Source organism: Anomaloglossus baeobatrachus, chromosome 4 (genome assembly GCF_048569485.1).
Source record: "Anomaloglossus baeobatrachus isolate aAnoBae1 chromosome 4, aAnoBae1.hap1, whole genome shotgun sequence".
NCBI classification, from domain to species: Eukaryota; Metazoa; Chordata; class Amphibia; order Anura; family Aromobatidae; genus Anomaloglossus; species Anomaloglossus baeobatrachus.
The window spans coordinates 3,301,533-3,372,409 of record NC_134356.1 but is presented as its reverse complement, the minus strand read 5'-3'; the positions used below and the strand labels follow the sequence as shown (position 1 = coordinate 3,372,409).

The 70,877-nt window shown below is 52.6% G+C and overlaps 1 protein-coding gene across 1 annotated transcript; it reads right to left on the bottom strand.

Annotated features, from left to right (window-relative positions):
• Positions 1 to 17,437: 17,437 nt before the first annotated feature.
• Positions 17,438 to 57,946, bottom strand: IAPP (islet amyloid polypeptide). The gene is made up of 4 exons (XM_075341929.1): positions 57,893 to 57,946; positions 23,885 to 23,983; positions 23,698 to 23,790; positions 17,438 to 17,946 (listed from the first exon to the last, which is right to left on the bottom strand). The coding sequence occupies exons 2-4, from the start codon at positions 23,959 to 23,961 to the stop codon at positions 17,757 to 17,759; spliced, it is 360 nt and encodes a 119-aa protein (XP_075198044.1). The 5' UTR covers positions 23,962 to 23,983; positions 57,893 to 57,946; the 3' UTR covers positions 17,438 to 17,756.
• Positions 57,947 to 70,877: the final 12,931 nt, after the last annotated feature.

Genomic DNA, 70,877 nt, shown 5'->3' with positions numbered 1-70,877 from the left:
GCAGACATTTTAGGTAAGATTTTAAAATGGTGGACGAAGCACATGGCTACAGCATGATTGAGACAAAGAAAACAAAGTGAGTCAGGGGATGTGTGAAGAAGACCATGTGCTCTGTAAATGTTTGAGCAATGGATTGGATGGAGTACTATATACTTAGACAGAAACATGAGTGTTTGTAACTGTAGTTGGATCAGGGCTGTAGCTATCTGAATGTGTGTATATGATATATATAAATGTATGTGTGGTGTGTATGTATAAAATCACAGACTATAGAATATAGGGGGAAATACTTGAGGGGAAAAAAAAAAAATCAGTTTAGCTTTCCCTTCCCCCCACCTGATGCTACAATCCCAACAAAGAGAAGGAAATCACGTGCTGTGGGGCCATTTTCTACAGGCCTCAGTGGAGCTGACAAAACTGCAGCCACTGACTAACATATGAAGTGTTAGTAAATGTTATTAGCACTAAAAGATGGAATATTGAATGATTGGGCAGTTGTGGAAGACACTTAATATAGATCCAGTGTGCAGCTTGGATTGAGTCAGGACAGTCACAAGGAGCAATATCTTATTAATTAGTAAGCCATAAAATTAGAAAAAAAAACCTTTAAATAACGTACCTTTGCAGTAGAGGTCATGATAAAGAAGTAAATAATAAATATTTCCGTTATGGATCTGATAGATTTATCCTCAGCGTTGCATGTTTTAAAAAATAAAAATAAACAAATAAATCAACAGAAGAAGGGAAATGTGACTCTCCTGCAGCTGAAGAAGCCTCTTTCCATCTGGTTATGGGGGGGAGGAGCAATCTTAAAAACTTGTGGAACGGGTTGTTTTTTTTTTTTTGTCTCCCCTTGGAACCTATTGTGGGCCTGCTGTGAAAAGAGAGAGCAGCCCAAACATGGTCATGTTTCTTTAAAAAAAAAAAAAAAAGAGGGCTTTCTGCATTTAATTCATTGCAAATTATACTGGAAAAAAATACAATTTATTTTACTAATTTTATCCCAAAGAAATAAAAGTCAACTGTGGACATGTTTAGATTCATTGATAGCTTTTCAAGCATAGAAGTCTGTTAGATGATTTTTCTATGGCAAATCAACATTTTGTTTTCCCACATGGCCAGTTCATTTGTTCTAGATTCTTTTATCCCTTCAAGTTATAATCTCCTCAATGTTTCAAATATGAATGCCCCTACGTCCAATATCCAGAGGTTGTGCTACGTTATTATTATAGTTATTAATAATAATAATAATAATAATAATCATAATAATAATCATTTATTAATAATTACAATAATTTGATTTAAGGAATGTGGATGATTTATGGAATTCTGTGTTTTCTATTTAATGTATTGAATAATCTGCTTTCTTTTTATAGAAAGAATGATTGCAGTGCAGATTTCTGTGGTCCAAGCAAAGGTTATAAAAGCCATTGAAAGGGTTTTCCATTATTACGTTACAGATAAAAACAATATTTCTGCTGTTCCTGATTAGGTACAATCTACACAATGTGACTTTCATGCCTAAATGTAGAGCTCTGGGGCCACACACTTTTTGAATCTAATTATGTTTTGGATAATAGATTCAAAAAGGGGGGGAAATATGGTGTGGAAAGTCACACGTATTATTTAAGGTTTTAATTTGTTCATCGATTGGGTTTTTCTATTAAGTGTTCTTTATATTTTATCTGTAAGGAGGATACAGCAGACAGACATATATCTCATGATTGCTCTGATGTAACAAGAATTGTCAGGTTCTGAACATGTCTCAGATGAGGCCATTGCTAATGCAGATTTTGAGTTTTTCCGTAGATGGATCCAGATACCAAGATGCTGGTTGATTCTGCACTGGATATGCTGAGGTTACGCAACATGAGGTATTAAAAATCAAACCACTCCTCTCTCATCGGAATAGGAGAACGAGATGAAGATTTACGATCACTGTGGTTCGTAGAGCGGAGGGGGGTAAGATAGTCAAAATGTGGATATAGGCAGCAGCCGGAGGAGCTGCTCGCACAGGTGCACAACAAAGAAGAATGGGCCTAGAGTTGAGAGTCCAAAGCAGACCAGTACCAGTACCTCGGTGGCTCCTGTCACGTCGTCCGTGACATTGGTCACTCCTTGTGTTCTTAAATCCTTACAGGAACAAGCGATTCAGCAAGGAACGGCGTGTGAGACGCAGGGAGCCAGTGACTGAGGAAGGTCTGTGGATAAAGGGCGGTAAGCCTTCTCTGCCATGAGCGCTCTACTCAATAATGGCCCAGGTAACCCATGTGACAAAGGTGTTGGGATGGACAAGATCTGGGCGGCACCACTGCTCAGTACCCAGGTGGCCAGACACATCCACTCTTGTAAGACGTGTGCCTATTAAGGTAGAAAAACTGTAAAGACCTCGTAGCAACACCCCCCTCATCCGCTCTACTGCTCCGGTGATTGCAGATTAGTCCTATACATCTACCATGAGTAGGTTTATGTGAGTTTTGTGCGTGTTGTGTGAATTTCTTTTCAGGCCTGCTGTGAAACATATCCAGTGTGGAAAGCGTTACTGCTGAAAAACTCATGATGCTGGTGCTATGTAAAGATGGAGTTCCTAAAAAGCGGTAAAAGAACATATTCTATAGCAGAGGTCACTATAGAGATCAGTACCTGATGAACCCATCTGCCATTGTGACGAGGGGAGAAACGCGTTGCGCTTCTTTCATGCTAAGTGTCTGACAAATATACGTTTGTTTTATTAGCCTGAGTGTGAATTGTACAGGGAGGGTCTGTGATTGGACGAGATCTCCTCATGACTTTACCTGGCCTTATTATTATATTTATACAATGGGTACATGTTATACATGTGAGATATTTAATTTATTTTAGATCATATTGATTTAAGCTACAAACAGCTATGTAAATACAGAGTGTGAATATTTAATCTTTTGGAAGGAATTGGATATATATAATTGCATATTGACGCCTCTTTATCCCGGTATCTCACGGTTTCTATATTCCCTCACTGACATTAGCGGCACGTATAAGCTTAGCAGTGTAGGGATAGGGAGGGTGAGCCGTCGGTGAGCGGGGGCGCCAATTCGCCTTATAGGGTGCCGACCTCCGCTGCGAGGTAGGGAGAGTTTAGGGCTATTGCCCCAATCCCTGCCCCCTCCTTTATTGGAATATTTAATTGTGTCTATAGTCACATGGGTGTATGTTGTGTGGAATTTTAATGATTATAACATAAACATGTAACGATCCACAAGATAATGGTGAACGCTGCAAATCATGTAACAAATGTTCGTTTTCCTTAATAATTCGATCTTTATATAAGGTATTTTTGGTTTAGTACCTACAATGTGATTATATTTCTCACAGACACTGCAGATACAATGTGATATCCTGACCAGTGATGTACGAGCCGTATACAACTGCCTGTATAGTGTGTTAGATATGTGTATCCTCCAATTCCAGATCCTAAATCCGTGTCAGGAGCACGTGGTCTCCAGCCAGGAGACTGGGTGACCCTAAAAAGACAAGTCAGAATGAGCCATGAGTCAGAATCAGGTGGACCGATCCAGCTTATCCCAACCACAGCGACTTCCATGAAGCTTGAGGGAAAACCCATCTGGAGACAACAACCACTGTAAAGAGTCCATCGTACCGGCAGAATGGGGGTCACAACACACATAGTGCTGGACTATCTCACATAGAACCTTATGGAGAATTTGTAGATTGGGGATGATACATGGGAAATAACCATAACCAAGGGAACAATGGGTACAGGAACATTACACAAATAAGGGCTCATGGTGGGAAAAACATTATCTGACCTGAACCAATCAATTATTTTAAGGGTTTAAGTGACTTTTTAAGGGTAACATACACTTATAGGTAACTGGTATTGTTTTATTTGTTGGTATTTGAAGCCATAAAAGTGCTACTCTGTGTTACTGAAGGTAATCAGATCCATGTATAAGGGAAATCTTGTTAAAGGCCTCCTGGTGGTAGATTATAGACCCGAGACAAGAAGAGATCCATTAGTGTTGTGATACAATCAGGTGTATTCAGGTAGAAAAGTCTCGAAGACGCGGACAGCACTCGGATATTGACTGAGAATCAGTCTTTCAGAAACAGTAATGCTAAAAGCTGCAGCATAACGGTAAGAAGCTTATTCTTACAATTGCCTTACTGTTTCTAATCGATTAATCTCAAAATCTGAGTGAGCTCTTCAGCATTAAATAGTCTGTTCTAAGGACTGGGACATTACCTGTGCCTCTGTGAACTGTGTGTGCGGGATGTGATCAACTCTCTGATCAACAGTCTGTACCAGTGGGGGCAAAGGCTTAGTATTGCTTGTATAGCGGATAGCAAAACGAAAAAAGGTTGCAGTTAAAGCATTAGAGCTGATGTGTTAGAGGACCACGGTAGGGTCAGAAGGTTAATAAAGTATTTAGGGGGGACTGTTGAGGAGAGCCATAAAATGAAATACTTAATTAACCTCTGGACATAGAGCATTGTGGGAAATATGTCGATTTGCCTTACATAATTCAGGTTTCAGATCATACACATGACACAGATATAAAGATGGCCGCCATTGCCTGTTATCCACACCTTGCTTGGAATGCAAGGAATGTCCAGATGAAAGAAGACCACCATATAAGGGAAGACCCCTGGTCAAGCTAGAAGACATCACAGACCAAACCATCAGCATGGATCCACCAGATGACGTCCCTCCCATCATTATGGTTTCATCCACTGGAGTCAGACGCGCCCATCAACAGCAACACGGATCTCCCCATTCGCTAGCCCATGAACTGTCCCACTAAATGGGCATATCTGAACTTGTGTACGCCCCTAGCCTATATCAAGAGGACGCATGCTCTTCTCTGTCTGTAAGGTGCCATTTTCTACTGTGACCAAGAAGAGAGTTCATATCCGACTGTGTCTGGTGTGGATTCTTTTATGCATGCACTTGGCCCATATCAATTCGGCCAGGCAGTAGGCAACTAGTGATCTCTGGTTAAGAGTTCACCCTAACAATAGATGGCATACAGTGTCCGCCTCCAGACATAGCCGTACCAATTCCCAGACAGGTAGTGGCCGCCTGGCAGTAGGTGCATATAATACCAGATCACAAAGGTGATCACAGCTATACTGTCCTCCTCCACACTCCTCTGTCCTCCTCCACACTCCTCTGTCCCCCTCCACACTCCTCTGTCCCCCTCCACACTCCTCTGTCCCCCTCCACACTCCTCTGTCCTCCACACTCCTCTGTCCTCCTCCACACTCCTCTGTCCCCCTCCACACTCCTCTGTCCCTCTCCGCACTCCTCTGTCCCCCTCCACACTCCTCTGTCTCCCTCCACACTCCTCTGTCCTCCTCCACACTCCTCTGTCCCCCTCCACACTCCTCTGTCTCCCTCCACACTCCTCTGTCCCCCTCCACACTCCTCTGTCCCCCTCCACACTCCTCTGTCCCTCTCCGCACTCCTCTGTCCCCCTCCACACTCCTCTGTCCTCCTCCACACTCCTCTGTCCTCCTCCACACTCCTCTGTCCCCCTCCACACTCCTCTGTCCTTCTCCACACTCCTCTGTCCTCCTCCACACTCCTCTGTCCTCCTCCACACTCCTCTGTCCCCCTCCACACTCCTCTGTCCCCCTCCACACTCCTCTGTCCCTCTCCGCACTCCTCTGTCCCCCTCCACACTCCTCTGTCTCCCTCCACACTCCTCTGTCCTCCTCCACACTCCTCTGTCCCCCTCCACACTCCTCTGTCTCCCTCCACACTCCTCTGTCCCCCTCCACACTCCTCTGTCCTCCTCCACACTCCTCTGTCCCCCTCCACACTCCTCTGTCCCCCTCCACACTCCTCTGTCCCTCTCCGCACTCCTCTGTCCCCCTCCACACTCCTCTGTCTCCCTCCACACTCCTCTGTCCTCCTCCACACTCCTCTGTCCCCCTCCACACTCCTCTGTCTCCCTCCACACTCCTCTGTCCCCCTCCACACTCCTCTGTCTCCCTCCACACTCCTCTGTCCCCCTCCACACTCCTCTGTCCTCCTCCACACTCCTCTGTCCCCCTCCACACTCCTCTGTCCTCCTCCACACTCCTCTATCCTCCTCCACACTCCTCTGTCCCCCTCCACACTCCTCTGTCCTCCTCCACACTCCTCTATCCTCCTCCACACTCCTCTGTCCCCCTCCACACTCATCTGTCCTCCTCAGCACTCCTCTGTCCCCCTCCCCACTCCTCTGTCCTCCTCCACACTCCTCTATCCTCCTCCACACTCCTCTATCCTCCGCCACACTCCTCTGTCCCCCTCCACACTCCTCTGTCCCCCTCCACACTCCTCTGTCCCCCTCCACACTCCTCTGTCCCCCTCCACACTCCTCTGTCCCCCTCCACACTCCTCTGTCCCCCTCCACACTCCTCTGTCCTCCTCCACACTCCTCTGTCCCTCTCCGCACTCCTCTGTCCCCCTCCACACTCCTCTGTCCCCCTCCACACTCCTCTGTCCTCCTCTGCACCCTTCTGTCCTCCTCCACACTCCTCTGTCCTCCTCCACACTCCTCTGTCCTCCTCCACACTCCTCTGTCCCCCTCCACACTCCTCTGTCTCCCTCCACACTCCTCTGTCCCCCTCCACACTCCTCTGTCCTCCTCCACACTCCTCTGTCCCCCTCCACACTCCTCTGTCCTCCTCCACACTCCTCTATCCTCCTCCACACTCCTCTGTCCCCCTCCACACTCCTCTGTCCCCCTCCACACTCCTCTGTCCTCCTCAGCACTCCTCTGTCCCCCTCCCCACTCCTCTGTCCTCCTCCACACTCCTCTATCCTCCTCCACACTCCTCTATCCTCCGCCACACTCCTCTGTCCCCCTCCACACTCCTCTGTCCCCCTCCACACTCCTCTGTCCCCCTCCACACTCCTCTGTCCCCCTCCACACTCCTCTGTCCCCCTCCACACTCCTCTGTCCCCCTCCACACTCCTCTCTCCCCCTCCACACTCCTCTGTCCTCCTCGGCACTCCTCTGTCCCCCTCCCCACTCCTCTGTCCTCCTCCACACTCCTCTATCCTCCTCCACACTCCTCTATCCTCCTCCACACTCCTCTGTCCCCCTCCACACTCCTCTGTCCCCCTCCACACTCCTCTGTCCCCCTCCACACTCCTCTGTCCTCCTCGGCACTCCTCTGTCCCCCTCCCCACTCCTCTGTCCTCCTCCACACTCCTCTATCCTCCTCCACACTCCTCTGTCCTTCTCCACACTCCTCTGTCCCCCTCCACACTCCTCTGTCCCCCTCCACACTCCTCTATCCTTCTCCACACTCCTCTGTCCTCCTCCACACTCCTCTGTCCTCCTCCACACTCCTCTGTCCTCCTCCACACTCCTCTGTCCCCTCCACACTCCTCTGTCCTCCTCCACACTCCTCTGTCCCTCTCCACACTCCTCTATCCCCCTCCACACTCCTCTGTCCCCCTCCACACTCCTCTGTCCTCCTCCACACTCCTCTGTCCCCCTCCACACTCCTCTGTCCCCCTCCACACGCCTCTGTCCTCCTCCACACTCCTCTGTCCTCCTCCACACTCCTCTGTCCTCCTCCACACTCCTCTGTCCCCCTCCACACTCCTCTGTCCCCCTCCACACTCCTCGGTCCCCCTCCACAATCCTCTGTCCTCCACACTCCTATGTCCTCCTCGGCACTCCTCTGTCCTCCTCGGCACCCTTCTGTTCTCCTCCACACTCCTCTGTCCTTCTCCACACTTCTCTATCCTCCTCCACACTCCTCTGTCCCCCTCCACACTCCTCTGTCCTTCTCCACACTCCTCTGTCCTTCTCCACACTCCTCTGTCCTCCTCCACACTCTTCTGTCCTTCTCCACACTCCTCTGTCCTCCTCCACACTCCTCTGTCCTTCTCCACACTCCTCTGTCCTCCTCCACACTCCTCTGTCCTTCTCCACACTCCTCTGTCCTCCTCTATCCTTCTCCACACTCCTCTGTCCTTCTCCACCCTCCTCTGTCCCCCTCCACACTCCTTTGTCCTCCTCCACACTCCTATGTCCATTTCGGCACTCCTCTGTCTTCCTCCGCACCCTTCTATCCTCCTCCACACTCCTCTGTTCCCTTAGTGACTCCCTGGTTCTCCTCCACACTCCTCTGTCCTCCTCTGCTCCCTTCTGTCCTCCTCCTTCCAAACTCCTCTGTCCTCCTCCACACTCCTCTGTCCTCCTCCACACTCCTCTGTCCTCCTCCACACTCCTCTGTCCCCCTCCACACTCCTCTGTCCCCCTCCACACTCCTCTGTCCCCCTCCACAATCCTCTGTCCTCCACACTCCTATGTCCTCCTCGGCACTCCTCTGTCCTACTCGGCACCCTTCTGTTCTCCTCCACACTCCTCTGTCCTTCTCCACACTCCTCTATCCTCCTCCACACTCCTCTGTCCCCCTCCACACTCCTCTGTCCCCCTCCACACTCCTCTGTCCTTCTCCACACTCCTCTGTCCTCCTCCACACTCCTCTGTCCTCCTCCACACTCCTCTGTCCTCCTCCACACTCCTCTGTCCCCTCCACACTCCTCTGTCCTCCTCCACACTCCTCTGTCCCCTCCACACTCCTCTGTCCTCCTCCACACTCCTCTGTCCCTCTCCACACTCCTCTATCCCCCTCCACACTCCTCTGTCCCCCTCCACACTCCTCTGTCCTCCTCCACACTCCTCTGTCCCCCTCCACACTCCTCTGTCCCCCTCCACACGCCTCTGTCCTCCTCCACACTCCTCTGTCCTCCACACTCCTCTGTCCTCCACACTCCTCTGTCCTCCTCTGCTCCCTTCTGTCCTCCTCCTTCCAAACTCCTCTGTCCTCCTCCACACTCCTCTGTCCTCCTCCACACTCCTCTGTCCTCCTCCACACTCCTCTGTCCCCCTCCACACTCCTCTGTCCCCCTCCACACTCCTCTGTCCCCCTCCACAATCCTCTGTCCTCCACACTCCTATGTCCTCCTCGGCACTCCTCTGTCCTCCTCGGCACCCTTCTGTTCTCCTCCACACTCCTCTGTCCTTCTCCACACTCCTCTATCCTCCTCCACACTCCTCTGTCCCCCTCCACACTCCTCTGTCCTTCTCCACACTCCTCTGTCCTTCTCCACACTCCTCTGTCCTCCTCCACACTCTTCTGTCCTTCTCCACACTCCTCTGTCCTCCTCCACACTCCTCTGTCCTTCTCCACACTCCTCTGTCCTCCTCCACACTCCTCTGTCCTTCTCCACACTCCTCTGTCCTCCTCTATCCTTCTCCACACTCCTCTGTCCTTCTCCACCCTCCTCTGTCCCCCTCCACACTCCTTTGTCCTCCTCCACACTCCTATGTCCATTTCGGCACTCCTCTGTCTTCCTCCGCACCCTTCTATCCTCCTCCACACTCCTCTGTTCCCTTAGTGACTCCCTGGTTCTCCTCCACACTCCTCTGTCCTCCTCCGCACTCCTCTGTCCTCCTACACAATCCTCTGTCCTCCTACACAATCCTCTGCCCTTTACACACTCCCCTGTCCTCCACATTCCTCTGTCCCCTTACAGATTCCTATATCCTCCTTCTCATTCCTCTGTTATCCTTCACACTCTTCTGTCCTCCTCCACACTCCTCTGTCCTCCTCCACACTCCTCTGTCCCCCTCCACACTCCTCTGTCCCCCTCCACACTCCTCTGTCCTCCACACTCCTATGTCCTCCTCGGCACTCCTCTGTCCTCCTCCACACTCCTCTATCCTCCTCCACACTCCTCTGTCCCCCTCCACACTCCTCTGTCCTTCTCCACACTCCTCTGTCCTTCTCCACACTCCTCTGTCCTCCTCCACACTCTTCTGTCCTCCACACTCCTCTGTCCATATCCACACTCCTCTGTCCTTCTCCACACTCCTCTGTCCTTCTCCACACTCCTCTGTCCTCCTCCACACTCCTCTGTCCTTCTCTATCCTCCACACTCCTCTGTCCTTCTCCACCCTCCTCTGTCCCCCTCCACACTCCTTTGTCCTCCTCCACACTCCTATGTCCATTTCGGCACTCCTCTGTCTTCCTCCGCACCCTTCTATCCTCCTCCACACTCCTCAGTTCCCTTAGTGACTCCCTGGTTCTCCTCCACACTCCTCTGTCCTCCTTCGCACTCCTCTGTCCTCCTACACAATCCTCTGTCCTCCTACACAATCCTCTGCCCTTTACAAACTCCCCTGTCCTCCACATTCCTCTGTCCCCTTACAGATTCCTATATCCTCCTTCTCATTCCTCTGTTATCCTTCACACTCTTCTGTCCTCCTCCACACCACTCCATCCTCCACACTCCTATGTGCCTTACATACTCACCTGTCATCCTTTACAATTGTCTGTCCTCCACCACACCCCTCTGTCCTCCTCCACACACCTTTGTCCTCCTGAACAACCCTCTATCCTTCTCTACTCTGTCCTCCTATATTCTCTGACCTCATGTACACCCCTCTGGACTCCTTCACACTCCTCTATCCTCCTCCACAACCAGCTATCTTCCTCCACACTCCCCTGTGCTGCTTCAAACCCCCTGTTCTCCTCCACCCTTCTCTGGCGCTTACAGACTTCCCTGCCCTTCTTCACACTCCTTTGTCCTCCTCCACACTCTTCTGTACTCCTCACTCCTCTGTCCTCATCCATACCCCCCTTTCCTCCTACACACTACTCTGTCCACTTAGAGATTCCCCTGTCCTCCTTTGCACTCCTCTGTCCTCCTTTATAACCTTTCTACTCCTCCACATCTTTTTGCCCTCCTCTACACTCCTCTGTCCTCCTCAGCACCCCTCTGTCCCCTTACAGACTCCCATATCCTCTTTTACACTCCTCTGTCCTTCTACAAACTCCACTGTCCTCCTTAACAATCCTTTGTCCTCCTCAATAACTTCTGTCCTCTTCTACAAACCTCTGTCCTCCTACACACTCCGTTCCTTACAAACTCCTCTATCCGCCTTCACACCCCTCTGTCCTCCTCACCTCTATCATCTTCCACAGTACTCTATCCCCGTACATACTCCCCTATCCTTCTTCACACTCCTCTGCCCACCTCCTCCCTCCTCTGTTCTCATCCACAACCATCTGTAATCCTTAACACTCCTTTGTCCTCCTTTATAACCTTTGTACTCCTCCACACCCCTCTGCCCTCCTCTACACTCCTCTGTTCTCCTACACACTACTCTGTCCCCTTACAGACTCCCCACTTTCTTATAGCCGAGTCGCCAGCAGCACAGAGTATTTCAGGAGAGGAGAGCGCTGATCTTATAGGAGGTCACAGAGATACATAGAGGAAGGAGCAGGTCCCAGCAGCACAGAGTATTTCAGGAGAGGAGGGCACTGATCTTATAAGAGGACACAGAGATACATAGAGGAAGGAGCAGGTCCCCGCAGCACAGAGTATTTCAGGAGAGGAGAGCGCTGATCTTATAGGAGGACACAGAGATACAGAGGAAGGAGCAGGTCCCAGCAGCACAGAGTATTTCAGGAGAGGAGAGCGCTGATCTTATAGGAGGTCACAGAGATACATAGAGAAAGGAGCAGGTCCCAGCAGCACAGAGTATTTCAGGAGAGGAGAGCGCTGATCTTATAGGAGATACAGAGATACATAGAGGAAGGAGCAGGTCCCAGCAGCACAGAGTATTTCAGGAGAGGAGAGCACTGATCTTATAGGAGGACACAGAGATACATAGAGGAAGGAGCAGGTCCCCGCAGCACAGAGTATTTCAGGAGAGGCGAGCACTGATCTTATAGGAGGACACAGAGATACGTAGAGGAAGGAGCAGGTCCCAGCAGCACAGAGTATTTCAGGAGAGGAGAGCACTGATCTTATAGGAGGACACAGAGATACATAGAGGAAGGAGCAGGTCCCCGCAGCACAGAGTATTTCAGGAGAGGAGAGCGCTGATCTTATAGGAGGACACAGAGATACATAGAGGAAGGAGCAGGTCCCAGCAGCACAGAGTATTTCAGGAGAGTAGAGCGCTGATCTTATAGAAGGACACAGAGATACATAGAGGATGGAGCAGGTCCCAGCAGCACAGAGTATTTCAGGAGAGGAGAGCACTGATCTTATAGAAGGACACAGAGATACATAGAGGAAGGAGCAGGTCCCAGCAGCACAGAGTATTTCAGGAGAGGAGAGCACTGATCTTATAGAAGGACACAGAGATACAGAGGAAGGAGCAGGTCCCAGCAGCACAGAGTATTTCAGGAGAGGAGAGCGCTGATCTTATAGGAGGTCACAGAGATACAGAGGAAGGAGCAGGTCCCAGCAGTACAGAGTATTTCAGGAGAGGAGAGCACTGATCTTATAGGAGGACACAGAGATACATAGAGGAAGGAGCAGGTCCCAGCAGCACAGAGTATTTCAGGAGAGGAGAGCACTGATCTTATAGGAGGTCACAGAGATACATAGAGGAAGGAGCAGGTCCCAGCAGTACAGAGTATTTCAGGAGAGGAGAGCACTGATCTTATAGGAGGTCACAGAGATACAGAGGAAGGAGCAGGTCCCAGCAGTACAGAGTATTTCAGGAGAGGAGAGCACTGATCTTATAGGAGTACACAAAGAGATACATAGAGGAAAAAGCAGGTCCCAGCAGCACAGAGTATTTCAGGAGAGGAGAGCACTGATCTTATAGGAGGTCACAGAGATCCAGAGGAAGGAGCAGGTCCCAGCAGTACAGAGTATTTCAGGAGAGGAGAGCACTGATCTTATAGGAGGACACAGAGATACATAGAGGAAGGAGCAGGTCCCAGCAGCACAGAGTATTTCAGGAGAGGAGAGCACTGATCTTATAGGAGGACACAGAGATACATAGAGGAAGGAGCAGCTCCCAGCAGCACAGAGTATTTCAGGAGAGGAGTGCACTAATCTTATAGAAGGACACAGAGATACATAGAGGAAGGAGCAGGTCCCCGCAGCACAGAGTATTTCAGGAGAGGAGAGCGCTGATCTTATAGGAGGACACAGAGATACATAGAGGAAGGAGCAGGTCCCAGCAGCACAGAGTATTTCAGGAGAGGAGAGCACTGATCTTATAGGAGGACACAGAGATACATAGAGGAAGGAGCAGGTCCCAGCAGCACAGAGTATTTCAGGAGAGGAGAGCGCTGATCTTATAGGAGGACACAGAGATACATAGAGGAAGGAGCAGGACCCAGCAGCACAGAGTATTTCAGGAGAGGAGAGCACTGATCTTATAGGAGGACACAGAGATACATAGAGGAAGGAGCAGGTCCCAGCAGCACAGAGTATTTCAGGAGAGGAGAGCGCTGATCTTATAGGAGGACACAGAGATACATAGAGGAAGGAGCAGGTCCCTGCAGCACAGAGTATTTCAGGAGAGGAGAGCGCTGATCTTATAGGAGGACACAGAGATACAGAGGAAGGAGCAGGTCCCAGCAGCACAGAGTATTTCAGGAGAGGAGAGCGCTGATCTTATAGGAGGACACAGAGATACAGAGGAAGGAGCAGGTCCCCGCAGCACAGAGTATTTCAGGAGAGGAGAGCGCTGATCTTATAGGAGGACACAGAGATACATAGAGGAAGGAGCAGGTCCCCGCAGCACAGAGTATTTCAGGAGAGGAGAGCGCTGATCTTATAGGAGGACACAGAGATACAGAGGAAGGAGCAAGTCCCAGCAGCACAGAGTATTTCAGGAGAGGAGAGCACTGATCTTATAGGAGGACACAGAGATACAGAGGAAGGAGCAGGTCCCAGCAGCACAGAGTATTTCAGGAGAGGAGAGCACTGATCTTATAAATATAGGAGGACACAGAGATACAGAGGAAGGAGCAGGTCCCCGCAGCACAGAGTATTTCAGGAGAGGAGAGCACTGATCTTATAGGAGATACAGAGATACATAGAGGAAGGAGCAGTTCCCAGCAGCACAGAGTATTTCAGGAGAGGAGAGCACTGATCTTATAGGAGGTCACAGAGATACATAGAGGAAGGAGCAGGTCCCAGCAGCACAGAGTATTTCAGGAGAGGAGAGCGCTGATCTTATAGGAGGACACAGAGATACAGAGGAAGGAGCAAGTCCCAGCAGCACAGAGTATTTCAGGAGAGGAGAGCACTGATCTTATAGGAGGACACAGAGATACAGAGGAAGGAGCAGGTCCCAGCAGCACAGAGTATTTCAGGAGAGGAGAGCACTGATCTTATAAATATAGGAGGACACAGAGATACATAGGGGAAGGAGCGAGTCGCGAGCAGCACAGAGTATTTCAGGAGAGGAGAACACTGATCTTATAGGAGGACACAGAGATACATAGAGGAAGGAGCAGGACCCAGCAGCACAGAGTATTTCAGGAGAGGAGAGCACTGATCTTATAGGAGGACACAGAGATACAGAGGAAGGAGCAGGTCCCAGCAGCACAGAGTATTTCAGGAGAGGAGAGCACTGATCTTATAAATATAGGAGGACACAGAGATACATAGAGGAAGGAGCGAGTCGCGAGCAGCACAGAGTATTTCAGGAGAGGAGAACACTGATCTTATAGGAGGACACAGAGATACATAGAGGAAGGAGCAGGACCCAGCAGCACAGAGTATTTCAGGAGAGGAGAGTGCTGATCTTATAGGAGGACACAGAGATACATAGAGGAAGGAGCAGGACCCAGCAGCACAGAGTATTTCAGGAGAGGAGGGGACTGATCTTATAGGAGGTCACAGAGATACAGAGGAAGAAGCAGGTCCCAGCAGCACAGAGTATTTCAGGGATTTCAGATATGCATTCAGAGACGACTCTTTCTCATATATTTTTATTTTTCATTATTTACATAGTAAAGCTCTTGCAGTAATTCACCACGGTTTATTTTTCTGCAGTTTTAGTTTTTACAATATTGAGAATATTTTTAGAAAACACTAAGGCCGTTACTCTACATGCCGAAGTGAGGAAAAATGCGGATGAGAAGGTTGATGGGAGAGAAGGCACTGTCCAATGGTACCAGGGCGGTAGAGATGAGAGCGCACCGCGGCACGAGGAGAGCGAAACCGGAGCATTAACTGAAGTACCCTGCATCTGCGACACCCATCATCCTCCCCTCCCCCGCCCCACACTGCGGCAGAAGAGACCCCCACCAACAGCAGCAACAAGGCACCAACTGTGCTCCGACCACTGATGATGTCATCAGGCCTATGACATCACTGCAGTTATGTGAAAATGTCGGTCACATCAGAAACCAAAATTATAGGTCACATTAAGAGAAATACTCCATAAATAATCAAGTCACTCCACAAACATCCCATAATCTATCCTGTATTATACTCCAGAGCTGCACTCACTATTCTGCTGGAGCAGTCACTGTGTACATACATTACTGATCCTGAGTTACCTCCTGTATTATACTCCAGAGCTGCACTCACTATTCTGCTGGAGCAGTCACTGTGTACATACATTACTCCAGAGCTGCACTCACTATTCTGCTGGTGCAGTCACTGTGTACATACATTACTCCAGAGCTGCACTCACTATTCTGCTGGTGCAGTCACTGTGTACATACATTACTCCAGAGCTGCACTCACTATTCTGCTGGTGCAGTCACTGTGTACATACATTACTGATCCTGAGTTACCTCCTATATTATACTCCAGAGCTGCACTCACTATTCTGCTGGTGCAGTCACTGTGTACATACATTACTCCAGAGCTGCACTCACTATTCTGCTGGTGCAGTCACTGTGTACATACATTACTGATCCTGAGTTACCTCCTATATTATACTCCAGAGCTGCACTCACTATTCTGCTGGTGCAGTCACTGTGTACATACATTACTGATCCTGAGCTACCTCCTGTATTATACTCCAGAGCTGCACTCACTATTCTGCTGGTGCAGTCACTGTGTACATACATTACTGATCCTGAGTTACCTGCTGTATTATACTCCAGAGCTGCACTCATTATTCTGCTGGTGCAGTCACTGTGTGCATACATTACTGATCCTGAGTTACCTGCTGTATTATACTCCAGAGCTGTACTCATTATTCTGCTGGTGCAGTCACTGTGTGCATACATTACTGATCCTGAGTTACCTGCTGTATTATACTCCAGAGCTGCACTCACTATTCTGCTGGTGCAGTCACTGTGTGCATACATTACATTACTGATCCTGAGTTACCTGCTGTATTATACTCCAGAGCTGCACTCACTATTCTGCTGGTGCAGTCACTGTGTACATACATTACTGATGCTGAGTTACCTCCTGTATTATACTCCAGAGCTGCACTCACTATTCTGCTGGTGCAGTCACTGTGTACATACATTACTGATCCTTAGTTACCTCCTGTATTATACTCCAGAGCTGCACTCACTATTCTGCTGGTGCAGTCACTGTGTACATACATTACTGATCCTGAGTTACCTCCTGTGTTATACTCCAGAGCTGCACTCACTATTCTGCTGGTGCAGTCACTGTGTACATACATTACTGATCCTGAGTTGCCTCCTGTATTATACTCCAGAGCTGCACTCACTATTCTGCTGGTGCAGTCACTGTGTACATACATTACTGATCCTTAGTTACCTCCTGTATTATACTCCAGAGCTGCACTCACTATTCTGCTGGTGCAGTCACTGTGTACATACATTACTGATCCTTAGTTACCTCCTGTATTATACTCCAGAGCTGCACTCACTATTCTGCTGGTGCAGTCACTGTGTACATACATTACTGATCCTGAGTTACCTCCTGTATTATACTCTAGAGCTGCACTCACTATTCTGCTGGTGCAGTCACTGTGTACATACATTACATTACTGATCCTGAGTTACCTCCTGTATTATACTCCAGAGCTGCACTCACTATTCTGCTATTCTGCTATATATACTGGCGCTATCAGGCTGATTCTCTACAGACCTTTAGTTGTCGCTCGGATGTTTAGGTTTAGAAACACAAGCAAGTAAAGTCTGTAAAATGAGCAGTTTTTTGAGTGACAGCAGCAGCCGATCAGCTGATAGCTGGGGGCGTGTTCCTAGTTATCCCCGCCCCCCTGTCCTTCCCCCCGTTATTTATGCTAATTTTACTATAGAATCGTTTTACTAAGTGACTAGAAGGACCTGTGCTGATGTCATACCCATGTGACCAGAAGGGGCGGGGCCTCATAGCCGATAGCAGGAAGAAACATTATTTTTCTGTTGGCTGAGGCCCCGCCCCTTCTGGTCACATGGGTATGACATCAGCACAGGTCCTTCTAGTCACTTAGTAAAACGATTCTATAGTAAAATTAGCATAAATAACAGGGGAAGGACAGGGGGGCGGGGATAACTAGGAATACGCCCCCAGCTGTCAGCTGATCGGCTGCTGCTGTCACTCAAAAAGCTGCTCATTTTACAGACTTTACTTGCTTGTGTTTCAGAACCTAAACATCCGAGCGACAACTAAAGGTCTGTATAGAATCAGCCTGATAGCGCCAGTATATATAGCCCTGCTATAGGGTATATAGGAATCTCCTGGGGATTGGTGGCTTTAATGAGTGCAGCTCCGGAGTATAGTGCAGCACAGCACACTCTGCAGCAGGGCTTTCTCATTTCCGCTTTTTGGTGGTTGCTCCTCCATATTTCGGGGTCCCCGTGCAGTGAGTGGGGTCTCCACCCCGCCGCTCTTGCTCTGTGTAGGGCCGTCTGATCCTCGGGACGCAGCCGGGGTGGGGAGGGCGCGGATGTCGCTGAAGTCTCCGCAGATATTACGGTATTTTAGTTACGGTTTGGCGATCGCTCTTCTCTGGCAGCGGATCCCAGAGCGACGTGATTGGCTATTGCTGGAGATAGTCGAAGGATTCCCGCCGTAGAAGACCCACAATGTCCCGTTTCCCGTAAGCAAAAGATCCCACGTTTGTGGGCGCATAGACCGGACCCAGGTTATTGCTCGATCTCACCAAGAAGTCGGCCAAACGCTGCGTGACGCAGGTCGCCGTATTACACCTCCGCTTCTCCACCTGACTCCTGCGAGACAAGAAGAAAACAGCGGGAATTACAGCAAAATGCACAGCAACGCTCTGCAGAGAGGGGAGGGTGTGATAATCTGCAGGATATATCACTGTGTATCTGTCAGGAGGTGGAGGAGCGATGCTCTGCAGAGAGGGGAAGGTGTAATAATCTGCAGGATATATCACTATGTATCTGTCAGGAGGTGGAGGAGCGATGCTCTGCAGAGAGGTCAGTGGTGTAATAATCTGCAGAATATATCACTATGTATGTGTCAGGAGGTGGAGGAGCGATGCTCTGCAGAGAGGTCAGTGGTGTAATACTCTGCAGGATATATCACTATGTATCTGTCAGGAGGTGGAGGAGCAATACTCTGCAGGGAGGTCAGTGGTGTAATAATCTGCAGGATATATCACTATATATCTGTCAGGAGGTGGAGGAGCGATGCTCTGCAGAGAGGTCAGTGGTGTAATAATCTGCAGGATATATTACTATGTATCTGTCAGGAGGGGGAGGAGCGATGCTCTGCAGAGAGATCAGTGGTGTAATAATCTGCAGGATATATCACTATGTATCTGTCAGGAGGTGGAGGAGCGATGCTCTGCAGAGAGGTCAGTGGTGTAATACTCTGCAGGCTATATCACTATCTATCTGTCAGGAGGTGGAGGAGCGATGCTCTGCAGAGAGGGGAAGGTGTAATAATCTGCAGGATATATCACTATGTATCTGTCAGGAGGTGGAGGAGCGATGCTCTGCAGAGATCAGTGGTGTAATAATCTGCAGGATATATCACTATGTATCTGTCAGGAGGTGGAGGAGCGATGCTCTGCAGAGAGGTCAGTGGTGTAATAATCTGCAGATAATATATCACTATGTATCTGTCAGGAGGTGGAGGAGCGATGCTCTGCAGAGAGGTCAGTGGTGTAATAATCTGCAGGATATATCACTATGTATCTGTCAGGAGGTGGAGGAGCGATGCTCTGCAGATAGGGGAAGGTGTAATAATCTGCAGGATATATCACTGTGTATCTGTCAGGAGGTGGAGGAGCGATGCTCTGCAGAGATCAGTGGTGTAATAATCTGCAGGATATATCACTATGTATGTGTCAGGAGGTGGAGGAGCGATACTCTGCAGAGAGGTGAAGGTGTAATAATCTGCAGGATATATCACTATGTATCTGTCAGGAGGTGGAGGAGCGATGCTCTGCAGAGATCAGTGGTGTAATAATCTGCAGGATATATCACTATGTATGTGTCAGGAGGTGGAGGAGCGATACTCTGCAGAGAGGTGAAGGTGTAATAATCTGCAGGATATATCACTATGTATCTGTCAGGAGGTGGAGGAGCGATACTCTGCAGAGAGGTGAAGGTGTAATAATCTGCAGGATATATCACTATGTATCTGTTAGGAGGTGGAGGAGCGATGTTCTGCGGAGAAGGGAAGGTATAATAATCTGCAGGATATATCACTGTATATCTGTCAGGAGGTGGAGGAGCGATGCTCTGCAGAGAGGTCAGTGGTGTAATAATCTGCAGGATATATCACTATGTATGTGTCAGGAGGTGGAGGAGCGATGCTCTGCAGAGAGATCAGTGGTGTAATAATCTGCAGGATATATCACTATGTATGTGTCAGGAGGTGGAGGAGCGATGCTCTGCAGAGGTCAGTTGTGTAATAATCTGCAGGATATATCACTATGTATCTGTCAGGAGGTGGAGGAGCGATGCTCTGCAGAGATGGGAAGGTGTAATAATCTGCAGGATATATCACTATGTATCTGTCAGGAGGTGGAGGAGTGATGCTCTGCAGATATGGGAAGGTGTAATAATCTGCAGGATATATCACTATGTATCTGTCAGGAGGTGGAGGAGTGATGCTCTGCAGAGATGGGAAGGTGTAATAATCTGCAGGATATATCACTATGTATCTGTCAGGAGGTGGAGGAGTGATGCTCTGCAGAGATGGGAAGGTGTAATAATCTGCAGGATATATCACTATGTATCTGTCAGGAGGTGGAGGAGCGATGCTCTGCAGAGATGGGAAGGTGTAATAATCTGCAGGATATATCACTATGTATCTGTCAGGAGGTGGAGGAGTGATGCTCTGCAGAGATGGGAAGGTGTAATAATCTGCAGGATATATCACTATGTATCTGTCAGGAGGTGGAGGAGTGATGCTCTGCAGAGATGGGAAGGTGTAATAATCTGCAGGATATATCACTATGTATCTGTCAGGAGGTGGAGGAGCGATGCTCTGCAGAGATGGGAAGGTGTGATAATCTGCAGGATATATCACTATGTATGTGTCAGGAGGTGGAGGAGCGATGCTCTGCAGAGAGGTCAGAGGTGTAATAATCTGCAGGATATATCACTATGTATCTGTCAGGAGGTGGAGGAGCGATGCTCTGCAGAGAGGTCAGTGGTGTAATAATCTGCAGGATATATCACTATGTATCTGTCAGGAGGTGGAGGAGCGATGCTCTGCAGAGAGGTCAGTGGTGTAATAATCTGCAGGATATATCACTATGTATCTGTCAGCAGGTGGAGGAGCGATGCTCTGCAGAGAGGTCAGTGGTGTAATAATCTGCAGGATATATCACTATGTATCTGTCAGGAGGTGGAGGAGCGATGCTCTGCAGAGATGGGAAGGTGTAATCATCTGCAGGATATATCACTATGTATCTGTCAGGAGGTGGAGGAGTGATGCTCTGCAGAGATGGGAAGGTGTAATAATCTGCAGGATATATCACTATGTATCTGTCAGGAGGTGGAGGAGCGATGCTCTGCAGAGAGGTCAGTGGTGTAATAATCTGCAGGATATATCACTATGTATCTGTCAGGAGGTGGAGGAGCGATGCTCTGCAGAGAGGTCAGTGGTGTAATAATCTGCAGGATATATCACTATGTATCTGTCAGGAGGTGGAGGAGCGATGCTCTGCAGAGAGATCAGTGGTGTAATAATCTGCAGCATATCTCTGTCAGTAGAGGTGCGATGCTCTGCAGAGAGGTCAGTGGGGTGATAATCTGCAGAATATCTCTGTCAGTGGAGGAGCGATGCTCTACAGAGAGGTCAGTGGGTGATAATCTGCAGCATATCTGTGTGTCAGTAGAGGAGCGATGCTCTGCAGAGAGGTCAGTGGGGTGATAATCTGCAGCATATCTCTGTCAGTGGAGGAGCGATGCTCTGCAGAGAGGTCAGTGGGTGATAATCTGCAGCATATCTCTGTCAGTAGAGGAGCGATGCTCTGCAGAGAGGTCAGTGGGTGATAATCTGCAGCATATCTGTGTGTCAGTAGAGGAGTGATGCTCTGCAGAGAGGTCAGTGGTGTAACAATCTGCAGCATATCTCTGTCAGTGGAGAAGCGATGCTCTGCAGAGAGGTCAGTGGGTGATAATCTGCATCATATCTCTGTGTCAGTAGAGGAGCGATGCTCTGCAGAGAGGTCAGTGGGTGATAATCTGCAGCATATCTCTGTCAGTGGAGGAGCGATGCTCTGCAGAGAGGTCAGTGGGTGATAATCTGCAGCATATCTCTGTGTCAGTAGAGGAGCGATTCTCTGCAGAGAGGTCAGTGGGGTGATAATCTGCAGCATATCTCTGTCAGTGGAGGAGCGATGCTCTGCAGAGAGGTCAGTGGGTGATAATCTGCAGCATATCTGTGTGTCAGTAGAGGAGCGATGCTCTGCAGAGAGGTCAGTGGGTGATAATCAGCATATCTCTGTGTCAGTAGAGGAGCGATGCTCTGCAGAGAGGTCAGTGGGTGATAATCTGCAGCATATCTCTGTGTCAGTAGAGGAGCGATGCTCTGCAGAGGGGTCAGTGGGTGATAATCTGCAGCATATCTCTGTCAGTGGAGGAGCGATGCTCTGCAGAGAGGTCAGTGGGTGATAATCTGCAGCATATCTCTGGCAGTAGAGGAGCGATGCTCTGCAGAGAGGTCAGTGGGTGATAATCTGCAGCATATCTGTGTGTCAGTAGAGGAGTGATGCTCTGCAGAGAGGTCAGTGGTGTAACAATCTGCAGCATATCTCTGTCAGTAGAGGAGCGATGCTCTGCAGAGAGGTCAGTGGTGTAACAATCTGCAGCATATCTCTGTCAGTGGAGGAGCGATGCTCTGCAGAGAGGTCAGTGGGTGATAATCTGCAGCATATCTGTGTGTCAGTGGAGGAGCGATGCTCTGCAGAGAGGTCAGTGGGTGATAATCTGCAGCATATCTCTGTCAGTAGAGGAGCGATGCTCTGCAGAGAGGTCAGTGGGTGATAATCTGCAGCATATCTGTGTGTCAGTGGAGGAGCGATGCTCTGCAGAGAGGTCAGTGGGTGATAATCTGCAGCATATCTCTGTCAGTAGAGGAGCGATGCTCTGCAGAGAGGTCAGTGGGGTGATAATCTGCAGCATATCTCTGTCAGTGGAGGAGCGATGCTCTGCAGAGAGGTCAGTGGTGTGATAATCTGCAGCATATCTCTGTGTCAGTGGAGGAGCGATGCTCTGCAGAGAGGTCAGTGGGTGATAATCTGCAGCATATATGTGTGTCAGTAGAGGAGCGATGCTCTGCAGAGAGGTCAGTGGGTGATAATCTACAGCATATCTCTGTGTCAGTAGAGGTGCGATGCTCTGCAGAGAGGTCAGTGGGTGATAATCTGCAGCATATCTCTGTCAGTGGAGGAGCGATGCTCTGCAGAGAGGTCAGTGGGTGATAATCTGCAGCATATCTCTGTCAGTGGAGGAGCGATGCTCTGCAGAGAGGTCAGTGGGTGATAATCTGCAGCATATATGTGTGTCAGTGGAGGAGCAATGCTCTGCAGAGAGGTCAGTGGTGTAACAATCTGCAGGATATCTCTGTCAGTAGAGGTGCGATGCTCTGCAGAGAGGTCAGTGGGTGATAATCTGCAGCATATCTCTGTGTCAGTAGAGGAGCGATGCTCTGCAGAGGGGTCAGTGGGTGATAATCTGCAGCATATCTCTGTGTCAGTAGAGGAGCGATGCTCTGCAGAGAGGTCAGTGGGTGATAATCTGCAGCATATCTCTGTGTCAGTAGAGGAGCGATGCTCTGCAGAGAGGTCAGTGGTGTAACAATCTGCAGCATATCTGTGTGTCAGTAGAGGAGCGATGCTCTGCAGAGGGGTCAGTGGGTGATAATCTGCAGCATATCTCTGTGTCAGTAGAGGAGCGATGCTCTGCAGAGAGGTCAGTGGTGTAATAATCTGCAGCATATCTCTGTGTGTCAGTAGAGGAGCGATGCTCTGCAGAGAGGTCAGTGGTGTAATAATCTGCAGCATATCTCTGTGTGTCAGTAGAGGAGCGATGCTCTGCAGAGAGGTCAGTGGTGTAATAATCTGCAGCATATCTCTGTGTGTCAGTAGAGGAGCGATGCTCTGCAGAGAGGTCAGTGGGTGATAATCTGCAGCATATCTCTGTGTCAGTAGAGGAGCGATGCTCTGCAGAGAGGTCAGTGGTGTAATAATCTGCAGCATATCTCTGTGTCAGTAGAGGAGCGATGCTCTGCAGAGGGGTCAGTGGGTGATAATCTGCAGCATATCTGTGTGTCAGTAGAGGAGCGATGCTCTGCAGAGAGGTCAGTGGTGTAACAATCTGCAGGATATCTCTGTGTCAGTGAAGGTGCGATGCTCTGCAGAGAGGTCAGTGGGTGATAATCTGCAGCATATCTCTGTGTGTCAGTGAAGGTGCGATGCTCTGCAGAGAGGTCAGTGGTGTAACAATCTGCAGCATATCTCTGTGTATCAGTGAAGGTGCGATGCTCTGCAGTACCTCTTGTGTCGGGGGGCCTCCGGCGGGGGGCGCAGGGGGCTCCGCAGGGTCAGGCTCCATTCCTTCTCATTGGAGATGTCGCTGATCCTTATTCTGGAGACATAAAATAACGCAGTGAGGTCACATGACCCCGGGCAAATGGAGCGTAAGCCCCGCCCACCACTCTGCCCACGAGGGGCACACTCACCGATCCGCGGGGGCGGAGTCCAGACAGCTCAGGGTCACAGACGCAAACAGGAGGAGGCTCAGCGCAAAGTGGCTCATGGTGACGTCTGAGGGGCGAAAACTGGAGGGTAAGAGACAAAGACCCCTAATATAGCACTGCCACCATGTGTGTGCCAGGAGGAGCTAACCCAGTGTGTGCCAGGAGGAGCTAACCCAGTGTGTGCCAGGAGGAGCTAACCCAGTGTGTGCCAAGAGGAGATAACCCTGTGTGTGCCAGGAGGAGCTAACCCTGTGTGTGCCAGGAGGAGATAACCCTGTGTGTGCCAGGAGGAGCTAACCCAGAGTGTGCCAGGAGGAGCTAACCCAGTGTGTGCCAGGAGGAGCTAACCCAGTGTGTGCCAGGAAGAGAAAACCCTGTGTGTGCCAGGAGGACTAACCCTGTGTGTGCCAGGAGGAGCTAACCCTGTGTGTGCCAGGAGGAGCTAACCTAGTGTGTGCTAGGAGGAGCTAACCCAGTGTGTGCCAGGAGGAGCTAACCCAGTGTGTGCCAGGAGGAGCTAACCCAGTGTGTGCCAGGAGGAGCTAACCCAGTGTGTGCCAGGAAGAGAAAACCCTGTGTGTGCCAGGAGGACTAACCCTGTGTGTGCCAGGAGGAGCTAACCCTGTGTGTGCCAGGAGGAGCTAACCCAGTGTGTGCCAAGAGGAGATAACCCTGTGTGTGCCAGGAGGAGCTAACCCTGTGTGTTGCAGGAGGAGCTAACCCAGTGTGTGCCAGGAGGAGCTAACCCAGTGTGTGCCAGGAAGAGAAAACCCTGTGTGTGCCAGGAGGACTAACCCTGTGTGTGCCAGGAGGAGCTAACCCTGTGTGTGCCAGGAGGAGCTAACCTAGTGTGTGCCAGGAGGAGCTAACCCAGTGTGTGCCAGGAGGAGCTAACCCAGTGTGTGCCAGGAGGCGCTAACCCAGTGTGTGCCAGGAGGAGCTAACCCAGTGTGTGCCAGGAAGAGAAAACCCTGTGTGTGCCAGGAGGACTAACCCTGTGTGTGCCAGGAGGAGCTAACCCTGTGTGTGCCAGGAGGAGCTAACCCAGTGTGTGCCAGGAGGAGCTAACCCAGTGTGTGCCAGGAGGAGCTAACCCAGTGTGTGCCAGGAAGAGCTAACCCAGTGTGTGCCAGGAGGAGCTAACCCAGTGTGTGCCAGGAAGAGAAAACCCTGTATGTGCCAGGAGGACTAACCCTGTGTGTGCCAGGAGGAGCTAACCCTGTGTGTGCCAGGAGGAGCTAACCCAGTGTGTGCCAGGAGGAGCTAACCCAGTGTGTGCCAGGAGGAGCTAACCTAGTTTGTGCCAGGAGGAGCTAACCCTGTGTGGGCCAGGAGGAGCTAACCCAGTGTGTGCCAGGAGGAGCTAACCCAGTGTGTGCCAGGAGGAGCTAACCCAGTGTGTGCCAGGAGGAGCTAACCCTGTGTGTGCAAGGAGGAGCTAACCTAGTGTGTGCCAGAAGGAGCTAACCCAGTGTGTGCCAGGAGGAGCTAACCCAGTGTGTGCCAGGAAGAGCTAACCCTGTGTGTGCAAGGAGGAGCTAACCCTGTGTGTGCCAGGAGGAGATATCCCTGTGTGTGCTAGGAGGAGCTATCCCAGTGTGTGCCAGGAGGAGCTAACCCTGTGTGTGCCAGGAGGAGATATCCCTGTGTGTGCCAGGAGGAGCTAACCCTGTGTGTGCCAGGAGGAGCTAACCCAGTGTGTGCCAGGAGGAGCTAACCCAGTGTGTGCCAGGAGGAGCTAACCCTGTGTGTGCAAGGAGGAGCTAACCCTGTGTGTGCCAGGAGGAGATATCCCTGTGTGTGCCAGGAGGAGCTAACCCTGTGTGTGCCAGGAGGAGATATCCCTGTGTGTGCCAGGAGGAGCTAACCCTTTGTGTGCCAGGAGGAGCTAACCCAGTGTGTGCCAGGAGGAGCTAACCCAGTGTGTGCCAGGAGGAGCTAACCCTATGTGTGCCAGGAGGAGCTAACCCTGTGTGTGCCAGGAGGAGATATCCCTGTGTGTGCCAGGAGGAGCTAACCCTGTGTGTGCCAGGAGGAGATATCCCTGTGTGTGCCAGGAGGAGCTAACCCTGTGTGTGCCAGGAGGAGATATCCCTGTGTGTGCCAGGAGGAGCTAACCCTGTGTGTGCCAGGAGGAGATATCCCTGTGTGTGCCAGGAGGAGCTAACCCTGTGTGTGCCAGGAGGAGATATCCCTGTGTGTGCCAGGAGGAGATATCCCTGTGTGTGCCAGGAGGAGCTAACCCTGTGTGTGCCAGGAGGAGATATCCCTGTGTGTGCCAGGAGGAGCTAACCCTGTGTGTGCCAGGAGGAGCTAACCCTGTGTGTGCCAGGAGGAGATATCCCTGTGTGTGCCAGGAGGAGCTAACCCTGTGTGTGCCAGGAGGAGATATCCCTGTGTGTGCCAGGAGGAGATAACCCTGTGTGTGCCAGGAGGAGATATCCCTGTGTGTGCCAGGAGGAGATATCCCTGTGTGTGCTAGGAGGAGCTAACCCTGTGTGTGCCAGGAGGAGCTAACCCTGTGTGTGCCAGGAGGAGCTAACCCAGTGTGTGCCAGGAGGAGGTAACCCAGTGTGTGCCAGGAGGAGCTAACCCAGTGTGTGCCAGAAGGAGATATCCCTGTGTGTGCCAGGAGGAGATATCCCTGTGTGTGCCAGGAGGAGATATCCCTGTGTGTGCCAGGAGGAGCTAACCAAGTGTGTGCCAGGAGGAGATATCACTGTGTGTGCCAGGAGGAGATATCCCTGTGTGTGCCAGGAGGAGATATCTCTGTGTGTGCCAGGAGGAGATATCCCTGTGTGTTCCAGGAGGAGATATCCCTGTGTGTGCCAGGAGGAGATATCCCTGTGTGTGCCAGGACGAGATATCCCTGTGTGTGCCAGGAGGAGATATCCCTGTGTGTGCCAGGAGGAGCTAACCCTGTGTGTGCCAGGAGGAGCTAACCCAGTGTGTGCCAGGAGGAGGTAACCCAGTGTGTGCCAGGAGGAGAAAACCCTGTGTGTGCCAGGAGGAGCTAACCCAGTGTGTGCCAGGAGGAGATATCCCTGTGTGTGCCAGGAGGAGATAACCCTGTGTGTGCCAGGAGGAGCTAACCCTGTGTGTGCCAGAAGGAGATATCCCTGTATGTGCCAGGAGGAGCTAACCAAGTGTGTGCCAGGAGGAGATATCAGTGTGTGCCAGGAGGAGATAACCCTGTGTGTGCCAGGAGGAGATATCACTGTGTGTGCCAGGAGGAGATAACCCTGTGTGTGCCAGGAGTAGCTAACCCTGTGTGTGCCAGGAGGAGATAACCCAGTGTGTGCCAGGAGGAGATATCCCTGTGTGTGCCAGGAGGAGCTAACCCAGTGTGTGCCAGGAGGAGATATCCCTGTGTGTGCCAGGAGGAGATAACCCTGTGTGTGCCAGGAGGAGATAACGCTGTGTCTGCCAGGAGGAGCTAACCCTGGGTGTGCCAGGAGGAGATAACGCTGTGTCTGCCAGGAGGAGCTAACCCAGTGTGTGCCAGGAGGAGATATCCCTGTGTGTGCCAGGAGGAGATAACCCTGTGTGTGCCAGGAGGAGATAACCCTGTGTGTGCCAGGAGGAGATATCCCTGTGTGTGCCAGGAGGAGATAACCCTGTGTGTGCCAGGAGGAGATAACCCTGTGTGTGCCAAGAAATTTCCCTGTATGTGCCAGGAGGAGATAACCCTGTGTGTGCCAGGAGGAGATATCCCTGTGTGTGCCAGGAGGAGATATCCCTGTGTGTGCCAGGAGGAGCTAACCCTGTGTGTGCCAGGAGGAGATATCCCTGTGTGTGCCAGGAGGAGCTAACCCTGTGTGTGCCAGGAGGAGATATCCCTGTGTGTGCCAGGAGGATCTAACCCTGTGTGTGCCAGGAGGAGCTAAACCAGTGTGTGCCAGGAGGAAATATCCCTGTGTGTGCCAGGAGGAGATATCCCTGTGTGTGCCAGGAGGAGCTAACCCTGTGTGTGCCAGGAGGAGCTAACCCAGTGTGTGCCAGGAGGAGCTAACCCAGTGTGTGCCAGGAGGAGAAAACCCTGTGTGTGCCAGGAGGAGATAACCCTGTGTGTGCCAGGAGGAGCTAACCCAGTGTGTGCCAGGAGGAGATAACCCTGTGTGTGCCAGGAGGAGATATCCCTGTGTGTGCCAGGAGGAGCTAACCCAGTGTGTGCCAGGAGGAGATATCCCTGTGTGTGCCAGGAGGAGATAACCCTGTGTGTGCCAGGAGGAGCTAACCCAGTGTGTGCCAGGAGGAGATATCCCTGTGTGTGCCAGGAGGAGATAACCCTGTGTGTGCCAGGAGGAGCTAACCCAGTGTGTGCCAGGAGGAGATATCCCTGTGTGTGCCAGGAGGAGATAACCCAGTGTGTGCCAGGAGGAGATAACCCAGTGTGTGCCAGGAGGAGCTAACCCTGTGTGTGCCAAGAGGAGATAACCCAGTGTGTACCAGGAGGAGATAACCCTGTGTGTACCAGGAGGAGCTAACCCAGTGTGTACCAGGAGAAGATATCCCTGTGTGTGCCAGGAGGAGATAACCCAGTGTGTGCCAGGAGGAGATAACCCTGTGTGTACCAGGAGGAGCTAACCCTGTGTGTGCCAGGAGGAGATATCCCTGTGTGTGCCAGGAGGAGCTAACCAAGTGTGTGCCAGGAGGAGATATCACTGTGTGTGCAAGGAGGAGATAACCCTGTGTGTGCCAGTAGGAGCTAACCCAGTGTGTGCCAGGAGGAGCTAACCCTGTGTGTGCCAGGAGGAGATATCACTGTGTGTGCCAGGAGGAGATAACCCTGTGTGTGCCAGGAGGAGATATCCCTGTGTGTACCAGGAGGAGATAACCCAGTGTGTGCCAGGAGGAGATATCCCTGTGTGTGCCAGGAGGAGCTAACCCAGTGTGTGCCAGGAGGAGCTAACCCTGTGTGTACCAAGAGGAGATAACCCAGTGTGTGCCAGGAGGAGATAACCCTGTGTGTGCCAGGAGGAGATATCCCTGTGTGTGCCAGGAGGAGATAACCCTGTGTGTGCCAGGAGGAGATAACCCTGTGTGTGCCAGGAGGAGATATCCCTGTGTGTGCCAGGAGGAGATAACCCTGTGTGTGCCAGGAGGAGATATCCCTGTGTGTGCCAGGAGGAGATATCCCTGTGTGTGCCAGGAGGAGATATCCCTGTGTGTGCCAGGAGGAGATAACCCTGTGTGTGCCAGGAGGAGATAACCCTGTGTGTGCCAGGAGGAGATATCCCTGTGTGTGCCAGGAGGAGATAACCCTGTGTGTGCCAGGAGGAGATAACCCTGTGTGTGCCAGGAGGAGATAACCCTGTGTGTGCCAGGAGGAGATAACCCTGTGTGTGCCAGGAGGAGATATCCCTGTGTGTGCCAGGAGGAGATAACCCTGTGTGTGCCAGGAGGAGATATCCCTGTGTGTGCCAGGAGGAGATATCCCTGTGTGTGCCAGGAGGAGATAACCCCGTGTGTGCCAGGAGGAGATAACCCCGTGTGTGCCAGGAGGAGATAACCCTGTGTGTGCCAGGAGGAGATAACCCTGTGTGTGCCAGGAGGAGATAACCCTGTGTGTGCCAGGAGGAGATAACCCTGTGTGTGCCAGGAGGAGATAACCCTGTGTGTGCCAGGAGGAGATATCCCTGTGTGTGCCAGGAGGAGATATCCCTGTGTGTGCCAGGAGGAGATATCACTGTGTGTGCCAGGAGGAGATATCCCTGTGTGTGCCAGGAGGAGATATCCCTGTGTGTGCCAGGAGGAGATATCCCTGTGTGTGCCAGGAGGAGATAACCCTGTGTGTGCCAGGAGGAGATATCCCTGTGTGTGCCAGGAGGAGATATCCCTGTGTGTGCCAGGAGGAGATAACCCTGTGTGTGCCAGGAGGAGATATCCCTGTGTGTGCCAGGAGGAGATAACCCTGTGTGTGCCAGGAGGAGATAACCCTGTGTGTGCCAGGAGGAGATAACCCTGTGTGTGCCAGGAGGAGATAACCCTGTGTGTGCCAGGAGGGGATATCCCTGTGTGTGCCAGGAGGAGATAACCCTGTGTGTGCCAGGAGGGGATATCCCTGTGTGTGCCAGGAGGAGATAACCCTGTGTGTGCCAGGAGGAGATATCCCTGTGTGTGCCAGGAGGAGATATCCCTGTGTGTGCCAGGAGGAGATATCCCTGTGTGTGCCAGGAGGAGATATCCCTGTGTATGCCAGGAGGAGATATCCCTGTGTGTGCCAGGAGGAGATAACCCTGTGTGTGCCAGGAGGAGATATCCCTGTGTGTGCCAGGAGGAGATAACCCTGTGTGTGCCAGGAGGGGATATCCCTGTGTGTGCCAGGAGGAGATATCCCTGTGTGTGCCAGGAGGGGATATCCCTGTGTGTGCCAGGAGGAGATATCCCTGTGTGTGCCAGGAGGGGATATCCCTGTGTGTGCCAGGAGGAGATATCCCTGTGTGTGCCAGGAGGAGATAACCCTGTGTGTGCCAGGAGGAGATAACCCTGTGTGTGCCAGGAGGAGATATCCCTGTGTGTGCCAGGAGGAGATAACCCTGTGTGTGCCAGGAGGAGATAACCTTGTGTGTGCCAGGAGGAGATAACCCTGTGTGTGCCAGGAGGAGATAACCCTGTGTGTGCCAGGAGGAGATATCCCTGTGTGTGCCAGGAGGAGATAACCCTGTGTGTGCCAGGAGGAGATATCCCTGTGTGTGCCAGGAGGAGATAACCCTGTGTGTGCCAGGAGGAGATAACCTTGTGTGTGCCAGGAGGAGATAACCCTGTGTGTGCCAGGAGGAGATATCCCTGTGTGTGCCAGGAGGGGATATCCCTGTGTGTGCCAGGAGGAGATATCCCTGTGTGTGCCAGGAGGAGATATCCCTGTGTGTGCCAGGAGGGGATATCCCTGTGTGTGCCAGGAGGAGATAACCCTGTGTGTGCCAGGAGGAGATATCCCTGTGTGTGCCAGGAGGAGATATCCCTGTGTGTGCCAGGAGGAGATATCCCTGTGTGTGCCAGGAAGAGATATCCCAGTGTGTGCCAGGAGGAGATAACCCTGTGTGTGCCAGGAGGAGATATCCCTGTGTGTGCCAGGAGGAGATAACCCTGTGTGTGCCAGGAGGGGATATCCCTGTGTGTGCCAGGAGGAGATATCCCTGTGTGTGCCAGGAGGGGATATCCCTGTGTGTGCCAGGAGGAGATATCCCTGTGTGTGCCAGGAGGGGATATCCCTGTGTGTGCCAGGAGGAGATAACCCTGTGTGTGCCAGGAGGAGATAACCCTGTGTGCCAGGAGGAGATATCCCTGTGTGTGCCAGGAGGAGATATCCCTGTGTGTGCCAGGAGGAGATAACCCTGTGTGTGCCAGGAGGAGATAACCTTGTGTGTGCCAGGAGGAGATAACCCTGTGTGTGCCAGGAGGAGATATCCCTGTGTGTGCCAGGAGGGGATATCCCTGTGTGTGCCAGGAGGAGATATCCCTGTGTGTGCCAGGAGGAGATATCCCTGTGTGTGCCAGGAGGGGATATCCCTGTGTGTGCCAGGAGGAGATATCCCTGTGTGTGCCAGGAGGAGATAACCCTGTGTGTGCCAGGAGGAGATAACCCTGTGTGTGCCAGGAGGAGATAACCTTGTGTGTGCCAGGAGGAGATAACCCTGTGTGTGCCAGGAGGAGATATCCCTGTGTGTGCCAGGAGGGGATATCCCTGTGTGTGCCAGGAGGAGATATCCCTGTGTGTGCCAGGAGGAGATAACCCTGTGTGTGCCAGGAGGAGATAACCTTGTGTGTGCCAGGAGGAGATAACCCTGTGTGTGCCAGGAGGAGATATCCCTGTGTGTGCCAGGAGGAGATAACCCTGTGTGTGCCAGGAGGAGATATCCCTGTGTGTGCCAGGAGGAGATAACCCTGTGTGTGCCAGGAGGGGATATCCCTGTGTGTGCCAGGAGGAGATAACGCTGTGTGTGCCAGGAGGAGATAACCCTGTGTGTGCCAGGAGGAGATATCCCTGTGTGTGCCAGGAGGAGATATCCCTGTCTGTGCCAGGAGGAGATAACCCTGTGTGTGCCAGGAGGAGATAACCCAGTGTGTGCCAGGAGGAGATAACCCTGTGTGTGCCAGGAGGAGATAACCCTGTGTGTGCCAGGAGGAGATAACCCTGTGTGTGCCAGGAGGAGATATCCCTGTGTGTGCCAGGAGGAGATATCCCTGTATGTGCCAGGAGGAGATAACCCTGTGTGTGCCAGGAGGAGATAACCCCGTGTGTGCCAGGAGGGGATATCCCTGTGTGTGCCAGGAGGAGATAACCCTGTGTGTGCCAGGAGGAGATAACCCTGTGTGTGCCAGGAGGAGATAACCCTGTGTGTGCCAGGAGGAGATAACCCTGTGTGTGCCAGGAGGAGATAACCCAGTGTGTGCCAGGAGGAGATATCCCTGTGTGTGCCAGGAGGAGATATCCCTGTGTGTGCCAGGAGGAGATATCCCTGTGTGTGCCAGGAGGAGATAACCCTGTGTGTGCCAGGAGGAGATAACCCCGTGTGTGCCAGGAGGGGATATCCCTGTGTGTGCCAGGAGGAGATAACCCTGTGTGTGCCAGGAGGAGATAACCCTGTGTGTGCCAGGAGGAGATAACCCTGTGTGTGCCAGGAGGAGATAACCCTGTGTGTGCCAGGAGGAGATAACCCAGTGTGTGCCAGGAGGAGATATCCCTGTGTGTGCCAGGAGGAGATATCCCTGTGTGTGCCAGGAGGAGATATCCCTGTGTGTGCCAAGAGGAGCTAACCCAGTGTGTGCCAGGAGGAGATAACCCTGTGTGTGCCAGGAGGAGATAACCCAGTGTGTGTCAGGAGGAGATATCCCTGTGTGTGCCAGGAGGAGATATCCCTGTGTGTGCCAGGAGGGGATATCCCTGTGTGTGCCAGGAGGAGATATCCCTGTGTGTGCCAGGAGGAGATATCCCTGTGTGTGCCAGGAGGAGATAACCCTGTGTGTGCCAGGAGGAGATAACCCTGTGTGTGCCAGGAGGAGGTAACCCAGTGTGTGCCAGGAGGAGATATCCCTGTGTGTGCCAGGAGGAGATATCCCTGTGTGTGCCAGGAGGAGATAACCCTGTGTGTGCCAGGAGGAGATATCCCTGTGTGTGCCAGGAGGAGATATCCCTGTGTGTGCCAGGAGGAGATAACCCTGTGTGTGCCAGGAGGAGATATCCCTGTGTGTGCCAGGAGGAGATATCCCTGTGTGTGCCAGGAGGAGATAACCCAGTGTGTGCCAGGAGGAGATAACCCTGTGTGTGCCAGGAGGAGATATCCCTGTGTGTGCCAGGAGGAGATAACCCAGTGTGTGCCAGGAGGAGATAACCCTGTGTGTGCCAGGAGGAGATATCCCTGTGTGTGCAAGGAGGAGATATCCCTGTGTGTGCCAGGAGGAGATATCCCTGTGTGTGCCAGGAGGAGATATCCCTGTGTGTGCCAGGAGGAGATAACCCAGTGTGTGCCAGGAGGAGATAACCCTGTGTGTGCAAGGAGGAGATATCCCTGTGTGTGCCAGGAGGAGATATTCCTGTGTGTGCCAGGAGGAGATAACCCTGTGTGTGCCAGGAGGAGATAACCCAGTGTGTGCCAGGAGGAGATATCCCTGTGTGTGCCAGTAGGAGATAACCCTGTGTGTTCCTGGAGGAGATAACCCTGTGTGTGCCAGGAGGAGATAACCCTGTGTGTGCCAGGAGGAGATAACCCTGTGTGTGCAAGGAGGAGATATCCCTGTGTGTGCCAGGAGGAGATATCCCTGTGTGTGCCAGGAGGAGCTAACCCAGTGTGTGCCAGGAGGAGATAACCCTGTGTGTGCCAGGAGGAGATAACCCAGTGTGTGCCAGAAGGAGATAACCCTGTGTGTGCCAGGAGGAGATATCCCTGTGTGTGCCAGGAGGAGATATCCCTGTGTGTGCCAGGAGGAGATAACCCTGTGTGTGCCAGGAGGAGATATCCCTGTGTGTGCCAGGAGGAGATATCCCTGTGTGTGCCAGGAGGAGATATCCCTGTGTGTGCCAGGAAGAGATATCCCAGTGTGTGCCAGGAGGAGATATCCCTGTGTGTGCCAGGAGGAGATATCCCTGTGTGTGCCAGGAGGAGATATCCCTGTGTGTGCCAGGAGGAGATATCCCTGTGTGTGCCAGGAGGAAATATCCCTGTGTGTGCCAGGAGGAGATAACCCTGTGTGTGCCAGGAGGAGATATCCCTGTGTGTGCCAGGAAGAGATAACCCTGTGTGTGCCAGGAGGGGATATCCCTGTGTGTGCCAGGAGGAGATAACCCTGTGTGTGCCAGGAGGAGATATCCCTGTGTGTGCCAGGAGGAGATAACCCTGTGTGTGCCAGGAGGAGATAACCCTGTGTGTGCCAGGAGGAGATATCCCTGTGTGTGCCAGGAAGAGATATCCCTGTGTGTGTCAGGAGGGGATATCCCTGTGTGTGCCAGGAGGAGATAACCCTGTGTGTGCCAGGAGGAGCTAACCCAGTGTGTGCCAGGAGGAGCTAACCCTGTGTGTGCCAGGAGGAGATATCCCTGTGTGTGCCAGGAGGAGATATCCCTGTGTGTGCCAGGAGGAGATAACCCTGTGTGTGCCAGGAGGAGCTAACCCAGTGTGTGCCAGGAGGAGCTAACCCTGTGTGTGCCAGGAGGAGATATCCCTGTGTGTGCCAGGAGGAGATATCCCTGTGTGTGCCAGGAGGAGATAACCCTGTGTGTGCCAGGAGGAGATAACCCTGTGTGTGCCAGGAGGAGATATCCCTGTGTGTGCCAGGAGGGGATATCCCTGTGTGTGCCAGGAGGAGATAACCCTGTGTGTGCCAGGAGGAGCTAACCCAGTGTGTGCCAGGAGGAGCTAACCCTGTGTGTGCCAGGAGGAGATATCCCTGTGTGTGCCAGGAGGAGATATCCCTGTGTGTGCCAGGAGGAGATAACCCTGTGTGTGCCAGAAGGAGATAATCCTGTGTGTGCCAGGAGGAAATATCCCTGTGTGTGTGCCAGGAGGAGCTAACCCAGTGTGTGCCAGGAGGAGCTAACCCTGTGTGTGCCAGGAGGAGATATCCCTGTGTGTGCCAGGAGGAGATATCCCTGTGTGTGCCAGGAAGAGATAACCCTGTGTGTGCCAGGAGGGGATATCCCTGTGTGTGCCAGGAGGAGATAACCCTGTGTGTGCCAGGAGGAGATATCCCTGTGTGTGCCAGGAGGATCTAACCCTGTGTGTGCCAGGAGGAGATATCCCTGTGTGTGCCAGGAGGATCTAACCCTGTGTGTGCCAGGAGGAGATATCCCTGTGTGTGCCAGGAGGAGATATCCCTGTGTGTACCAGGAGGATCTAACCCTGTGTGTGCCAGGAGGAGATAACCCTGTGTGTGCCAGGAGGAGATAACCCTGTGTGTGCCAGGAGGAGATATCCCTGTGTGTGCCAGGAGGAGATAACCCTGTGTGTGCCAGGAGGAGATAACCCTGTGTGTGCCAGGAGGAGATATCCCTGTGTGTGCCAGGAGGAGATAACCCTGTGTGTACCAGGAGGAGATAACCCTGTGTGTGCCAGGAGGAGATAACTCTGTGTGTGCCAGGAGGAGCTAACCCTGTGTGTGCCAGGAGGAGCTAACCTTGTGTGTGCCAGGAGGAGATAACTCTGTGTGTGCCAGGAGGAGATATCCCTGTGTGTGCCAGGAGGAGATATCCCTGTGTGTGCCAGGAGGAGATATCCCTGTGTGTGCCAGGAGGGGATATCCCTGTGTGTGCCAGGAGGAGATAACCCTGTGTGTGCCAGGAGGAGATAACCCCGTGTGTGCCAGGAGGGGATATCCCTGTGTGTGCCAGGAGGAGATAACCCTGTGTGTGCCAGGAGGAGATATCCCTGTGTGTGCCAGGAGGAGATATCCCTGTGTGTGCCAGGAGGAGATATCCCTGTGTGTGCCAGGAGGAGATATCCCTGTGTGTGCCAGGAGGAGATATCCCTGTGTGTGCCAGGAGGAGCTAACCCAGTGTGTGCCAGGAGGAGATATCCCTGTGTGTGCCAGGAGGAGATAACCCTGTGTGTGCCAGGAGGAGATAACCCTGTGTGTGCCAGGAGGAGATAACCCTGTGTGTGCAAGGAGGAGATATCCCTGTGTGTGCCAGGAGGAGATATCCCTGTGTGTGCCAGGAGGAGCTAACCCAGTGTGTGCCAGGAGGAGATAACCCTGTGTGTGCCAGGAGGAGATAACCCAGTGTGTGCCAGGAGGAGATAACCCTGTGTGTGCCAGGAGGAGATATCCCTATGTGTACCAGGAGGAGATAACCCTGTGTGTGCCAGGAGGAGATAACCCAGTGTGTGCCAGGAGGAGCTAACCCAGTGTGTACCAGGAGGAGATATCCCTGTGTGTGCCAGGAGGAGCTAACCCAGTGTGTGCCAGGAGGAGCTAACCCAGTGTGTGCCAGGAGGAGCTAACCCAGTGTGTGCCAGGAGGAGATATCCCTGTGTGTGCCAGGAGGAGATATCCCTGTGTGTGCCAGGAAGAGATAACCCTGTGTGTGCCAGAAGGAGCTAACCCTGTGTGTGCCAGGAGGAGATATCCCTGTGTGTGCCAGGAGGGGATATCCCTGTGTGTGCCAGGAGGAGATAACCCTGTGTGTGCCAGGAGGAGATAACCCTGTGTGTGCCAGGAGGAGATATCCCTGTGTGTGCCAGGAGGAGATATCCCTGTGTGTGCCAGGAGGGGATATCCCTGTGTGTGCCAGGAGGAGATATCCCTGTGTGTGCCAGGAGGGGATATCCCTGTGTGTGCCAGGAGGAGATAACCCTGTGTGTGCCAGGAGGAGATAACCCTGTGTGTGCCAGGAGGAGATATCCCTGTGTGTGCCAGGAGGAGATATCCCTGTGTGTGCCAGGAGGGGATATCCCTGTGTGTGCCAGGAGGAGATATCCCTGTGTGTGCCAGGAGGGGATATCCCTGTGTGTGCCAGGAGGAGATAACCCTGTGTGTGCCAGGAGGAGATAACCCTGTGTGTGCCAGGAGGAGATATCCCTGTGTGTGCCAGGAGGAGATATACCTGTGTGTGCCAGGAGGAGATATCCCTGTGTGTGCCAGGAGGAGATATCCCTGTGTGTGCCAGGAGGAGATATCCCTGTGTGTGCCAGGAGGAGATATCCCTGTGTGTGCCAGGAGGAGATATCCCTGTGTGTGCCAGGAGGAGATATCCCTGTGTGTGCCAGGAGGAGATAACCCTGTGTGTGCCAGGAGGAGATATCCCTGTGTGTGCCAGGAGGAGATATCCCTGTGTGTGCCAGGAGGAGATAACCCTGTGTGTGCCAGGAGGAGATATCCCTGTGTGTGCCAGGAGGAGATAACCCTGTGTGTGCCAGGAGGAGATATCCCTGTGTGTGCCAGGAGGAGATAACCCTGTGTGTGCCAGGAGGGGATATCCCTGTGTGTGCCAGGAGGAGATATCCCTGTGTGTGCCAGGAGGAGATATCCCTGTGTGTGCCAGGAGGAGATAACCCTGTGTGTGCCAGGAGGAGATATCCCTGTGTGTGCCAGGAGGAGATAACCCTGTGTGTGCCAGGAGGAGATATTCCTGTGTGTGCCAGGAGGAGATATCCCTGTGTGTGCCAGGAGGAGATATTCCTGTGTGTGCCAGGAGGAGATATCCCTGTGTGTGCCAGGAGGAGATAACCCTGTGTGTGCCAGGAGGAGATATCCCTGTGTGTGCCAGGAGGGGATATCCCTGTGTGTGCCAGGAGGGGATATCCCTGTGTGTGCCAGGAGGGGATATCCCTGTGTGTGCCAGGAGGAGATAACCCTGTGTGTGCCAGGAGGAGATATCCCTGTGTGTGCCAGGAGGGGATATCCCTGTGTGTGCCAGGAGGAGATATCCCTGTGTGTGCCAGGAGGAGATATCCCTGTGTGTGCCAGGAGGAGATATCCCTGTGTGTGCCAGGAGGAGATATCCCTGTGTGTACCAGGAGGAGATATCCCTGTGTGTGCCAGGAGGGGATATCCCTGTGTGTGCCAGGAGGAGATATCCCTGTGTGTGCCAGGAGGTGATAACCCTGTGTGTGCCAGGAGGAGATATCCCTGTGTGTGCCAGGAGGAGATATCCCTGTGTGTGCCAGGAGGAGATATCCCTGTGTGTGCCAGGAGGAGATAACCCTGTGTGTGCCAGGAGGAGATATCCCTGTGTGTGCCAGGAGGAGATAACCCTGTGTGTGCCAGGAGGAGATATCCCTGTGTGTGCCAGGAGGGGATATCCCTGTGTGTGCCAGGAGGAGATAACCCTGTGTGTGCCAGGAGGAGATAACCCTGTGTGTACCAGGAGGAGATATCCCTGTGTGTGCCAGGAGGAGATATCCCTGTGTGTGCCAGGAGGAGATATCCCTGTGTGTGCCAGGAAGAGATATCCCTGTGTGTGCCAGGAGGAGATATCCCTGTGTGTGCCAGGAGGGGATATCCCTGTGTGTGCCAGGAGGGGATATCCCTGTGTGTGCCAGGAGGAGATATCCCTGTGTGTGCCAGGAGGAGATATCCCTGTGTGTGCCAGGAGGAGATAACCCTGTGTGTGCCAGGAGGAGATATCCCTGTGTGTGCCAGGAGGAGATATCCCTGTGTGTGCCAGGAGGAGATATCCCTGTGTGTGCCAGGAGGAGATATCCCTGTGTGTGCCAGGAGGAGATAACCCTGTGTGTGCCAGGAGGAGATAACCCTGTGTGTGCCAGGAGGAGATATCCCTGTGTGTGCCAGGAGGAGATATCCCTGTGTGTGCCAGGAGGAGATAACCCTGTGTGTGCCAGGAGGAGATATCCCTGTGTGTGCCAGGAGGAGATAACCCTGTGTGTGCCAGGAGGAGATAACCCTGTGTGTACCAGGAGGAGATATCCCTGTGTGTGCCAGGAGGAGATATCCCTGTGTGTGCCAGGAGGGGATATCCCTGTGTGTGCCAGGAGGAGATATCCCTGTGTGTGCCAGGAAGAGATATCCCTGTGTGTGCCAGGAGGAGATATCCCTGTGTGTGCCAGGAGGGGATATCCCTGTGTGTGCCAGGAGGGGATATCCCTGTGTGTGCCAGGAGGAGATAACCCTGTGTGTGCCAGGAGGAGATATCCCTGTGTGTGCCAGGAGGAGATAACCCTGTGTGTGCCAGGAGGAGATAACCCTGTGTGTGCCAGGAGGGGATATCCCTGTGTGTGCCAGGAGGAGATAACCCTGTGTGTGCCAGGAGGGGATATCCCTGTGTGTGCCAGGAGGAGGTAACCCTGTGTGTGCCAGGAGGAGCTAACCCTGTGTGTGCCAGGAGGAGATATCCCTGTGTGTGCCAGGAGGAGGTAAACCTGTGTGTGCCAGGAGGAGCTAACCCTGTGTGTGCCAGGAGGAGATATCCCTGTGTGTGCCAGGAGGAGATAACCCTGTGTGTGCCAGGAGGAGATATCCCTGTGTGTGCCAGGAGGAGATAACCCTGTGTGTGCCAGGAGGAGATAACCCTGTGTGTGCCAGGAGGGGATATCCCTGTGTGTGCCAGGAGGAGATAACCCTGTGTGTGCCAGGAGGGGATATCCCTGTGTGTGCCAGGAGGAGATAACCCTGTGTGTGCCAGGAGGAGATAACCCTGTGTGTGCCAGGAGGAGATATCCCTGTGTGTGCCAGGAGGAGGTAACCCAGTGTGTGCCAGGAGGAGATAACCCTGTGTGTGCCAGGAGGAGATAACCCTGTGTGTGCCAGGAGGAGATAACGCTGTGTGTGCCAGGAGGAGATAACCCTGTGTGTGCCAGGAGGAGATAACCCTGTGTGTGCCAGGAGGAGATAACCCTGTGTGTGCCAGGAGGAGATATCCCTGTGTGTACCAGGAGGAGATAACCCTGTGTGTGCCAGGAGGAGATATCCCTGTGTGTGCCAGGAGGAGATAACCCTGTGTGTGCCAGGAGGAGATAACCCTGTGTGTACCAGGAGGAGATAACTCTGTGTGTGCCAGGAGGAGCTAACCCTGTGTGTGCCAGGAGGAGATATCCCTGTGTGTGCCAGGAGGAGATAACCCTGTGTGTGCCAGGAGGAGATAACCCTGTGTGTACCAGGAGGAGATAACTCTGTGTGTGCCAGGAGGAGCTAACCCTGTGTGTACCAGGAGGAGATATCCCTGTGTGTGCCAGGAGGAGATAACCCTGTGTGTGCCAGGAGGAGATATCCCTGTGTGTGCCAGGAGGAGGTAACCCAGTGTGTGCCAGGAGGAGATATCCCTGTGTGTGCCAGGAGGAGATATCCCTGTGTGTGCCAGGAGGAGATAACCCCGTGTGTGCCAGGAGGAGATATCCCTGTGTGTGCCAGGAGGAGATATCCCTGTGTGTGCCAGGAGGAGATATCCCTGTGTGTGCCAGGAGGAGATAACCCTGTGTGTGCCAGGAGGAGATAACCCTGTGTGTGCCAGGAGGAGATATCCCTGTGTGTGCCAGGAGGAGATATCCCTGTGTGTGCCAGGAGGAGATAACCCTGTGTGTGCCAGGAGGAGATAACCCTGTGTGTGCCAGGAGGAGATAACCCTGTGTGTGCCAGGAGGAGATATGCCTGTGTGTGCCAGGAGGGGATATCCCTGTGTGTGCCAGGAGGAGATATCCCTGTGTGTGACAGGAGGAGATAACCCTGTGTGTGCCTGGAGGAGATATCCCTGTGTGTGCCAGGAGGAGATAACCCTGTGTGTGCCAGGAGGAGATAACCCTGTGTGTGCCAGGAGGAGATAACCCTGTGTGTGCCAGGAGGAGATATCCCAGTGTGTGCCAGGAGGAGATATCCCTGTGTGTGCCAGGAGGAGATATCCCTGTGTGTGCCAGGAGGTGATATCCCTGTGTGTGCCAGGAGGAGATAACCCTGTGTGTGCCAGGAAGAGATAACCCTGTGTGTGCCAGGAGGAGATATCCCTGTGTGTGCCAGGAGGAGATAACCCTGTGTGTGCCAGGAAGAGATAACCCTGTGTGTGCCAGGAGGAGATAACCCTGTGTGTGCCAGGAGGAGATATCCCTGTGTGTGCCAGGAGGAGATAACCCTGTGTGTGCCAGGAGGAGATATCCCTGTGTGTGCCAGGAGGAGATATCCCTGTGTGTGCCAGGAGGAGATATCCCTGTGTGTGCCAGGAGGAGATATCCCTGTGTGTGCCAGGAGGAGATAACCCTGTGTGTGCCAGGAGGAGATAACCCCGTGTGTGCCAGGAGGAGATATTCCTGTGTGTGCCAGGAGGAGATATCCCTGTGTGTGCCAGGAGGAGATATCCCTGTGTGTGCCAGGAGGAGATATCCCTGTGTGTGCCAGGAGGAGATATCCCTGTGTGTGCCAGGAGGAGATATCCCTGTGTGTGCCAGGAGGAGATATCCCTGTGTGTACCAGGAGGAGATATCCCTGTGTGTACCAGGAGGAGATATCCCTGTGTGTGCCAGGAGGAGATATCCCTGTGTGTGCCAGGAGGAGCTAACCATGTGTGTACCAGGAGGAGATAACCCTGTGTGTACCAGAAGGAGATATCCCTGTGTGTGCCAGGAGGAGATAACCCTGTGTGTGCCAGGAGGAGATATCCCTGTGTGTGCCAGGAGGAGATATCCCTGTGTGTACCAGGAGGAGATATCCCTGTGTGTGCCAGGAGGAGATATCCCTGTGTGTGCCAGGAGGGGATATCCCTGTGTGTGCCAGGAGGAGATATCCCTTTGTGTGCCAGGAGGAGATATCCCTGTGTGTGCCAGGAGGAGATAACCCTGTGTGTGCCAGGAGGAGATAACCCTGTGTGTGCCAGGAGGAGATATCCCTGTGTGTGCCAGGAGGAGATATCCCTGTGTGTGCCAGGAGGAGATATCCCTGTGTGTGCCAGGAGGAGATATCCCTGTGTGTGCCAGGAGGAGATATCCCTGTGTGTGCCAGGAGGAGATATCCCTGTGTGTGCCAGGAGGAGATATCCCTGTGTGTGCCAGGAGGAGATATCCCTGTGTGTACCAGGAGGAGATATCCCTGTGTGTACCAGGAGGAGATATCCCTGTGTGTGCCAGGAGGAGATATCCCTGTGTGTGCCAGGAGGAGCTAACCATGTGTGTACCAGGAGGAGATAACCCTGTGTGTACCAGAAGGAGATATCCCTGTGTGTGCCAGGAGGAGATATCCCTGTGTGTACCAGGAGGAGATATCCCTGTGTGTGCCAGGAGGAGATATCCCTGTGTGTGCCAGGAGGAGATAACCCTGTGTGTGCCAGGAGGAGATATCCCTGTGTGTGCCAGGAGGGGATATCCCTGTGTGTGCCAGGAGGAGATATCCCTTTGTGTGCCAGGAGGAGATATCCCTGTGTGTGCCAGGAGGGGATATCCCTGTGTGTGCCAGGAGGAGATATCCCTGTGTGTGCCAGGAGGAGATATCCCTGTGTGTGCCAGGAGGAGATATCCCTGTGTGTGCCAGGAGGAGATAACCCTGTGTGTGCCAGGAGGAGATAACCCTGTGTGTGCCAGGAGGAGATAACCCTGTGTGTGCCAGGAGGAGATAACCCTGTGTGTACCAGGAGGAGATATCCCTGTGTGTACCAGGAGGAGATATCCCTGTGTGTGACAGGAGGAGATATCCCTGTGTGTGACAGGAGGAGATATCCCTGTGTGTACCAGGAGGGGATATCCCTGTGTGTGCCAGGAGGAGATAACCCTGTGTGTACCAGGAGGAGATATCCCTGTGTGTGCCAGGAGGAGATAACCCTGTGTGTACCAGGAGGAGATATCCCTGTGTGTACCAGGAGGAGATAACCCTGTGTGTGCCAGGAGGAGATAACCCTGTGTGTGCCAGGAGGAGATAACCCTGTGTGTGCCAGGAGGAGATAACCCTGTGTGTACTAGGAGGAGATAACCCTGTGTGTACCAGGAGGAGATAACCCTGTGTGTGCCAGGAGGAGATAACCCTGTGTGTGCCAGGAGGAGATATCCCTGTGTGTGCCAGGAGGAGATAACCCTGTGTGTGCCAGGAGGAGATATCCCTGTGTGTGCCAGGAGGAGATATCCCTGTGTGTGCCAGGAGGAGATAACCCTGTGTGTGCCAGGAGGAGATAACCCTGTGTGTGCCAGGAGGAGATATCCCTGTGTGTGCCAGGAGGAGATATCCCTGTGTGTGCCAGGAGGAGATAACCCTGTGTGTGCCAGGAGGGGATATCCCTGTGTGTGCCAGGAGGAGATAACCCTGTGTGTGCCAGGAGGAGATATCCCTGTGTGTGCCAGGAGGAGATAACCCTGTGTGTGCCAGGAGGAGATAACCCTGTGTGTGCCAGGAGGAGATAACCCTGTGTGTGCCAGGAGGAGATATCCCTGTGTGTGCCAGGAGGAGATATCCCTGTGTGTGCCAGGAGGAGATAACCCTGTGTGTGCCAGGAGGAGATATCCCTGTGTGTGCCAGGAGGAGCTAACCCTGTGTGTGCCAGGAGGAGATAACCCTGTGTGTGCCAGGAGGAGATATCCCTGTGTGTGCCAGGAGGAGATATCCCTGTGTGTGCCAGGAGGGGATATCCCTGTGTGTGCCAGGAGGGGATATCCCTGTGTGTGCCAGGAGGAGATAACCCTGTGTGTGCCAGGAGGGGATATCCCTGTGTGTGCCAGGAGGAGATATCCCTGTGTGTGCCAGGAGGGGATATCCCTGTGTGTGCCAGGAGGAGATAACCCTGTGTGTGCCTGGAGGAGATAACCCTGTGTGTGCCTGGAGGAGATATCCCTGTGTGTGCCAGGAGGAGCTAACCCAGTGTGTGCCAGGAGGAGATATCCCTGTGTGTGCCAGGAGGAGATATCCCTGTGTGTGCCAGGAGGAGATAACCCTGTGTGTGCCAGGAGGAGATAACCCTGTGTGTGCCAGGAAGAGATATCCCTGTGTGTGCCAGGAGGAGATATCCCTGTGTGTGCCAGGAGGAGATATCCCTGTGTGTGCCAGGAGGAGCTAACCCTGTGTGTGCCAGGAGGAGGTAACCCAGTGTGTGCCAGGAGGAGGTAACCCAGTGTGTGCCAGGAGGAGAAAACCCTGTGTGTGCCAGGAGGAGCTAACCCAGTGTGTGCCAGGAGGAGGTAACCCAGTGTGTGCCAGGAGGAGAAAACCCTGTGTGTGCCAGGAGGAGCTAACCCAGTGTGTGCCAGGAGGAGATAACCCTGTGTGTGCCAGGAGGAGATATCCCTGTGTGTGCCAGGAGGGGATATCCCTGTGTGTGCCAGGAGGAGATATCCCTGTGTGTGCCAGGAGGAGATAACCCTGTGTGTGGCAGGAGGAGATAACCCTGTGTGTGCCAGGAGGAGATAACCCTGTGTGTGCCAGGAGGAGATATCCCTGTGTGTGCCAGGAGGAGATATCCCTGTGTCTGCCAGGAGGGGATATCCCTGGGGGTGCCAGGAGGAGATATCCCTGTGTGTGCCAGGAAGAGATATCCCTGTGTGTGCCAGGAGGAGATATCCCTGTGTGTGCCAGGAGGAGATATCCCTGTGTGTGCCAGGAGGAGCTAACCCTGTGTGTGCCAGGAGGAGATAACCCTGTGTGTGCCAGGAGGAGGTAACCCAGTGTGTGCCAGGAGGAGGTAACCCAGTGTGTGCCAGGAGGAGAAAACCCTGTGTGTGCCAGGAGGAGCTAACCCAGTGTGTGCCAGGAGGAGGTAACCCAGTGTGTGCCAGGAGGAGATAACCCTGTGTGTGCCAGGAGGAGATAACCTTGTGTGTGCCAGGAGGAGCTAACCCAGTGTGTGCCAGGAGGAGATAACCCTGTGTGTGCCAGGAGGAGATATCCCTGTGTGTGCCAGGAGGGGATATCCCTGTGTGTGCCAGGAGGAGCTAACCCTGTTTGTGCCAGGAGGAGATAACCCTGTGTGTGCCAGGAGGGGATATCCCTGTGTGTGCCAGGAGGAGATATCCCTATGTGTGCCAGGAGGAGATATCCCTGTGTGTGCCAGGAGGAGATATCCCTGTGTGTGCCAGGAGGAGATAACCCTGTGTGTGCCAGGAGGAGATATCCCTGTGTGTGCCAGGAGGAGATATCCCTGTGTGTGCCAGGAGGAGATAACCCTGTGTGTGCCAGGGGGGGATATCCCTGTGTGTGCCAGGAGGAGATATCCCTGTGTGTGCCAGGAGGAGATATCCCTGTGTGTGCCAGGAGGAGCTAACCCTGTGTGTGCCAGGAGGAGAAAACCCTGTGTGTGCCAGGAGGTGATAACCCTGTGTGTGCCAGGAGGAGATATCCCTGTGTGTGCCAGGAGGAGATATCCCTGTGTGTGCCAGGAGGAGATAACCCTGTGTGTGCCAGGAGGGGATATCCCTGTGTGTGCCAGGAGGAGATAACCCTGTGTGTGCCAGGAGGAGCTAACCCAGTGTGTGCCAGGAGGAGATAACCCTGTGTGTGCCAGGAGGAGATATCCCTGTGTGTGCCAGGAGGGGATATCCCTGTGTGTGCCAGGAGGAGATATCCCTGTGTGTGCCAGGAGGAGATATCCCTGTGTGTGGCAGGAGGAGATAACCCTGTGTGTGCCAGGAGGAGATAACCCTGTGTGTGCCAGGAGGAGATAACCTTGTGTGTGCCAGGAGGAGCTAACCCAGTGTGTGCCAGGAGGAGATAACCCTGTGTGTGCCAGGAGGAGATATCCCTGTGTGTGCCAGGAGGGGATATCCCTGTGTGTGCCAGGAGGAGCTAACCCTGTTTGTGCCAGGAGGAGATAACCCTGTGTGTGCCAGGAGGGGATATCCCTGTGTGTACCAGGAGGAGATATCCCTGTGTGTGCCAGGAGGAGATATCCCTGTGTGTGCCAGGAGGAGCTAACCATGTGTGTACCAGGAGGAGATAACCCTGTGTGTACCAGAAGGAGATATCCCTGTGTGTGCCAGGAGGAGATATCCCTGTGTGTACCAGGAGGAGATATCCCTGTGTGTGCCAGGAGGAGATATCCCTGTGTGTGCCAGGAGGAGATAACCCTGTGTGTGCCAGGAGGAGATATCCCTGTGTGTGCCAGGAGGGGATATCCCTGTGTGTGCCAGGAGGAGATATCCCTTTGTGTGCCAGGAGGAGATATCCCTGTGTGTGCCAGGAGGGGATATCCCTGTGTGTGCCAGGAGGAGATATCCCTGTGTGTGCCAGGAGGAGATATCCCTGTGTGTGCCAGGAGGAGATATCCCTGTGTGTGCCAGGAGGAGATAACCCTGTGTGTGCCAGGAGGAGATAACCCTGTGTGTGCCAGGAGGAGATAACCCTGTGTGTGCCAGGAGGAGATAACCCTGTGTGTACCAGGAGGAGATATCCCTGTGTGTACCAGGAGGAGATATCCCTGTGTGTGACAGGAGGAGATATCCCTGTGTGTGACAGGAGGAGATATCCCTGTGTGTACCAGGAGGGGATATCCCTGTGTGTGCCAGGAGGAGATAACCCTGTGTGTACCAGGAGGAGATATCCCTGTGTGTGCCAGGAGGAGATAACCCTGTGTGTACCAGGAGGAGATATCCCTGTGTGTACCAGGAGGAGATAACCCTGTGTGTGCCAGGAGGAGATAACCCTGTGTGTGCCAGGAGGAGATAACCCTGTGTGTGCCAGGAGGAGATAACCCTGTGTGTACTAGGAGGAGATAACCCTGTGTGTGCCAGGAGGAGATAACCCTGTGTGTGCCAGGAGGAGATAACCCTGTGTGTGCCAGGAGGAGATATCCCTGTGTGTGCCAGGAGGAGATATCCCTGTGTGTGCCAGGAGGGGATATCCCTGTGTGTGCCAGGAGGAGATATCCCTGTGTGTACCAGGAGGAGATAACCCTGTGTGTGCCAGGAGGAGATAACCCTGTGTGTGCCAGGAGGAGATATCCCTGTGTGTGCCAGGAGGAGATAACCCTGTGTGTGCCAGGAGGAGATATCCCTGTGTGTGCCAGGAGGAGATATCCCTGTGTGTGCCAGGAGGAGATAACCCTGTGTGTGCCAGGAGGAGATAACCCTGTGTGTGCCAGGAGGAGATATCCCTGTGTGTGCCAGGAGGAGATATCCCTGTGTGTGCCAGGAGGAGATAACCCTGTGTGTGCCAGGAGGGGATATCCCTGTGTGTGCCAGGAGGAGATAACCCTGTGTGTGCCAGGAGGAGATATCCCTGTGTGTGCCAGGAGGAGATAACCCTGTGTGTGCCAGGAGGAGATAACCCTGTGTGTGCCAGGAGGAGATAACCCTGTGTGTGCCAGGAGGAGATATCCCTGTGTGTGCCAGGAGGAGATATCCCTGTGTGTGCCAGGAGGAGATAACCCTGTGTGTGCCAGGAGGAGATATCCCTGTGTGTGCCAGGAGGAGCTAACCCTGTGTGTGCCAGGAGGAGATAACCCTGTGTGTGCCAGGAGGAGATATCCCTGTGTGTGCCAGGAGGAGATATCCCTGTGTGTGCCAGGAGGGGATATCCCTGTGTGTGCCAGGAGGGGATATCCCTGTGTGTGCCAGGAGGAGATAACCCTGTGTGTGCCAGGAGGGGATATCCCTGTGTGTGCCAGGAGGAGATATCCCTGTGTGTGCCAGGAGGGGATATCCCTGTGTGTGCCAGGAGGAGATAACCCTGTGTGTGCCTGGAGGAGATAACCCTGTGTGTGCCTGGAGGAGATATCCCTGTGTGTGCCAGGAGGAGCTAACCCAGTGTGTGCCAGGAGGAGATATCCCTGTGTGTGCCAGGAGGAGATATCCCTGTGTGTGCCAGGAGGAGATAACCCTGTGTGTGCCAGGAGGAGATAACCCTGTGTGTGCCAGGAAGAGATATCCCTGTGTGTGCCAGGAGGAGATATCCCTGTGTGTGCCAGGAGGAGATAACCCTGTGTGTGCCAGGAGGAGGTAACCCAGTGTGTGCCAGGAGGAGGTAACCCAGTGTGTGCCAGGAGGAGAAAACCCTGTGTGTGCCAGGAGGAGCTAACCCAGTGTGTGCCAGGAGGAGGTAACCCAGTGTGTGCCAGGAGGAGAAAACCCTGTGTGTGCCAGGAGGAGCTAACCCAGTGTGTGCCAGGAGGAGATAACCCTGTGTGTGCCAGGAGGAGATATCCCTGTGTGTGCCAGGAGGGGATATCCCTGTGTGTGCCAGGAGGAGATATCCCTGTGTGTGCCAGGAGGAGATAACCCTGTGTGTGGCAGGAGGAGATAACCCTGTGTGTGCCAGGAGGAGATAACCCTGTGTGTGCCAGGAGGAGATATCCCTGTGTGTGCCAGGAGGAGATATCCCTGTGTCTGCCAGGAGGGGATATCCCTGGGGGTGCCAGGAGGAGATATCCCTGTGTGTGCCAGGAAGAGATATCCCTGTGTGTGCCAGGAGGAGATATCCCTGTGTGTGCCAGGAGGAGATATCCCTGTGTGTGCCAGGAGGAGCTAACCCTGTGTGTGCCAGGAGGAGATAACCCTGTGTGTGCCAGGAGGAGGTAACCCAGTGTGTGCCAGGAGGAGGTAACCCAGTGTGTGCCAGGAGGAGAAAACCCTGTGTGTGCCAGGAGGAGCTAACCCAGTGTGTGCCAGGAGGAGGTAACCCAGTGTGTGCCAGGAGGAGATAACCCTGTGTGTGCCAGGAGGAGATAACCTTGTGTGTGCCAGGAGGAGCTAACCCAGTGTGTGCCAGGAGGAGATAACCCTGTGTGTGCCAGGAGGAGATATCCCTGTGTGTGCCAGGAGGGGATATCCCTGTGTGTGCCAGGAGGAGCTAACCCTGTTTGTGCCAGGAGGAGATAACCCTGTGTGTGCCAGGAGGGGATATCCCTGTGTGTGCCAGGAGGAGATATCCCTATGTGTGCCAGGAGGAGATATCCCTGTGTGTGCCAGGAGGAGATATCCCTGTGTGTGCCAGGAGGAGATAACCCTGTGTGTGCCAGGAGGAGATATCCCTGTGTGTGCCAGGAGGAGATATCCCTGTGTGTGCCAGGAGGAGATAACCCTGTGTGTGCCAGGGGGGGATATCCCTGTGTGTGCCAGGAGGAGATATCCCTGTGTGTGCCAGGAGGAGATATCCCTGTGTGTGCCAGGAGGAGCTAACCCTGTGTGTGCCAGGAGGAGAAAACCCTGTGTGTGCCAGGAGGTGATAACCCTGTGTGTGCCAGGAGGAGATATCCCTGTGTGTGCCAGGAGGAGATATCCCTGTGTGTGCCAGGAGGAGATAACCCTGTGTGTGCCAGGAGGGGATATCCCTGTGTGTGCCAGGAGGAGATAACCCTGTGTGTGCCAGGAGGAGCTAACCCAGTGTGTGCCAGGAGGAGATAACCCTGTGTGTGCCAGGAGGAGATATCCCTGTGTGTGCCAGGAGGGGATATCCCTGTGTGTGCCAGGAGGAGATATCCCTGTGTGTGCCAGGAGGAGATATCCCTGTGTGTGGCAGGAGGAGATAACCCTGTGTGTGCCAGGAGGAGATAACCCTGTGTGTGCCAGGAGGAGATAACCTTGTGTGTGCCAGGAGGAGCTAACCCAGTGTGTGCCAGGAGGAGATAACCCTGTGTGTGCCAGGAGGAGATATCCCTGTGTGTGCCAGGAGGGGATATCCCTGTGTGTGCCAGGAGGAGCTAACCCTGTTTGTGCCAGGAGGAGATAACCCTGTGTGTGCCAGGAGGGGATATCCCTGTGTGTGCCAGGAGGAGATATCCCTGTGTGTGCCAGGAGGAGATATCCCTGTGTGTGCCAGGAGGAGATATCCCTGTGTGTGCCAGGAGGAGATAACCCTGTGTGTGCCAGGAGGAGATATCCCTGTGTGTGCCAGGAGGAGATATCCCTGTGTGTGCCAGGAGGAGATAACCCTGTGTGTGCCAGGGGGGGATATCCCTGTGTGTGCCAGGAGGAGATATCCCTGTGTGTGCCAGGAGGAGATATCCCTGTGTGTGCCAGGAGGAGCTAACCCTGTGTGTGCCAGGAGGAGAAAACCCTGTGTGTGCCAGGAGGTGATAACCCTGTGTGTGCCAGGAGGAGATATCCCTGTGTGTGCCAGGAGGAGATATCCCTGTGTGTGCCAGGAGGAGATAACCCTGTGTGTGCCAGGAGGGGATATCCCTGTGTGTGCCAGGAGGAGATAACCCTGTGTGTGCCAGGAGGAGATATCCCTGTGTGTGCCAGGAGGAGATATCCCTGTGTGTGCCAGGAGGAGATATCCCTGTGTGTGCCAGGAGGAGATATCCATGTGTGTGCCAGGAGGAGATATCCCTGTGTGTGCCAGGAGGAGATATCCCTGTGTGTGCCAGGAGGAGATATCCCTGTGTGTGCCAGGAGGAGATATCCCTGTGTGTGCCAGGAGGAGATATCCCTGTGTGTGCCAGGAGGAGCTAACCCTGTGTGTGCCAGGAGGAGATATCCCTGTGTGTGCCAGGAGGGGATATCCCTGTGTGTGCCAGGAGGAGATAACCCTGTGTGTGCCAGGAGGAGCTATCCCTGTGTGTGCCAGGAGGAGATATCCCTGTGTGTGCCAGGAGGAGATAACCCTGTGTGTGCCAGGAGGAGATATCCCTGTGTGTGCCAGGAGGAGATATCCCTGTGTGTGCCAGGAGGAGATATCCCTGTGTGTGCCAGGAGGAGATATCCCTGTGTGTGCCAGGAGGAGATATCCCTGTGTGTGCCAGGAGGGGATATCCCTGTGTGTGCCAGGAGGAGATAACCCTGTGTGTGCCAGGAGGAGATATCCCTGTGTGTGCCAGGAGGAGATATCCCTGTGTGTGCCAGGAGGAGATATCCCTGTGTGTGCCAGGAGGAGATATCCCTGTGTGTGCCAGGAGGAGAAAACCCTGTGTGTGCCAGGAGGAGATATCCCTGTGTGTGCCAGGAGGATATAACCCTGTGTGTACCAGGAGGAGATATCCCTGTGTGTGCCAGGAGGAGATAACCCTGTGTGTGCCAGGAGGAGATAACCCTGTGTGTACCAGGAGGAGATAACCCTGTGTGTGCCAGGAGGGGATATCCCTGTGTGTACCAGGAGGAGATATCCCTGTGTGTGCCAGGAGGAGATATCCCTGTGTGTGCCAGGAGGAGATAACCCTGTGTGTGCCAGGAGGAGATAACCCTGTGTGTACCAGGAGGAGATAACCCTGTTTGTGCCAGGAGGAGATATCCCTGTGTGTGCCAGGAGGAGATATCTCTGTGTGTGCCAGGAGGAGATATCCCTGTGTGTTCCTGGAGGAGATATCCCTGTGTGTTCCAGGAGGAGATATCCCTGTGTGTGCCAGGAGGAGATATCCCTGTGTGTGCCAGGAGGAGATATCCCTGTGTGTTCCTGGAGGAGATATCCCTGTGTGTTCCAGGAGGAGATATCCCTGTGTGTACCAGGAGGAGATATCCCTGTGTGTACCAGGAGGAGATAACCCTGTGTGTGCCAGGAGGAGATATCCCTGTGTGTGCCAGGAGGAGATATCCCTGTGTGTGCCAGGAGGAGATAACCCTGTGTGTTCCAGGAGGAGATATCCCTGTGTGTACCAGGAGGAGATGACCCTGTGTGTGCCAGGAGGAGATAACCCTGTGTGTGCCAGGAGGAGATAACCCTGTGTGTGCCAGGAGGAGATATCCCTGTGTGTGCCAGGAGGAGATATCCCTGTGTGTGCCAGGAGGAGATAACCCTGTGTGTACCAGGAGGAGATAACCCTGTGTGTGCCAGGAGGAGATAACCCTGTGTGTACCAGGAGGAGATATCCCTGTGTGTGCCAGGAGGAGATAACCCTGTGTGTGCCAGGAGGAGATAACCCTGTGTGTACCAGGAGGAGATATCCCTGTGTGTGCCAGGAGGAGATAACCCTGTGTGTGCCAGGAGGAGATAACCCTGTGTGTGCCAGGAGGGGATATCCCTGTGTGTGCCAGGAGGAGATATCCCTGTGTGTGCCAGGAGGAGATATCCCTGTGTGTGCCAGGAGGAGATAACCCTGTGTGTGCCAGGAGGAGATAACCCTGTGTGTGCCAGGAGGGGATATCCCTGTGTGTGACAGGAGGAGATATCCCTGTGTGTGCCAGGAGGAGATATCCCTGTGTGTGCCAGGAGGAGATATCCCTGTGTGTGCCAGGAGGAGATAACCCTGTGTGTGCCAGGAGGAGATAACCCTGTGTGTGCCAGGAGGAGATAACCCTGTGTGTGCCAGGAGGGGATATCCCTGTGTGTGCCAGGAGGAGATATCCCTGTGTGTGCCAGGAGGAGATATCCCTGTGTGTGCCAGGAGGAGATAACCCTGTGTGTGCCAGGAGGAGATAACCCTGTGTGTGCCAGGAGGGGATATCCCTGTGTGTGCCAGGAGGAGATAACCCTGTGTGTGCCAGGAGGAGATATCACTGTGTGTGCCAGGAGGAGATAACCCTGTGTGTGCCAGGAGGAGATATCCCTGTATGTTCCAGGAGGAGATAACCCTGTGTGTTCCAGGAGGGGATATCCCTGTGTGTGCCAGGAGGAGATATCCCTGTGTGTTCCAGGAGGAGATATCCCTGTGTGTGCCAGGAGGAGATATCCCTGTGTGTGCCAGGAGGAGATAACCCTGTGTGTGCCAGGAGGAGATAACCCTGTGTGTGCCAGGAGGGGATATCCCTGTGTGTGCCAGGAGGAGATATCCCTGTGTGTGCCAGGAGGAGATAACCCTGTGTGTGCCAGGAGGAGATAACCCTGTGTGTGCCAGGAGGAGATAACCCTGTGTGTGCCAGGAGGAGATATCCCTGTGTGTGCCAGGAGGAGATATCCCTGTGTGTGCCAGGAGGAGATATCCCTGTGTGTGCCAGGAGGGGATATCCCTGTGTGTGCCAGGAGGGGATATCCCTGTGTGTGCCAGGAGGAGATAACCCTGTGTGTGCCAGGAGGGGATATCCCTGTGTGTGCCAGGAGGGGATATCCCTGTGTGTGCCAGGAGGAGATATCCCTGTGTGTGCCAGGAGGGGATATCCCTGTGTGTGCCAGGAGGAGATATCCCTGTGTGTTCCAGGAGGAGATAACCCTGTGTGTTCCAGGAGGAGATATCCCTGTGTGTGCCAGGAGGAGATAACCCTGTGTGTGCCAGGAGGAGCTAACCCTGTGTGTGCCAGGAGGAGATAACCCTGTGTGTGCCAGGAGGAGATATCCCTGTGTGTGCCAGGAGGATATAACCCTGTGTGTACCAGGAGGAGATATCCCTGTGTGTGCCAGGAGGAGATAACCCTGTGTGTGCCAGGAGGAGATAACCCTGTGTGTACCAGGAGGAGATAACCCTGTGTGTACCAGGAGGAGATATCCCTGTGTGTGCCAGGAGGAGATAACCCTGTGTGTACCAGGAGGAGATATCCCTGTGTGTGCCAGGAGGAGATAACCCTGTGTGTGCCAGGAGGAGATAACCCTGTGTGTGCCAGGAGGGGATATCCCTGTGTGTGCCAGGAGGAGATATCCCTGTGTGTGCCAGGAGGAGATAACCCTGTGTGTGCCAGGAGGAGATAACCCTGTGTGTGCCAGGAGGAGATATCCCTGTGTGTGCCAGGAGGAGATATCCCTGTGTGTGCCAGGAGGAGATATCCCTGTGTGTGCCAGGAGGGGATATCCCTGTGTGTGCCAGGAGGGGATATCCCTGTGTGTGCCAGGAGGAGATAACCCTGTGTGTGCCAGGAGGGGATATCCCTGTGTGTGCCAGGAGGAGATATCCCTGTGTGTGCCAGGAGGGGATATCCCTGTGTGTGCCAGGAGGAGATATCCCTGTGTGTGCCAGGAGGAGATATCCCTGTGTGTACCAGGAGGAGATATCCCTGTGTGTGCCAGGAGGAGATATCCCTGTGTGTGCCAGGAAGAGATATCCCTGTGTGTGCCAGGAGGGGATATCCCTGTGTGTGCCAGGAGGAGATAACCCTGTGTGTGCCAGGAGGAGATAACCCTGTGTGTGCCAGGAGGAGATATCCCTGTGTGTGCCAGGAGGATATAACCCTGTGTGTACCAGGAGGAGATATCCCTGTGTGTGCCAGGAGGAGATAACCCTGTGTGTGCCAGGAGGAGATAACCCTGTGTGTACCAGGAGGAGATAACCCTGTGTGTACCAGGAGGAGATATCCCTGTGTGTGCCAGGAGGAGATATCCCTGTGTGTGCCAGGAGGAGATAACCCTGTGTGTGCCAGGAGGAGATAACCCTGTGTGTACCAGGAGGAGATATCCCTGTGTGTGCCAGGAGGAGATATCCCTGTGTGTGCCAGGAGGAGATAACCCTGTGTGTGCCAGGAGGAGATATCCCTGTGTGTGCCAGGAGGAGATATCCCTGTGTGTGCCAGGAGGAGATAACCCTGTGTGTGCCAGGAGGAGATAACCCTGTGTGTACCAGGAGGAGATAACCCTGTTTGTGCCAGGAGGAGATATCCCTGTGTGTGCCAGGAGGAGATATCCCTGTGTGTGCCAGGAGGAGATATCCCTGTGTGTTCCTGGAGGAGATATCCCTGTGTGTTCCAGGAGGAGATATCCCTGTGTGTGCCAGGAGGAGATATCCCTGTGTGTACCAGGAGGAGATATCCCTGTGTGTGCCAGGAGGAGATATCCCTGTGTGTGCCAGGAGGAGATATCCCTGTGTGTGCCAGGAGGAGATATCCCTGTGTGTGCCAGGAGGAGATAACCCTGTGTGTTCCAGGAGGAGATATCCCTGTGTGTACCAGGAGGAGATAACCCTGTGTGTGCCAGGAGGAGATATCCCTGTGTGTGCCAGGAGGAGATATCCCTGTGTGTGCCAGGAGGAGATAACCCTGTGTGTTCCAGGAGGAGATATCCCTGTGTGTACCAGGAGGAGATGACCCTGTGTGTGCCAGGAGGAGATAACCCTGTGTGTGCCAGGAGGAGATATCCCTGTGTGTGCCAGGAGGAGATATCCCTGTGTGTGCCAGGAGGAGATAACCCTGTGTGTACCAGGAGGAGATAACCCTGTGTGTGCCAGGAGGAGATAACCCTGTGTGTACCAGGAGGAGATATCCCTGTGTGTGCCAGGAGGAGATAACCCTGTGTGTGCCAGGAGGAGATAACCCTGTGTGTACCAGGAGGAGATATCCCTGTGTGTGCCAGGAGGAGATAACCCTGTGTGTGCCAGGAGGAGATAACCCTGTGTGTGCCAGGAGGGGATATCCCTGTGTGTGCCAGGAGGAGATATCCCTGTGTGTGCCAGGAGGAGATATCCCTGTGTGTGCCAGGAGGAGATAACCCTGTGTGTGCCAGGAGGAGATAACCCTGTGTGTGCCAGGAGGGGATATCCCTGTGTGTGCCAGGAGGAGATATCCCTGTGTGTGCCAGGAGGAGATATCCCTGTGTGTGCCAGGAGGAGATAACCCTGTGTGTGCCAGGAGGAGATAACCCTGTGTGTGCCAGGAGGAGATAACCCTGTGTGTGCCAGGAGGGGATATCCCTGTGTGTGCCAGGAGGAGATATCCCTGTGTGTGCCAGGAGGAGATATCCCTGTGTGTGCCAGGAGGAGATAACCCTGTGTGTGCCAGGAGGAGATAACCCTGTGTGTGCCAGGAGGGGATATCCCTGTGTGTGCCAGGAGGAGATAACCCTGTGTGTGCCAGGAGGAGATATCACTGTGTGTGCCAGGAGGAGATAACCCTGTGTGTGCCAGGAGGAGATATCCCTGTATGTTCCAGGAGGAGATAACCCTGTGTGTTCCAGGAGGGGATATCCCTGTGTGTGCCAGGAGGAGATATCCCTGTGTGTTCCAGGAGGAGATATCCCTGTGTGTGCCAGGAGGAGATATCCCTGTGTGTGCCAGGAGGAGATATCCCTGTGTGTTCCAGGAGGAGATAACCCTGTGTGTGCCAGGAGGAGATAACCCTGTGTGTGCCAGGAGGAGATAACCCTGTGTGTGCCAGGAGGGGATATCCCTGTGTGTGCCAGGAGGAGATATCCCTGTGTGTGCCAGGAGGAGATAACCCTGTGTGTGCCAGGAGGAGATAACCCTGTGTGTGCCAGGAGGAGATATCCCTGTGTGTGCCAGGAGGAGATATCCCTGTGTGTGCCAGGAGGAGATATCCCTGTGTGTGCCAGGAGGAGATATCCCTGTGTGTGCCAGGAGGAGATATCCCTGTGTGTGCCAGGAGGAGATATCACTGTGTGTGCCAGGAGGGGATATCCCTGTGTGTGCCAGGAGGGGATATCCCTGTGTGTGCCAGGAGGAGATATCCCTGTGTGTGCCAGGAGGAGATAACCCTGTGTGTGCCAGGAGGAGATAACCCTGTGTGTGCCAGGAGGAGATATCCCTGTGTGTGCCAGGAGGAGATAACCCTGTGTGTGCCAGGAGGGGATATCCCTGTGTGTGCCAGGAGGGGATATCCCTGTGTGTGCCAGGAGGAGATATCCCTGTGTGTGCCAGGAGGGGATATCCCTGTGTGTGCCAGGAGGAGATAACCCTGTGTGTTCCAGGAGGAGATATCCCTGTGTGTGCCAGGAGGAGATAACCCTGTGTGTGCCAGGAGGGGATATCCCTGTGTGTGCCAGGAGGAGATAACCCTGTGTGTGCCAGGAGGAGATAACCCTGTGTGTGCCAGGAGGAGATATCCCTGTGTGTGCCAGGAGGAGATATCCCTGTGTGTGACAGGAGGAGATAACCCTGTGTGTGCCAGGAGGAGATAACCCTGTGTGTGCCAGGAGGAGATATCCCTGTGTGTGCCAGGAGGAGATATCCCTGTGTGTGACAGGAGGAGATATCCCTGTGTGTGCCAGGAGGAGATAACCCTGTGTGTGCCAGGAGGAGATAACCCTGTGTGTGCCAGGAGGAGATAACCCTGTGTGTGCCAGGAGGAGATAACCCTGTGTGTGCCAGGAGGAGATATCCCTGTGCGTGCCAGGAGGAGATATCCCTGTGTGTGCCAGGAGGAGATAACCCTGTGTGTACCAGGAGGAGATATCCCTGTGTGTGCCAGGAGGAGATAACCCTGTGTGTGCCAGGAGGAGATAACCCTGTGTGTGCCAGGAGGGGATATCCCTGTGTGTGCCAGGAGGAGATATCCCTGTGTGTGCCAGGAGGAGATAACCCTGTGTGTGCCAGGAGGAGATAACCCTGTGTGTGCCAGGAGGAGATATCCCTGTGTGTGCCAGGAGGAGATATCCCTGTGTGTGCCAGGAGGAGATATGCCTGTGTGTGCCAGGAGGGGATATCCCTGTGTGTGCCAGGAGGAGATATCCCTGTGTGTGCCAGGAGGAGATAACCCTGTGTGTGCCAGGAGGAGATATCCCTGTGTGTACCAGGAGGAGATATCCCTGTGTGTGCCAGGAGGGGATATCCCTGTGTGTGCCAGGAGGAGATATCCCTGTGTGTGCCAGGAGGAGATATCCCTGTGTGTGCCAGGAGGAGCTAACCCTGTGTGTGCCAGGAGGAGAAAACCCTGTGTGTGCCAGGAGGTGATAACCCTGTGTGTGCCAGGAGGAGATATCCCTGTGTGTGCCAGGAGGAGATATCCCTGTGTGTGCCAGGAGGAGATATCCCTGTGTGTGCCAGGAGGAGATATCCCTGTGTGTGCCAGGAAGAGATAACCCTGTGTGTGCCAGGAGGAGATAACCCTGTGTGTGCCAGGAGGAGATAACCCTGTGTGTGCCAGGAGGAGATAATCCTGTGTGTGCCAGGAGGAGATATCCCTGTGTGTGCCAGGAGGAGATATCCCTGTGTGTGCCAGGAGGAGATATCCCTGTGTGTGCCAGGAGGAGATAACCCTGTGTGTGCCAGGAGGAGATAACCCTGTGTGTGCCAGGAGGAGATAACCCTGTGTGTGCCAGGAGGAGATATCCCTGTGTGTGGCAGGAGGAGCTAACCCTGTGTGTGCCAGGAGGGGATATCCCTGTGTGTGCCAGGAGGAGCTAAACCTGTGTGTGCCAGGAGGAGATATCCCTGTGTGTGCCAGGAGGAGATATCCCTGTGTGTGCCAGGAGGAGATATCCCTGTGTGTGCCAGGAGGAGCTAACCCAGTGTGTGCCAGGAGGAGATAACTCTGGCATATACAGACAGTGATAAAACTTTTACTCCTTGTGTGAAAATCCCTTCTCCCTGTGAGTGCCAGGAGGAGATATCCCTGTGTGTGCCAGGAGGAGTTCACCCTGACTGTGCGGCTGCAGGAGGGAAGGTGTCTGTGCGGGACTCACCTGTGTGCAGGATCTGGGGGCTGTCAGCGGCAGCAGCAGGCGGCACAGAGCCTGTCATCCAGGAGACTGCGGCTCCTCACTGCTTGTCAGCTCTTATATAGGCTCACACCTGGGTGACAGCTGATGTCACAGCACAAGCTGCCAGTGACAGGGACGAGAGCAGACCCCCAGCAACCAAAAGAGGAGAGGAGACCCCCAGCAACCAGAAGAGGAGAGGAGACCCCCAGCAACCAAAAGAGGAGAGGAGACCCCCAGCAACCAAAAGAGGAGAGGAGACCCCCAGCAACCAGAAGAGGAGAGGAGACCCCCAGCAACCAAAAGAGGAGAGGAGACCCCCAGCAACCAAAAGAGGAGAGGAGATCCCCAGCAACCAGAAGAGGAGAGGAGACCCCCAGCAACCAAAAGAGGAGAGGAGATCCCCAGCAACCAGAAGAGGAGAGGAGACCCCCAGCAACCAAAAGAGGAGAGGAGACCCCCAGCAACCAGAAGAGGAGAGGAGACCCCCAGCAACCAAAAGAGGAGAGGAGACCCCCAGCAACCAAAAGAGGAGAGGAGACCCCCAGCAACCAGAAGAGGAGAGGAGACCCCCAGCAACCAAAAGAGGAGAGGAGACCCCCAGCAACCAAAAGAGGAGAGGAGATCCCCAGCAACCAGAAGAGGAGAGGAGACCCCCAGCAACCAAAAGAGGAGAGGAGATCCCCAGCAACCAGAAGAGGAGAGGAGACCCCCAGCAACCAGAAGAGGAGAGGAGACCCCCAGCAACCAAAAGAGGAGAGGAGACCCCCAGCAACCAGAAGAGGAGAGGAGACCCCCAGCAACCAAAAGAGGAGAGGAGACCCCCAGCAACCAGAAGAGGAGACCCCCAGCAACCAAAAGAGGAGAGGAGACCCCCAGCAACTAGAAGAGGAGAGGAGACCCCCAACAACCAAAAGAGGAGAGGAGACCCCCAGCAACTAGAAGAGGAGAGGAGACCCCCAGCAACCAAAAGAGGAGAGGAGACCCCCATCACCTAGTATAGGAGGAGACCCCCAGCAACCAGAAGAGGAGAGGAGACCCCCAGCAACCAGAAGAGGAGAGGAGACCCCCAGCAACCAAAAGAGGAGAGGAGACCCCTAGCAACTAGAAGAGGAGAGGAGACCCCCAGCAACTAGAAGAGGAGAGGAGACCCACAGCAACCAAAAGAGGAGAGGAGACCCCCAGCAACTAGAAGAGGAAACCCCCCAGCAATCAGAAGAGGAGAGGAGACCCCCAGCAACCATAAGAGGAGACCCCCAGCAACCAAAAGAGGAGAGGAGACCCCCAGCAACCAGAAGAGGAGAGGAGACCCCCAGCAACCAGAAGAGGAGAGGAGACCCCCAGCAACCAAAAGAGGAGAGGAGACCCCCAGCAACCAAAAGAGGAGAGGAGATCCCCAGCAACCAGAAGAGGAGAGGAGACCCCCAGCAACCAAAAGAGGAGAGGAGATCCCCAGCAACCAGAAGAGGAGAGGAGACCCCCAGCAACCAGAAGAGGAGAGGAGACCCCCAGCAACCAAAAGAGGAGAGGAGACCCCCAGCAACCAGAAGAGGAGAGGAGACCCCCAGCAACCAAAAGAGGAGAGGAGACCCCCAGCAACCAGAAGAGGAGACCCCCAGCAACCAAAAGAGGAGAGGAGACCCCCAGCAACTAGAAGAGGAGAGGAGACCCCCAACAACCAAAAGAGGAGAGGAGACCCCCAGCAACTAGAAGAGGAGAGGAGACCCCCAGCAACCAAAAGAGGAGAGGAGACCCCCATCACCTAGTATAGGAGGAGACCCCCAGCAACCAGAAGAGGAGAGGAGACCCCCAGCAACCAGAAGAGGAGAGGAGACCCCCAGCAACCAAAAGAGGAGAGGAGACCCCTAGCAACTAGAAGAGGAGAGGAGACCCCCAGCAACTAGAAGAGGAGAGGAGACCCACAGCAACCAAAAGAGGAGAGGAGACCCCCAGCAACTAGAAGAGGAAACCCCCCAGCAATCAGAAGAGGAGAGGAGACCCCCAGCAACCATAAGAGGAGACCCCCAGCAACCAAAAGAGGAGAGGAGACCCCCAGCAACCAGAAGAGGAGAGGAGACCCCCAGCAACCAGAAGAGGAGAGGAGACCCCCAGCAACCAAAAGAGGAGAGGAGACCCCTAGCAACTAGAAGAGGAGAGGAGACCCCCAGCAACTAGAAGAGGAGAGGAGACCCACAGCAACCAAAAGAGGAGAGGAGACCCCCAGCAACTAGAAGAGGAGACCCCCACAAATCAGAAGAGGAGAGGAGACCCCCAGCAACCAGAAGAGGAGACCCCCAGCAACCAAAAGAGGAGAGGAGACCCCCAGCAACCAGAAGAGGAGAGGAGACCCCCAGCAACCAAAAGAGGAGAGGAGACCCCTAGCAACTAGAAGAGGAGAGGAGACCCCCAGCAACTAGAAGAGGAGAGGAGACCCACAGCAACCAAAAGAGGGAGGAGACCCCCAGCAACTAGAAGAGGAAACCCCCAGCAATCAGAAGAGGAGAGGAGACCCCCAGCAACTAGAAGGGGAGACCCCCAGCAACCAGAAGAGGAGACCCCCAGCAACCAGAACAGGAGAGGAGACCCCCAGCAACTAGAAGAGGAGAGGAGACCCCCAGCAACTAGAAGAGGAGACCCCCAGCAATCAGAAGAGGAGACCCCCAGAAACCAGAAGAGGAGAGGAGACCCCCAGCAACTAGAAGAGGAGAGGAGACCCCCAGCAACTAGAACAGGAGAGGAGACCCCCAGCAACTAGAACAGGAGAGGAGACCCCCAGCAACTAGAACAGGAGAGGAGACCCCCAGCAACCAAAAGAGGAGAGGAGACCCCCAGCAACCAGAAGAGGAGACCCCCAGCAATCAGAAGAGGAGACCCCCAGCAACCAGAAGAGGAGAGGAGACCCCCAGCAACTAGAAGAGGAGAGGAGACCCCCAGCAACCAAAAGAGGAGAGGAGACCCCATCACCAAGTATAGGAGAGGAGACCCCATTACTAATAGGAGAGAAGACCCCATCACATAGTATAGGAGAGGATACCCCATCACCTAATATAGGAGAGGAGACCCCCAACAACCTGAAGAGGAGACCCCAAGCACCTAGGAGAGAAAAAAAAACCGCTAGCACACAGGAAAGAAGAGGAGACCCCCAGCACCTAGGAGTCGAGACCCTGATCACCCAGGAAAAAAAGGAAGACCACCCAGAACCCAGAAGAGGAGAGTAGACCCCCAGCCCCAGGAAAGAAGAGGAAACCCCCAACACCCTGAAGAGGAGATCTTAAACACACAGGAGAGAAGACCTCCAAAATCCAGGAAAGGAGAAGAGACTCCCAACATCCACAAGACAAAAGAAGAAGTACTACCCACAAGACAAGAAGAGAAACTCACCATCCAGGGAAGGGGAGGAGACCGCCAACACCAAGGAGAGGAGAGGAAATCCCAAGCCATGAGTAGAGATCCCCAGCACCCAGGAGAGAAGAGGAGAACCCCAGTACCCAGTAGAGGGGCGGAGAACCCCAGCACCCAACGAAGAAAAGGACACCCCTAGCTCCCAGGAGAGAAATGGCAACCTCCAGCACCCAGAATAGACGAGGAGATCAATCCAGCACCCAGGAGAGGAGAAACTTCCCCCCTCCAGCACTCAGGAGATAAAAGGAAACCCCAAGCAATGAGGAGTGGAGATCGCCATCACCCAGGAGAGAAGAGGAGACCATCAGCCCCAGGAGAGATGAGTAAGAACCCAGCACTCAGGAGAAAAGAAGAAAAACCCAGCAGAACCCCAACACCCATGAGAAGATCCCTCAAAAATATAGCAGAGAAGAAGAGACCTCTATCACCTTGGGGAGGAGAGAAGAGCTAGTCCCCAGTGAATAGGAGGAGACCCCCAACACCCAGAAAAAGAAATCCCCAAAGCCAGGAGAGGAGACCCCCAAGAGCAAGGAGAGTAGAATACACCTCCAAAACCCTAGGGAGTAAAGAAGACTCCTTGCCCCAGGAGAGAATAATAGAAACCCAGCACTCATGGGAGGTGAGAGAACCCCTGGCTCTCAGGAGAGGAGAGTAGACCCCCAGCACCCAGAGGAGGAGATGAGACCCCAGCAGCCAGCAGAGAAAAGGAGAACCCAGCCTTCTGAAGAGAAAGTGAAAACCTAAGTGTTGAAGAAGGCCATTGGATCAAATAATTAACCTTGAGACATAGGTGATAGTGGGAAAATGTCCAATGAAATAATTTCTCCTTACATAAGTCAGTTCAGATATATCACGTGTGACACACATTTAAGATGGCCGCCATTTTCTGTTCTCCACACCCTGCCCTGGTACGCAGGTCACCATATAAGGAAAAGACCCACTGGCCAACCTAGAGGACCAACCCACTGATAACCTCATGGACCAACCCTCATGGACCAACGCACTGATGACCTCATGGACCAACCCACTGACCAGCCCATGGATCAGCCCATTGACCAACCTACTCCCCAATGGACACATCCGAGCACGCCCACTGTAGAGCCGACCACGCCACTTTTTCATAATTTATATAAGTCGATGTTCTGTTGAAATAAACTCTCTTGGAGCCATTCTCTGATTAAGGAGAGATTCACATCCGACTGTGTGTCTGGTGTCAATTCTTTCATACACGCACTTGATCCACACCAATTAGGTCAGGAGCAGGCAACTGGCGAACATTTTGGCACCTAACTACGTGGGGCCACCAAAGGAGACCCCCTAATCCTGAGGACCGGCGACTGGAAAGGTACGACGAGCTGGACACCCTGAGACGGAGTCTGATCACCTCCTAAAGAGAAATCGGTAAGTCTGCTGATGTTTCATAATCTGTCGTCTTCCCTGTGTGATCTCAGGGTGTGCTGCACTGATTGCCGTGTCTGGTCTTCACGGTATCTGTAGACGGCAGAAGGGCCTCGCCGCTGTTGGCCATATTGATTGTGGAAGAACCGTCATGTGTTCAGTTGCCTGCTGCCTGTTATGTGTTGTCTCGAGGGGAGATTGAGGGGGCAAGGGGGTTTTGAGCAGTGTTTGAGACGTAGTAAATGTGTAAGGGATATTGTCTGTGGTACAGTTTACTGTTCTCGCGTTTAAGTTGCATGGTGGGGCTGGTACGTGGTAGTCTTGGGGCCTAAGGCTGGACGGGAAGTGGCTGGTACGGATACTATTGGGGCTTAGCGCAAGCTTGGGTGATATAATTGGTATGAAGTGTCTTGTGGTCTAGAAAGAGCTCTGGACGTGGATCGGCAGGTACGGGCAGGTACGGGTGTTAGGGGTGACACCATTGGTGTCTTTGTGAATTATGGACTGCGTAGGAACTGGGCAGGGACACCGTGACGAGGCGCCTGCTGCAGGCTTACCAAAACTTTACCTAGTGTCCCAGTTGGGAGTCGTCTCCACTATCTTTTTGTTTGTTTGTCAGATAATGTGAAGAAATTGATGCAAAAGAATGTTAGGTGTTAAGCTAATAAGGCTGGCAGGGCATGTGTTGTGTTCAAATCCAAAGTGGCTGCCAAAGCATGGTGTGTGGACTAAGAGCACTTGGGGGAATATGATTGAGTAAGGTCAGTTTCCCCTTTCTCCACCCCACATGCTCCTACAATCCCATGAGGTGCCATCTCCTCCTGTAGACCGGTAGTGAGAGCCGCATCCACTGAATGGCACATGGAGTGCTGGTAGGAGTTTGTAGTGCTAAAGGACTGAATATTGAATGATTAAGTAATTACACTGAGGCTGGAGATGGCCATGTTCCCTTGTGCAGACAGATCTAGTGTGCAGCATTGAAAACGGAGGAATTTGCAAATGTAGAGTGGAGTGGGTGACTGAGTGGTAACTGCACATATTGATGGAGCAATGTCTGGGAGCCGGCAGTCATGAGGGAATATCTAATTAGTGGAGAGTTGGATGAAATGTGAGACTCAGGGATCAATATGTTAAATTCTATTGCAGTATTGGATATGATAAACATTGAAAGAGCAATAAAAAAAACCCTTAAATACACATACCTTAGAGGAAGATGTGATGATAAAAAATCTATATTTCCATGGAGTAACTGGATCTGAGAGAGGCATGTTGTAACACAACCTCTGAAATTGTGCCTTGGCTGAGGCATCAGAAATACCAGAATTAAAACTTCCCAGCTTGTAGAGCCGAAAAGGGCGAAGGAGCAGGATTCAAATGTCTCACCTTACTGTGGATTCTATTGTTTGTTGCAATCTAAAGGCCAACAATAAAAAGTGCTGTTTAAACAAGAGGTTTCCCTACATTTAACAATTCATTGTACATTATTTTCCCTCACTTTAGGATATTGGAAAAAGTAATTAACAATAGTTTTTATTTTACTAATTCTATCCCAAAAGAATTAATTAATGTTGGACACGTTAAGATTTATTGATAGATACTGGAGCATAAAGGCCGCTTTACACGCTGCGATATCAGTCCCGATATCACTAGTGTGGGTACCCGCCCCCATCTGTTGCGCGACACGGGCAAATCGCTGCCCGTGCCGCACAACATCACCTAGACCCGTCACACATACTTACCAGCCCGGCGACGTCGCTGTGACCGGCGAACCGCCTCCTTTCTAAGGGGGCGGTCCGTGCGGCGTCACAGCGACGTCACTGAGCGGGTGCCCAATAGCAGCGGAGGGGCGGAGATGAGCGGGACGTAACATCCCGCCCACCTCCTTCCTTCCTCATAGCGGCCGGGAGGCAGGTAAGGGGAGGTTTCCTCGTTCCTGCGGTGTCACATGGAGCGATGTGTGCTGCCGCAGGAGCGACGAACTACATCGTTAATGCTGCAGTAACGATAATCGAGAATGGACCCCCATGTCACCGATGAGCGATTTTGCAAGTTTTTGCAACGATGCAAAATCGCTCATCGGTGTCACGCGCAGCAACATCGCTAATGCGGCCGGATGTGCGTCACCAATTCCGTGACCCCAACGACTCCGCATTAGCGATGTCGCAGCGTGTAAAGCCCCCTTAAGAGTCTGTTTATGCAGATAGATTTCTATGGCAAATCAGTATTTTATGGTGATTTGATTGGAAAATTAATTTTTATTTCATATATCTGTTCCCAGATGGTCAGTATTTATTTGTTCTAGTTTTTTCTCCCTTCATGAACATAAAGAAGTAATAGTATACATTATCACAGAGATGCCGACAATTCGCTGATAAAGTCCTTAATTTTGCAAATATTGACGTCTCTATATCCGGAGGGTGTGCTGCGTTAGTTATAATAATAATCTTTATTAATAATCTAGCTTATTAATCATTGTAATCATTTAGTTTAAAGTATGTGGATAATTTATGGCATTCTGATATTTAATGTCTTCAATCATCTATTTTCTTTTGTAGCAAGCCTGGACCTGTCATCAGAGCGGCATCTCTTGTATCAGAACCATTTCTGAGGTTCAACCCAAGTTTAAAAAAAAGCCACAGAAATGGATTTCCATTATAAAGTTAAATAAATAAATAAAATAAATAAATCTTTATTTTTATATAGCGCTAACATATTCCGCAGCGCTTCACATACATCAGGAACACTGTCCCCATTGGGGCTCACAATCTAAATTCCCTATCTGTATGTTTTTATTATTATTATAGATAACACAATATTTATGGAGTTCTCAGTTTGGTACAATCTAGACACAATGTGACTTTCTTATGCCCCAAATGTAGACCTCCAGTGCACAGTTTTAAATCCAGTTATGCTTTGAATAATGGATTCAAAAAGGGGGGAAAGATGATGTGGAAAGTCACCGCCACCTATTTTTAAGTTTTTAATTACTCCACCAAAATTAGGTGTTCTTTATATTTGTATCTGTAAGGAGGATACAGCAGTTATACATATATCTCATGATTGCTCTGATGTAACAAGAATCGTCAGGTTTTGAGCATGTCCCAGATGAGCCCATTACTAATGCAGACTTTGAGTTTTTCTGTAGATGGATCCAGATACCAAGATGCTGGTTGATTCTGCACTGGATATGCTGAGGTTACGCAACACGAGGTAATAAAAATCAAACCACTCGCTCCTCTTCCATCGGAATAGGAGAACGAGATGAAGATTTGCGATCACTGGTTTGTAGAGCGGAGGGGGGTAAGATAGTCAAATATGGATATTGGCAGCAGATCTCTCTTAATGTGACATGATAAACCTATAAAGACCATAGAGTGTGTATGAGCCCAGACGGAGGCTCTCCTGTTATCAAATGAGCCTGGAACTGTGAAGATAAAACTCACACCTGAGCTGACTGATGGAGCCAGTGACTGATGGAGCCAGAGAAGATGCTCGCACAGATACAGCTGACAAGGAAGCAGTGAACGGGCCTAGAGTTGAGAGTACTTTACCAATGCAGACCAGTACCTCGATGGCACCTGTCACCTCAGTGGCACCTGTCACTCCCCATGTTCTTAAATGCCTACAGGAACAAGCGATTCAGCAAGGAACTGAGTGTGAGACGCAGAGAGCCAGCTGACTGAGGAAAATCTGTGGATAAAGGACGGTAAGCTTTCTCTGCCATAAGCGCTCTACTCAGTGATGGCCCAGGTAACTATGAACACATGACAAAGACGTTATAAGTGTGGTGGTGGACAAGGTATGGGTATCGCCAGAGTTTAGCAGCCAGGTGACCAGACACACCCAGTCTTGTGAGACATGTGCCTAACACAAGGTAGAAAAAAAACTATAAAAGACCTTGCAGAAACGCCCCCTTCATCCACTCTACTGCTCCAGAGATTGCAGATTAGTCATATCTACCATGTGTAGGTTTATATGAGTTTGTGTGTGTTGTGTAAATTTCTTTTCAGGATTGATCCAAGGCATATCCAGTGCAGAAAACTACATTACTGCTGAAAAACTCATGATGCTGGTGGTATATAAAAATGGAGTTCCTAAAAGTGGTAAATAGTACATATTCTATAACAGAAGTAATTATAAAGGTCTTACAGCATCTGGGGATTAGCAGCTTTCCACACGCCTCACCCTCCACAGAGCCAAGGGAAGGTGGAAAGGCTGAATGGCACATGTAATAATCCACAAGATAATGGGGAATTCTGGCAAATCATGTAAAAAATGCGTGTTTTCCTTTTTCTTAATAAATAGGTCTCCATATAAGATTCTTTTTGGCTTAGCACCTAGAACATGATTATATTTCCCACAGATATTTCAGATACAGTGTGATATCCTGACCAGGAATGTGCGAGCCGTATACAACTGCCTATACAGTATGATAGACATGTTGTCTTGCTAAATTCTCCTAAAAAGGGGCTGAAAGCCCGTACTTACGACGCACTCACTGATATCCTAATCAGGCATGAATACTAAAGGCCCCGTCACACTAAGCAACATCGCTAGCAACATCGCTGCTAACGAACAACTTTTGTGACGTTGCTAGCGATGTTGCTGTGTGTGACATCCAGCAACAACCTGGCCCCTGCTGTGAGGTCGTTGGTTGTTGCTGAATGTCCTGGGCCATTTTTTAGTTGTTGCTGTCCCGCTGTGAAGCACAGATCGCTGTGTGTGACAGCGAGACAGCAACAACTAAATGTGCAGGCAGCAGGAGCCGGCTTCTGCGGAGGCTGGTAACCAATGTAAACATCGGGTAACCAAGAAGCCCTGTCCTTGGTTACCCGATATTTACCTTTGATACCAGACTCTGCGCTCTCACTGTCAGTGCCGGCTCCTGCTGTGTGCACATGTAGCTATAGCACACATCGGGAAATTAACCCCATGTGTGCTGTAACTAGGAGAGCAGGGAGCCAGCGCTAAGCAGTGTGCGCTGCTCCCTGCTCTGTGCACATGTAGCTACAGCACACATCGGGAAATTAACCCCATGTGTGCTGTAACTAGGAGAGCAGGGAGCCAGCGCTAAGCAGTGTGCGCTGCTCCCTGCTCTGTGCACATGTAGCTGCAGCACACATCCTGTAATTAACCTGATGTGTGCTGTAACTAGGAGAGCAGGAAGCCAGCGCTCAGTGTGCGCTGCTCCCTGCTCTCTGCACGTGTAGCTCCGTGCGGTGGTAACCAAGGTAAATATCGGGTTGGTTACCCGATATTTACCTTAGTTACCAAGCGCAGCATCTTCCACGCAGCGCTGGGGGCTTGTCACTGGTTGCTGGTGAGCTCACCAGCAACTTGTGCAGCCACGCTCCAGCGATCCCTGCCAGGTCAGGTTGCTGGTGGGATCGCTGGAGCGTTGCAGTGTGACATCTCACCAGCAACCTCCTAGCAACTTACCAGCGATCCCTATCGTTGTTGGGATCGCTGGTAAGTTGCTTAGTGTGACTGGACCTTAAGATTCTTTATAGCAAGACATTATTTATGTTAATAGCACATAAATAATCAATGGTACATAGGCATTAGCACTACTTTATAGTTATAGAATCTTATACAATAACAGAAATATGCATCAACATTACCGTATGTTGTAGCACTTCCTTTCTCATCGGAGGGACTCGATTAGTGAGAAGGAAGACAACCCGGCCTCTGCATCACAGGCGCAGTGCGTCCACTTTGAGCGTCCTGGAAATGTTCCTTTTTTGTACCAACTTTGTATGTCGTGTGCACCGAGTATTGCAATTGGTGACCAGCATGTGATTGCTGAGTCCTGGTCATGCAACCTGACCACATGCTGCTGTGGGCACCAGTAGCTTCCTGCACATGTTGCTGGTTAACCACTGGTTTCCTGCATATGTTGCAATGAGCCGTGAATTTTACATTGCTAGTTTCCTACACATTTTGCCAATTAACCACTGGTTTCCTGCATATGTTGAACTGTAAGCGTTCCTTCCTCATAATAGTGGTTTGTTCAAGACCTACTTAACACGTACTCTTCATCATGGTGAAATCGGGTCAACCAGAGGACACCTCTCTGATACTGAGTTTGGATGGATCAAATAAGACCTGTGATCACTATCTTTTGATTAGGATTCCTATCTAATCACACTCATTCTTCACAGACATAGCACATTGGTATCACACATGTGTATCCTCCAATTCCAGATCCTACATCAGTGCCAGTAGCACGTGGTCTCAAGCCAGGAGACTGCATGATCTTAAAAAGACAAGAAGCATGAGCCAAGATCAGATGGGCTGATCCAGCTTTTCCCAACCACAGAAACTACCATGAAGCTTGAAGGAAAATCCATCTGGATACAGAACAGCCGCTGTAAAGAGTCACAGCCCCAGTAGAATGAGGGTCACAACACACATAGTGCTAGACTATCTCACATAGGACCTTACGGGAAATTTCTAGATTGGGGCTGATATAGGGAAAACAGCCAAAATAAGAGTGATAGTTACAGGAACATTACACAAATAAGGACTCATGGTGGGAAAAACATTATCTGACCTGAACCCCCTGATTGTGGAAGACGGACCCGAGACAAGGAGAGATCCATTAGTGTTGTGATGCAATTATGTGTATTCAGGTAGGGAACAGGTAGCACGCTCCTATATACCTCCTGATATACCCAGAATTGGTCACAGAAGGGGGGAATGTGAGAGGATAGATTCCATTTTGTCCTATAGCTAATAATGTCATAGGGTTCAGCTAACTCTGATGAGCGGGAAGTCTCACATTTCTGTTCACGCTCCTATCGTTTCTATTAGAGCATATTTCAGATCGAAAAGGCCCTTGCCTGTGTGTGGCCTACTATTCTGCACTCTTCCACAGGAGCTCAGCAGGTTACAATTACCCAAGTGAGCGGGTGGTCATGTTCTGGTATAACACCACCAAGTTGCTTCTTTCCAATTTGATATGTGACACACAATGGGCTCCCGAAATGGGCCGACCGGTGCAGCTAAGGTTGGGACAACAATATATGGAAAACCCTCAGTCTGGCGACAGCGGCACCTACCTATTGGACACACACACACACATATATATATATATATATATATATATACAGTATATACTCAGGAGGCTGATTATTCTATGGATACAGGACCATTAGGCCCTCAGTCTTTTACAGTCCCCAACTAATCAGTCAGAGTAGGGAGAGTACATCAGACTCGGATCAACAGTCTGTTCCAAGGAGATAAGGCTTCGCATTGCTCGTCTACCATTAGAGCTCATGGGTTAGGCGACCACGGTACGGTCAGGAGGTTAATAAAGTATTTAGGGGGGACTGTTGAGGAGAACCATTGGATCAAATACTAATAATTAAACGTGAGACATAGGTGATTGTGGGAAATGTCCAATAAAACAGTTTCTCCTTACATAAGTCAGTTCAGATATATCATCGTGTGACACACATTTAAGATGGCCACTATTTCCTGTTCTCCACGCCCTGCCCTGGTACGCAGGTCAACATATAAGGAAAAGACCTACTGGCCAACCTAGAGGACCAACCCACTGATGACTTCACTGACCAACCCACTGACCAGCCCACGGACTAGCCCATTGACCAACCCACTGACCAATGGGATACATCCGAGCAAGCCCACTATAGAGCCGACCACACCCCTTTTTTCTTAGTTTAGATAAGTCGATGTTCTGTTGAAATAAACTCTCTTGAACCCGCGCCATTCTCTAATCAAGGAGAGATTCACATCCGACTGTGTGTCTGATGTCAATTCTTTCATGCATGCACTTGATCCACACCAATTAGGTCAGGAGCATGCAACTAGTGAACATTTCAAAGCGTTCACCCTAATGCTAGCACCTAGGAGAGGAGATCCCCAGCACCTAGGAGAGGAGATCACCAGAGGAAAAGAGAACCCTAGCCATCTGAAGAGAAGAGGAGACCTCTATCTTCCAGGAGAGAAGAGGAGAACCCCAGCACCCAGGTGAGAGGATCCCCAGCACCCAGGTGAGGTGAGGGGATGGAGGCTCTTAGAGGAAGCCCCCAACACCCAAGAGAAGAGAACCCCAACCCACTGAAGAGAAGAGGAGAACCCCGGGCACCCAGGAGAGAAGAGGAGACCCCCCAGCATTCAGAAAAGAAGACAAGAAACCAACACTCAG

Coding starts and splice junctions, on each gene's coding strand:
- IAPP (XM_075341929.1), bottom strand. CDS start 23,961: ATGAGCCACTTTGCGCTGAGCCTCCTCCTGTTTGCGTCTGTGACCCTG. Junction 23,791..23,884: donor GACTCCGCCCCCGCGGATCG/GTGAGTGTGCCC, acceptor TTATGTCTCCAG/AATAAGGATCAGCGACATCT. Junction 17,947..23,697: donor GAGGCCCCCCGACACAAGAG/GTACTGCAGAGC, acceptor CTTGTCTCGCAG/GAGTCAGGTGGAGAAGCGGA.